Source organism: Malus sylvestris, chromosome 1 (genome assembly GCF_916048215.2).
Source record: "Malus sylvestris chromosome 1, drMalSylv7.2, whole genome shotgun sequence".
Classification (NCBI taxonomy): domain Eukaryota; kingdom Viridiplantae; phylum Streptophyta; class Magnoliopsida; order Rosales; family Rosaceae; genus Malus; species Malus sylvestris.
The window spans coordinates 1387864-1459952 of record NC_062260.1 but is presented as its reverse complement, the minus strand read 5'-3'; the positions used below and the strand labels follow the sequence as shown (position 1 = coordinate 1459952).

Genomic DNA, 72089 nt, shown 5'->3' with positions numbered 1-72089 from the left:
CTCATTCGCTATTGAGCACCTACATGCTTGTCTTGGTGTCAATCACACCAATGACTCGAGACCAGTCACTCTCCCTGAGAGAAGACACAGTATGTACTGATCTTAAGGAACTGTCAATGCCCAATTGGCAATCCTATGATCAAGAACGTTTAGGATATGTATACGAAAGAGAATGGTCTCATGAATCTAACTTGTTTAAATTACATTCTCCTAATTACATATTCCTTGGACTTATTGTTTAAGCATATAACATTTATATGAGACGGCTTAAAACAATAATCTTTGCCCTTGATATTAAACTAGATTAGTTTAACATGTGAAATGTCCGTAAAGTATCATCATATAATTGGTTTTAGGGCACATTTCCAACACCCTGCCGCTATTATCACCAACCAGATGATCAAAAATATGTCCAGTACTCCAAAATTATACATGAGCATTACTCATGTCAATCATACATAAACATTTCATGAGCATCACTCATGTCAATCATACATAAACATTCATGAGCATCACTCATGTCAACATTCATGAGCATCACTCATGTCAACATCCATGAGCATCACTCATGTCAATCAGCTTGAAAAGCTTCATTTACAGAGCTCTAGCTTCAAAAGCTTCATTTACAAAAGCTCCATCTTCGAAAGCTTCATTTACAGAGCTCTAGCTTCAAAAGCTTCATTTACAGAGCTCTAGCTTCAAAGCTTCAACTTGCAAAGCTTCACCTACAAAGCTTCAGTGCATGGTCTACAAAAACCGCCTTCGAACAACCGCCATTTCGGCCCATACATGAATTGAATTTGAAGTCTCCAGCCAACAACCTCTATTGACTAAAGACTTAGGGGACTACACTATATACCATATATTGGGCCTCATGAAAAATACTTGGGGGACTTAGCCCATTATTTATGTACTGAGGAGCGAGCCCTTATTCTATAAAAGGGACTCTCTCACTTTCTTTAGAGAGCACCCATCACTTATGTATTGAGGAGCGAGTACTTATTCTATAAAAGGGACTCCCTCACCTTCATTAAAGAGCATCACCGCTAGCTGAGCAACCGCCTCGCCATGAACATCAACTCTAGCCCATCATTTATGTATTGAGGAGCGAGCCCTTATTCTATAAAAAGGACTCCCTCATCTTCAACGCCACAAGCCGATCCAACCAAGGCAACATAAGCCACAAGCAAAGCAGCCTCGCAACATATGCTACTTCTAGTTGAGCATCATTTCAGATTAAGCACCGCCTCATATTGAGTATCAGTCCTAGACAACATCTAGTTACTTTGGCCCACACATGAACTGAATTTTAAGTCTCCAGCCAAAAGACTCTCTTGATTAAAAACTTGGGGGACTACTGTTTGTACCATACTTAAGGCCTCCGTATTTAGATCTCATATAAATACTTGGGGGATTCAAATGTAATTATGTAATAAAGGAAGAGGCAAATATTTAATAAGTGAGGAGTTCTTATTCTATAAAAGAGACTCCTCACCCTCACAATGGGAGAGGCTAATTCCTAGGCCATGAGGATCCTCACAATCTCTCCCTCACAATCCTCTCAAAAATACAATATCAGTGTGGACGTAGCCCAAACATTGGGGTGAACCACGATACATCTTGTGTTATTTACTTTCTTGCAGATTCACTGTCGGATTTACGTTGTTCCAAGACCCCTCCGGTTTTGTGCATCAACAAGATTCAATTCCGAAGTAGTAAGCTCAACCCTGTAACCAAGGAATATGTTAGAAGCAGTAAGCATATCACGCCCTAAACCTCGAGGTCGGTGGAAAAATATGACCCCGCGCCTGGTGCGTGAGTAATAATAAAAACAAATACGAGAAATCAAACTTCTCTTATAAAAGATAACTCCAAAATCCTTATAGGTGCACAAAATAAATTAAAAACTTAAATCTCTCGTCTCTACCACAACCTCATCCCGTCTAACACCTATCTTGCCAAATAATTCATTTGTAAAATAAAAGGTGAGGTGTGAGCAACAACCACCGTCGCACAGTGAGTAGAATATATAATATACTAGTGAAGCGATGCCGTTTTACACACTCTAGAAAATACAATAGTAATATCAAAGCCTTAGCCATATAATTTCATATCACATCATCACTTCACATGTTCATTATATCCTTTATAAATTATAACTCACCACGTGATCCCTAATGACCATTCTGCCCTAATGTCCCCATGTGCGGTTTACATTTATCCCTTGAATTAATGCAACACTAAAGTTCTCCTACTCCATGAACATCTCAAACAATTCATTGATCAGATATACAATAATTCTGAAAGTACTTCACAAAATTTAACATGTTTGACTTGAAATAGAGAGATACTTAAAAATACCTCAAAACCCACGATATCTCATAATTTTCATTTATCAAAAAATAAGAATATTTTGAAACACATTACATGAACCACGATATCCCTTTCTTTTTCCCTCTCTACCAATTTGTATGCATTGCATGCGAACCGTAGCATTCATCAGTGCACTCATGTTTGGAAAAAGGATAAGGCACCACTCCTATTTATAGTGAAATAGGACGGCTCCAAAACTTGATCAATAAGTCAAAAACTAGTAAAATATATTTAAACCAAGGATAGGTTTAAAACTTGTTTGCAGGTGTCAAATGGAAGGCCAAAAAGAGAACAGTCAGCAGCTATAGTACTCAGGTGGAAGCTTACAATCACTACATACTGCCACCTCCTACTTGTAGCTTTACAACTCCAATTAACGACACCCACCTCAATGCCTCTAGGTATCCATACTCACCAACTTAGAATGCTTACAAGCACCTAAACAAGATAGCTACAAACCAAATTATGCCACCAACAAATTATATAGCTGCCAACACTCAACAAATAGAGTATTCGAAAAGCAGCTTACTTCTTTCTCTAGTCCTAGCATATGCCAAGTCCAAACTAAATCCACCTCATGCCAACCTAACTTGTACAATATGTATATATACATACTAGCCTCCATGCACGCGCTCACACGCATGGATAAGGATTTTTTTGAATTACGACGTGCTACGCATGATTTACATATTTTAAATGTATTTATTAATGTAGATGGAAATGAATAATAAAATATTAACGAATAGTAAATACATTTAATAAAAAGCGATCTTTTAACTAATCAAAACATTTGAATCCATATTAATAAAAGCAGTCTTTCAATTCTCATCTACATTTTATTGAATTTACATCAAGATTAGAAAAATAATATTTAATAAACAATTTATTGCTAGCACATTGTAAGGCTAAGCTCACTCCCTCCCCTTAGTGTAGATAAGCATGATTTATACATTTTAAATGTATTTATTTGCGTGAATTGCTTCAATATTTTTTTATTTCTTTATTTTCTTTTTTTATTACCAGCGCTACGTACCTCTTAAGATGTTTTGAACACATCATTCATGATTTTTCTTATTTATTATATTTTTCTTCCCCATTGTGTGGGCACCATCAACTTTATCATTTGTTTATTCTTTTCTCTCCTCCCTTTCATTTTTTTATTCTTTTCTCTCTTCCCACTTATATTTGTATTATATTTTATGATGATCAAATTACCAAATTGCCCTCGCATGATTTGACATATTATTTTGGATTGGTTTTGGATTTTTTTGGTTGAGGGGCTTTTGGTCCTATTTGTTTTTTGTTGAAGCCGCGTGACCCCAAAATTTTGTCAGTATGCGTGACCCCAAATTGGGGCTCTCGCTTTCTATATAAAAGATACATATATATAAAACACACATATACGTAATGTACTAAAGGGAAATCATTACAAACTCTTTAAATACAATATATATATATTTAAAATACGGAATCTCACAAAGCACAACCCTGGAACCAAAGAATATGTTAGCACAACCTTGCAAGTTCCTACCTATATGTTTTAATTTACTCATTTATTGTTGGATTCAAGAACAAAGATCACTCTTTGAACCTTTTTTTTTCTTAGAATGAAATAGCAAGAGGCATTTTTTTAATTAGCCATGCGCACCTCAAGATGACTTGCGTTAGTTGTTATTCATTATAATTGTGAAGAAATATTTGAAAAAAGTATGATATTGTATAGAGATGAGAAGTGAAATATGCCAAATGGCTGCACATAATTGGAAGCATAAAGTCGTAGCTATTGTTGTGGATACTCTATCACACATAGCAGTGCCTTTAACTATCTTCTCCACGTTACCTTCGCAAGCATGCACATATATTAACTTATCTTCTTTTTCCTTGTATTTTAAATTAACTGGCAGAGCTCATGATGTTTTCATTAGTCACTTTATAAAGAGGGAACTTTTTATAGTACATACAGGAAAACTAAAAAAATTATAAAATGGCTCAATTAATAGTCATCAACATTAAAAATTTCACAAAAAAAACCATCCTGATTCAAAGATGAAGAATATTACAAACTACAAACATAAAGTCTTCTTGCAATATCAACGCCATGGTATTCATCTTTTCCTATGAGGTTGCAACTTCTAAATTGAAAGGTTATAAATTCCAAACTGGTGCAAGTTTGCCAAGCAAGCAAAATCGATCTGACTTGTTGGTTCTCCTTAAAAAAAAAGCTCCACAATCTGCTGGAAACTTGCAACATTTATGCAATTAACATAAGTAAGCACAAAAAAATTATATATTCTGATGTGGTAAACACTAACACACAAATTAAACCCTATATATTATGCAATCGTAGTACGATTAAGTAGGGATCGTTCTATTCCGGGGATTAGAAGGGATGCTAATCAACACAAATTAAACTTATAAAACTGAAAACTAAATTAAACTAACAAAACAATGAGGGGGGAGTTTTGGGACGAATTTAATGAAAACAAAAATAAATGGCAGCAAGTAAATTAAATTGTGAATGAAATATGGATGAAAGGATAGCTAAAGGATTCTTCTCCATATATGAAACATATGCATACAAATCGATTTCCAGTTATTCTTGCTATTAACCATGAATGACAATGCCCCAAATTAACTGTGAACAACGCTAATTAATTCTCAAATTTTCCTAAGTTCATTGAATTGGACTCAGTGACGCAATCAAATTATTCTTCTCAAGTTCCCTAACTATGAAAAGCATGATAGAGATACATCTCAAAGATCATTAAGTTCTGTGAAAATCATAAGCATTGACAAATAATTCGTAACTATGAAAAGCATGATACTCCTACCAAGAATTTACTTAACTCAATCATGACTAGTGACTTTTACTACTTGCAAATATAAGTTCATAACGATTAGGTGAAATTCTCTTATATTCTAGCATAATGCATCCTTAATAAACATACAAGAATAAGTTCTCTATAAAGCAGATAAGTGAATTTCATTCATGTTTTATGAAACAATAACTTGATGTAATCAATTTATATAAAACATATGATCATGGCTTCGAATTCACCTCTAGCTAAAAAGAAACTTAGTTACAGATGTTCATCATAACTGAAAAACAATCTAAAATAAACATTGAAACTTAAAACAAAGATAGAAAGAACTCTGAAAATTCCAGCAACTTCAATGGATGAATGGTATGCATGGCACACCCTAAATCTCTGTAGGAATTTCATATATATATGGGAAAATGGCTGAATCCAAGGAGGAAAGTGTTTTTGGCATTTTTGAGTTATTTTAGGACTCTAAAAATCAGGTAGAAAGTGTTGGAATGTGATTAGGATTCATCCTTGCAGCTGGAGATAAGATAAGATGTTGGATAAGATAGGATAAGATAAGATAATGTTCCTCTCCAATTAGGACTCCTCTTTCTTGTGTAATTCCTTGTCTTCCAAGCCTCAACTTTAATCTCTCCAGATTTTAGCACATATCAAGCACCATTTAAACACAAAAAATGTCCAACCCATATGCTATCCACGCATGCTATCTAATCCAAGTCCAAATTGCTCCATTTAGCTATTTATTATCATTTTTACCAACTGAACCTACAATAATATGAAAATCACTTAAATTACCAAAATAAATGGAAAAAAATAAGATACCAAAGTCGCATAAATATGCTCCTATCAAATTCCCCCACACTTTGATTTTGCTAGTCCTCGAGCAAAACAAAGAAAACAAAACAAAACCTAAACCTTCCAACAATTGCCTTAGGGATTTCCAATGCAACATGACATGTTAAAAATCACTACTCATATAGATTTTAGCCATTCTTGCTCTTGAGCTTATACTTAACCGTAGTAACCACTCACTAGCTCGCATTTAATCAATTAAAACAACATTTGAAAGTTGTAACATGCCTTAGAGAATTCACTCATTCCTCATCGGTTATACTCTCTATTTTCACACAAATTTTCTGACTATATTCCCTATACTAAGTATATATGCTCATACCAATTTCAAACTCCACATATTGAATCACATAACAATCAAGATAAAAGTCTATGGGTTGTAATGAGGTTAGGGTATTGAATCACATAACAAAGAAAGGTTAAGGATAAACAAAGGTTCTTAAAGTGATAGTAAGTAAAGTAATGAAATCAACACTTAGAATTTAACTTTTGATTGCAGCACCCAACTATAAACACAAAGGGGATTTTCATACAACTTTAGGGTCAGATTCACAGTTTTGGACCCTTGTTCAACAACCAACACTTATAAACTCATTCTCACTTCTTTTCAACCTCTTTTTTTTTTTTTTCAATGTTTATCTTCTTTTTCAACACTTTTTTTTTCTTTGAAACATAAAACATAAGCACTACTTGATAGGAGCATATTTATGCGACTTAGTTACCTTGTTTTAGTGCATTTATGTTGTTATTTCTTAGTTAATTTAGTATTTCAAGCCAGTTTCGTGTGTTTGTAGGTCCAAAGGGTTAAAGAGGCAAAGAAGTGCATTTTGGAGCTTTTTGGAGCAGTTTTGGGTTTGGAATGGATAGCACATGCATGGAGCTAGGTGGATGGTGAAATTGAAAACCAAAAGAGGCTAGAAGTCAAGAGAAGTCAGAATGGAAGCTTGGAAGACAAGGAAAGACACAATTCAACCTTTTCTTACAAAGGTGGCGCCTTGTCTCCCCTTTGTCCCCTCTTTGTCCCTCCTTGTGCAGTATTTTCCCTTGCCATGTTTCCTTATTCCTAAACCATGTAAAACCTTTCCCTTCTTCTCTAGGACACTTTGGGACACCTAAATCCCAACCCTAGTGCCTTGCCGCACCTTTCCCTTCATTCCCTCTTCCTTGCCGCACAAGGGAGACCATTCCCTTTCCTATTTTCTGCCATAAATCACTTTCCCTTTCTCTAAAGATCCTTGCGCATATTCCTTAGCCTTTTCTCTTTAATTTCTGATTTTTACTCCTTGTGGGACAAAAATAGCTAAGTTCTAAACCTTTCCTATACTTTGCCGTGTTCCCTAGCCCTATTTATATTACTCTTTGCCGCTGCCAACCATCATCCATCAACACAATCTTTCAACCATTCACAACCATACATACTTTCAGCCATTCTCCCATACAATTCACCACTCAAACCTTCACCCATCCCTTGTGCCGCAACAAAGAGAAGAAGGAGGACCCTTGGAGTGCTTGCTATTCAAGTTTGGATTGTTGGATCATTCTTAGGTGTAATCTATCTTTTGTTTTCAATGTTTAAATTTGTTTGTCTTTGTTTTGTGAAAATCAGGAGCTAAACCCCTTTTAGCTAGGGGGAATTTTGAAACCATGAACATATTTTGCAATATGAATTGAATACTTCCGGTTGTGATTCTATGAATTGTGAATGCAATTTACTTAATTGTTTAATTGATAACTTATTCGTGTTTGGGGATTAAGGATGCATACTTAGTTTGCATGCATGAATTTGATGCTAGAATACAAGGGAGTTTCACCTAATCGTTATGAACTTGTATTCATAAGTAGTGGAGGTTGCTAGTCACAATCGTGTTAAGTAGATTCTTGGCAGGAGTATCATGCTCATCATAGTTACGAATGCCTTGTCAATGCTTATGATTTTCACAAAGCTTAATGATCTTTGATTGTATCTTTATTATGTTGTTCATGTAGGGAACTTTTGAAGAATAATTTGAGTTGCCGATGCATTCTCCGTCCAATTCAATGACTTAAGGAAAATCTGAGGGTTAATTAGTGCTGTTCATGGTTAATCTGGGGTGTTGAGATTCATGGTTTATTGAAAAGCAACTGGAAATCAATTTGTATGCAAGTGTGTCATGTGTGGAGAATGACCCTCTAGCTAGCCAATCACCTATATTTTTTCCCAAAATCGTCATAAATTTGTCTTAAGTCTTTAGTTACTTGTTTTACTTAAAATTCGTCCAAAACCCAATCCCCTTTACTTTAGAGTGTCAAATTAGTTAGAATTTGTCTTAGTTTGTGTTTTTAAGTGTTTTGAGTCAAGTTTAAATCAATTTTCGTCCAAATCACTCTCTTGTGTCTAGTTTAAGTCTATTTGATTGTTTTGTGCTGTTTAGAGTCTTTATAGCTTGTTTTGAGTTTTTTGAGTCTAGTTAAGTTTTTTTAAGCCTAGTTTTATGTTTTTGAGTCAGTCTTAAGTAGATTAGAAATCCCTCCCAATCCCTGGTCTAGAACGATCCCTACTTACATCTTTACTACAATTGTCAATAAGAGGGTTTAATTTGTGTGTTAAGTTAATTTTCGCATCAAAATTTTGGTGTCGTTCTCGATCTAGAATGCTCACAAACTCGTTGTTTCTTTTTATTTATTTTCGTGTGTTTTTGTTTCTAGTTTCTAACCTTGTTTTGGTTTCTTGTTTTTAGGTACTAGTTTATGACTCGAAGTTCTCAACTAGTTCATGAACATATATTTAACTTTGACGACGATTTTGAGCGGAGTTTGAGAAGGAAGAGGAATCAACAAGGAAGAGGAATCAACAAGAATCTAATCCACCTAGCCCTGACCCCGTGCTTGAAGAAGAAGGAGTAGAAGAGGAAGAATAGCCCACGGCTAGAGGAAGCACAAGTCATGGCAACAGATAATCGAACAATTAAGGAACTTTCCGGTTCAGGATTGGACAATGCCGTGGCCCTATGCATCCAATACCCCATGGTAGCTCAAGGCAAGACTGAAGAGTTCAAGTTGAAGTCCAGTTTGTTACATCACATTCCAAAGTACCATGGGTTGTCCATGTAGGATCCAAACAAACACTTGAAAGAATTTGAAGTGGTTTGTTCAAGCATGACCCTAGTCAACGTCGATGGAATCATATTGAAGATGAAAGCGTTTCCATTCTCTCTAATGGACAAGGCTAAGGATTGGTTGTACAAATTAGCTCCCGGAACTATCACATCTTGGGAGAGCATGAAAAGAGCATTCTTAGAGAATTTCTTTCCAACATCAAGAATCATTTTTTTGAGAAAATGGATTAGTGGTATTCAACAAAATCAAGGAGAATCCTTTCCGGCATACTACGAACGTTTCAAAGCTCTTGTTGCATCATGTCCCCAACATCAAATGAAATAAGAGCTTCTCATTCAATATTTCTACGAAGGACTTCTTCCCATTGAAAGACAAATGCTAGACGCTTCAGCGGGAGGTGCTTTGGTGGACAAAACACCCATTGCTGCCAAGACCCTAATTGCTAACCACGCCTTAAATGCACAACCATATGAAGGTGTTGGACAAAGGGAGCCCCCACGACAACAACCCCAAGTGAATGAGGTGAGTACAATTTCTAAAATTCAATCATAATTAGCTAACCTCACTGTTCTTGTGTCACAGGTTGTGGATGGATCCAAAATGCAAAGTGCAGCCATATGTGGAGTGTGTTCGAGGCAAGGACATCTCAATGACCAATGTCCTCAATTGATTGAAAATGGAGGATGGGAAACTGCCCATGCCATGGGTTATCAAGGACCAAATCAGCCACGAAACGATCCATACTCCAACACTTACAATACGGGGTGGAGAGATCATCCAAATTTCAAATGGAGAGAGCCACAACAACCTACCCAACAAGGAGGATTTCGACAACCACCCCCTGGGATGTTTCCAAGGCCATACACACCACCACAACCTCCACCACAATCTGCCCAAACAAACTCCGGTACATCTTTGGATAACGATACACTTCTTACATTACTAACTTCATTGACGCAGAGCCAACAAAGTCAAGCCAAGGAGATGAATGAAGTCAAGAAGCAAATTGGGCAGATGGCGAAGTTTATGGGGCAATTTAGAGAAGAAGGAAAACTACCTAGCTCCACCATTGTCAATCCAAAATGAGGCTTTGAATCTGCCAAGGCAATCACATTGGGAAGTGGAAAACAAGTAGGGACTGATCCACAATCATTCAATTTAAGCCAAAAAGAGGACGAGAAGTTGCAATTCAAAGAGGAGGAGCAAGACAAGGCCACGACAAGGAAGGAAACAATCTTGCCGCAACTTCCTACACTCCCTAATCCTTCCAATCCGTTCACCACAGGTAAGAAAGGTTCAAATTCTGTTAATTCTAACCTTATTCCACCCAATGTACCTTTCCCTCACAGATTCATGCAATCAAATAAGGAAGAAAGTGACAAGGACATTCTTGAGACATTTAGGAAGGTACAAGTCAATATCCCACTCTTGGATGCAATCAAACAAGTCCCAAAGTACGCCAAATTCTTGAAAGAACTTTGCACCACAAGAAAGAAGATTTCAAACAAGGAGGTGGTAAGGGTAGGTGAGAATGTTTCAGTCGTCTTGCAACGTAAACTGCCCCCTAAATGCAAAGATCTGGGTAGTTTTACAATTCCTTGTGTTATAGGCAGTACTCGTTTTGAACATGCCATGTTAGACTTAGGTGCATCTATTAATGTCATGCCCTATTCAATTTATGCATCTATGAACTTAGGTGAGCTGAAAAATGATGAAGTGATTATTCAATTAGCCGATCGAACTAATGCTTATCCAAAAGGAGTTTTGGAGGATGTTTTAGTGCAGGTTAATCATTTAATCTTTCCAGCTGATTTCTATGTGCTCGAGATAGAAGACTCGACCCATTCTTCCTCACTGCCAATCCTACTTGGAAGGCCATTCATGAAAACAGCCTGCACCAAGATAGATGTGTTCAAGGGGATGTTATCCATGGAATTTGATGGGGAAGTTATTGATTTCAATCTTTCTGAAACTATTAAGTATCCTAGTGATAATCATTCTTGTTTTTCTATTGATATAATTGATTCTTTGGCGTAGGAATATCTTGAAGATTTGAATGAGGATGCACTTGAAATGGCCATTACCAAGGGAGTAGGACTCGAAAACGAAGGGGAAGGTGATGTCCATGCCCATGGCAAGGAGGGAAACAACCTTGCCGTGCCTTTTAATGAGGAGTTGGCCGAAGTTACTACTACCCTTGAATCAATTCCAAAGCATGTTGGTAAGCCTTCCGAACCAATTTCAATTCCTATTTATACTAATAAGATGCTACCTTCAGTAATGCAGCCACTTTCCTTTGAACTTAAACCATTACCAAGCCATTTGAAGTATGTTTTCTTAGGAGACCATGAGACTTTGACCGTCATCATCTCTTCCTCACTCACGGCACAAGAAGAAGAAAAGTTGGTGAGGGTGTTGAGGGAGTACAAAATAGCCATTAGATGGAGCTTGGCCGACATCAAAGGTATAAGTCCTACAACTTGTATGCATCACATACTCTTGAAGGAATGAGCTAAACCATCATGTGAAGCTCAACGCCGACTTAACCCACCAATGATGGAAGTAGTCAAAAATGAGATTATCAAGCTACTTGATTGTGGAATGATCTATCCAATCTCTGATAGTCGGTGGGTTTCGCAGGTCCAAGTTGTTCCTAAGAAATCTGGAGTCACTGTGGTGAAAAACAAAGAGAATAAGCTTGTGCCCACACGTATCCAAACCGGTTGGAGGGTTTGCATTGATTATAGGAAGCTAAATGCCACTACAAGGAAGGATCATTTTCCTTTGCCATTTATTGATCAAATGCTTGAAAGGTTAGCTGGTTATGCATTTTATTGTTTTCTTAATGGTTACTTAGGTTATAATTAGATTGTAATAGCCCCGGAGGATCAAGAAAAGACCACTTTCACTTGCCCATTTGGTACATTTGCTTATCGTTGATGCGAAAATTAACTTAACACACAAATTTAACCCTCTTTTGACAAGTGTAGTATAAGTATAAGTAGGGATCGTTTTGGATCGGGGATTAGGAGGGCTTGCTAATAACCTCTAAACTGACTCAAAAACATAAAACTAAACTTAAAAACACTTAACAAGACTCACAAGACTCAAAGCAAACTTAAAATACTCAAAACAGCTTAAAACAACCAAATAAACTTAAACTAGACACTAGGAATGACTTTGGACGAAAATTGACTTTTACTTGAAACAAAACATTTAAAAACACAAATTAAAACAGATTCTAACTAATTAGACACACTAAAGTAAAGGGTGAGTGAGTTTTGGACGAAGTTGAAACAAACAAACAAGTATGAAAAACTAGACAGATTGTAAAACAAATTTGAGAAATAAGATGATGGATGGGATAGCTAGAGGCTTTTTCTCCACACATGACATGTTTGCAAATAACTCGATTTCCAGTTAGTACTTCATTGAATTATGAATGATAATGCTCCAAATTAACCGTGACATCACTAGTTAACTCTCAGATTTTCCTTGTTTTATTGGATTGGATGACATCATTCGACAACCCAAAACATTCTTCTAAAGTTCCCTACATGACATCATAATAGAGATACAATCAAAGATCATTACGTTTAATGAAAATCATAAGCATTGACAAAGCACTTGCAACTATGACATCATGTCACTCATGCTAGGAATTGAACTTAACACGATCCTTTATAAACAACCTTCACTACATGTGAATATATGTTTGTAACGATTATGTGAAACTTCCTTATATTCTAGCAACGGATTTATGCATGCCAATTAAGTGTCAACCCTTAATTAACAAATACACATAAGTTATCAATCAAATAGTTAAGCCAATTGCATTCACGATTCAAGAGTTCATAACTGGAATTTATCAAATTATATTGCACACATAATCATGGCTTTGAAATCACCCCTAGCCAAGAGGGGTTTAGCCACTCATATTTACAACAAAACGAAAGGAAATGAATTTAAACATTAGAAACAAAAGAAAGAAAACACCTAAACGCTCCAACGATCCAAGTTGGACAGCAAGCACGTCTAAGCACTTTCTTTCCCTTCCTTTGCTACGGCACAAGATGTTGGTGAGTGTTTGAAGGTTTGTTTGTATGGAGGAATGGATGTGAAGATGAATGGATGTGTTTGGATGAAGGTTGTGCTGAAAATGGGAGTGAATTATTTAACCAAGTATGAACTCAATTTATGTTACACACACTTCCTTTTATAGAAGAAGTGCATGGTAATGGAGGGGAACATGGAGTGGTGTAGCAATTAAGTGCAATGATGCATGAAATCTGAAATGATGGAGGGAACAAGGAATGGTGCAGCAATTGAGTGCAATGATTCAATGTAATGATGCATGAAATCTAAAATGATGGAGGGAACAAGGAATGGTGCAGCAATTGAGTGCAATGATTCAATGTAATGATGCATGAAATCTGAAATAATGAAGGGGACAAGGGTGATTATGCATGGCATGGGTGGAAAGGTGAGTAAGTGGTGAATCAATGAGTGCAAGGAGGTGAAAGAATATTGTGCACATGGTAGACAAAGGAAAGGAAGTGGAATAATGCAACAAATGAGTCAATGGAGGGAACATGGATGATGATGCACGGTATAGGAATCCAAAGGGAGTGCAATGGTGGTGCACGACAATGATGGAAAGGTGAATGGTGGAGTGACACCCCTTTGTGGCTGAGCTCTTTGTCCTTTTTACATTAATTCTTCTTTCTCTTTAACACATTCCTAGCCTCTTTAGTCTTCAATTTCATCCATCCACCTTGCTCCATGCATGTGCTATTCATTTGAAGCCCAAAACTACTCCAAAATACACCAAAATGCATCTTATTGCTTTATAAGGCCTATGAACCTACAAACACACGAAAATAGCTTAAAATACATAATTAACTAAGAAATAACAACATAAATGCATGAGAACAAGCTAACTCAGTCGCATAAATATGCTCCTATCAAATTCCCCCACACTTAGCTTTTGCTAGTCCTCGAGCAAAACAAAACAAACGAAACGAACAAAACACAACCTAGATCTTCCAACATTTGCCTCAGGGATTTTTAATGAAACATGACATGTTAAAAATCATCATTCCCACAGATTTTGGTCATCTTTACACTTGAGCACATACTTAATCATAGTCACCACTTACTAGTTCATAATTAACCAATTAAAACAATGTTTTGAATGTAGTAACATGCCTTAGAGAACTTTCTCAATTCCTTACAAGATACTCTCTATTTTCACACATATTTTCTTACTACACACCCTACACTAGTATATGTGAGAAGATTGATGTAAACATGAAAGACTAGGACTCACAATGTTATAACAAAGAAAGCAATTTTCTGGAGTTATTAAGCATGTTTAGATACGATCTCATGAATGGAATGCTACTACTTAGAGGCGAGAACCAGTCACACCATATGCTCATACCAATTTCGAACTCCACAAATTGAAGCACACAACACTCAGGATTGAAGTCAAGGGTTGTAACAGGGCTTCGGGGTAATGGCTAACAAAGAAAGGATAGGGATAACAAACGTTCTTAAAGCGATAGCAAGCAAAGCAATGAAATAGACACTTGGAAATCACTTTAGAATGCAGAATCACCTTTTAAATGCAAAAGGAAGATTCATGCAACACTTAGGGCCAAATTCAATGTTTTGAACCCTTTCTTTAACAAATAACACTTTAGAGCTCTTTTTCATACTTTTTTTTCAATTCTTTTTTTTTCTTTTTTTTTTCTTTTCTACCCGTGCCTTATTAAGGACTTTGGCACACACACACATACAAGAATCACTTCCCCCACACTTGCTTTCTACAATACATTGATAAAAAAAAGGAGTTCATTTTAAGTCATGCTTTACTACACAACTTCATCTTGAATATGTGTTATGCAAATCAATAGCATGCTTTGAATGAAATAGGCATGAGTTCTAGCATGTGGAACTAAATGATGAAACGCCTTCTAAGTAGCAATCAAGCAAAGAATAATGAGATCATGCAACGACTTTAGAAAACAATGATGCACAGATTATTAATTCTCCAAATAAACGTTTAGGCTCAAGTCTCACAAGGTTGTAGAGTTCATTTGAATTCCTTCCTTCAAGCATGTTACAAAAACTGATTTTTCCTTTATGATTGCATGTGAATTCATAAATTATAACCACAACCAAGCATACACCAAAGAGTAAATCAAATTTTCATCCATGTTTATAACTCTCTTTAACAGTCATGTAATTAAAAACCAAATCCTCATCATTGTGTTGGAAGGTACCCTAAGACACAAATAAACACACAAAAACAACTCTTTTTGGGTTTTTCAAAACAATTTTTCAAATTTTTATGAGATTTTCGGATTTTTATGTCAAAACACACTAAAACACTCCAAAACAGCTTAAAAATACTTACAAACAGCAAGGAACAACACTAGAAGTAATGGGTGATAAACTTCTACGAATTTTATGCAAAACAACTTGGTTACCCCCCCCCCACACTTAAATCAAACATTGTCCTCAATGTTTCAAGCATAAACTCACACAAAAACAAGCAAACAAACAAACAACGAATAAACATGACAAGTATTGCAAAGTAAAAACCAGACAGAGTAGAGTTTAAGAACGCAAATCTGGTTTTGGAGATAGATGATTTTGTTGACTTTCCACAGCTTTGATCTCGAACTGGTTTGGAATTCTGAGTGAGGAATATTAGAGTTCCTTGGTTGTGCAGTCTGCATTCTTCTCTACTTGTTTCTTCTGCACGGCAGGTAGGCACGAGGTAGAGGTGATGGTCTGTTTCTTTCTTCAATCTTTCCTAGAGGTGATGGTCTGTTTCTTTCTTCAATCTTTCCAAGTGCCCACCATTTGCTTTCTTTCTCCTTGTCCCTAGCTGAGGATGAATTAGCACATTGTCTCCATATGCTTCGAGGTATCATTTTCACTTCCCTTGTCTCCGCATGCTCGAACCCGCCAAGTTGAATCATTGACGGCTGAAGTGATAAGTCTCAAACAAGAGATCAGAGGGCTCAAGCATGAGAATAAACAGTTGCACAGGCTCGCACATGACTATGCTACAAACATGAAGAGGAAGCTCGACTAGCTGCAGGAATCTAATGGTCAGATTTTACTTTATTATCAGAGGTTTGTGGGTTTGTTCCAAAGGCATTTATTGCCTTCATCTTCTAAGACTGTACCGCGTAATGAAGCTCCAAATGATCAACCTTCAGTGACTCCTCCTTCTGGGGTTCTACCTAGTACTGAGGCTCCGAATAATCACCCTCTGGTGCCTCTTCGATTTGGGGCTCTGCCGACTGCTGAGACTTCTCCTGAGCAACCTTTGTGAAGGCTCCCTCTTGTTTGTTTATTTTGATTCATGTATATGTACATATTTGTAACTTATTGGAGATATCAATAAACAAGCTTTGCTTCATTTTAACATATTGTGTTAAATACACCAAGGCCTTCTTCACTAAGTTCTTTGAATTTTTCCTTTTGTTGAAGCTTGTATGTTGAAGCTTTGTGAGTGAAGCATGTAGGTTAAGGTAGTGCTCCCTTACTTTCCCGAGTGAGTAAAACTTCTCGTTTGGAGACTTGAAAAATCCAAGTCACTGAGTGGTCGTGAGACTTCCGAGTATCAAGGTGCAATAGCATATGGTAGGAGTCCCCCAAGTCTCCGGTCGAGGGAGTTGACGAATGAGGCATTTCCTTTCTAAGTGGTAGCCCAAAACTCCTTCTTCATATACATTTGTTATGAAAGTTGTTAGGCCCAAAGAAGAGGAGGCCTAGGCAAATTTTTTTTTTCAATTTTTTTTTTTTGAATTTTCGAATTTTTGAAATTTTGAATTTCCAAATTTTTGAATTTTCGAATTTCCAAAAAAAAAAATTATATATATATTTTAAAGCTTTGTAGGTGAAGCTTTGGTGTTGAAGCTTTGGTGTTAAAGCTTTGTAGGTGAAGCTTTGAGGTTGAAGCTTTGTTGGGCACCATGAATTGATTTTGCTTCACACTATCTTGATCAAGATAGTGTGAAGCTTTTGTAGGTGAAGCTTTTTTGTTGAAGTTTTGTAGGTGAAGCTTTTGTGGGTCAGGCTTTTGTGGGTCAAGCTTTTGTAGGTGAAGCTTTTGTGGGTCAAGCTTTTATGGGTCAAGCTTTTGTGGGTCAAGCTTTTGTGGGTCAAGCTTTTGTGTGTGAAGCTTTTGTAGGTCATGCTTTGTTGGGCACCCTGAATTGATTTTGCTTCACACTATCTTGATCAAGATAGTGTGAAGCTTTTGAGAATTTGTAGTTGTCCTCCATTGATGAAGCTTTTGTTGGTGAAGCTTTGGAGTTGAAACTTTGTAGGTGAAGCTTTGGAGTTGAAGCTTTTGTTGGGTACCATGAATTGATTTTGCTTCACACTATCTTGATCAAGATAATGTGAAGCTTTATAGAATTTGTAGCTGTCCTCCATTGATGAAGCTTTTGTTGGTGAAGCTTTGGAGTTGAAGCTTTTGTTGGTGAAGCTTTTATGGGTGAAGCTTTTGTTGGGTACCATGAATTGATTTTGCTTCACACTATCTTGATCAAGATAGTGTGAAGCTTTTAAGAATTTGTAGTTGTCCTCCATTGATGAAGCTTTTGTTGGTGAAGCTTTGGAGTTGAAGCTTTCGTTGAATTTTTTTTTTTTTTTTTTTAGGAAACTAGAAATTTGAAAATGTGGGAGAGACAACCACACCTTGAAGTAGTCGAAGGTTTGGATGAACCATATAAATTGAATTTGCTTCGAACAGTCTTGAATTTGCTTCGAACGTTTAAGAATTGTGGTTGCCCTCCATTGATGAAGCTTTTGTTGGCACCATAAATTGGTTTTGCTTCACACTGTCTTGATCAAGAGTGTGTGAAGCTTTTGAGAATTGTGGTTGCCCTCCATTGATGAAGCTCTTGTTGGCACCATAAATTGATTTTGCTTCACACTGTCTTGATCAAGAGTGTGTGAAGCTTTTGAGAATTGTGGTTGCCCTCCATTGATGAAGCTATTGTTGGCACCATAAATTGATTTTGCTTCACACTGTCTTGATCAAGAGTGTGTGAAGCTTTTGAGAATTGTGGTTGAACTCCTTTGATGAAGCTCTTGTTGGCACCATAAATTGGTTTTGCTTCACACTGTCTTGATCAAGAGTGTGTGAAGTTTTCTACGAGTTGTAGTGTTTGCATTGTTACAGAGGGGAAATGTTTGAAGCTGATGCAAAAGAGTTGAATACTTGATCTTCGTATGCCATGCACTGAAGTTGCTGTTGGCTTGCAATAAGACTTTGTTGGTGACTATAACTCTTGTTGGGCATAAGTGCTCCCCTAGTTGAGTTGTCAAGCTTGAGGGTTTTTTATTATTTGTGAATACTAGGAGTTCACATGTACAAGTTGTACCACTCGTTTTCTGGTAGGTGGAATGAATGGTGAGTTGCTTTCATCACTTGGTTGGTGGTATGAAGGTGAGTTCCTTCTTCTCCTCATTAGTGGCATGAATGGCAAGTTATCAAATGATATTAGAGTACGGGTTGTACATTTCATCACCTGGTTGGTGGCATGAATGAGAGTACAGGTTGTACATTTCATCACCTAGTTGGTGGCATGAAGATGAGTTCCTTCCTCACCTGGTTGGTGGCATGAGTGGCAAGTTGCCAAATGATATTAGAGTACGAGTTGTACATTTCATCACCTGGTTGGTAGGATGAAGGAGAGTACGAGTTGTACATTTCATCACCTGGTTGGTAGCATGAATGGTAAGTTGCCAAATGATATTAGAGTACAGGTTGTACATTTCATCACCTGGTTGGTGGCATGAAGGAGAGTACGGGTTGTACATTTCATCACCTGGTTAATGGCATGAAGATGAGTTCCTTTTTCACCTGATTGGTGGCATGAATCGTAAGTTGCCAAATGATACTAGAGTACGGGTTATACATTTCATCACCTGGTTGGTGGCATGAAGAAGAGTACGGGTTGTATATTTCATCACCTGGATGGTGGCATGAAGATGAGTTCATTCTTCACATTTCATCACCTGGTTGGTGAGAATAAGGGCAAGATGTCTAGGCACATTGTAGAAAGTGTCGAATGACACAAAATATGTTGAACCCCTTCAAAGCACAGTTGGCTTATGTATGCATGTGTTGGAATGTATGATTGAACGAATATACTATGAAGCTGTTCGTTTATTTGTATAGTCTTGTTGACATATACTTAGACTTTATTTCATGTTGGAAGCATTCATGTTAAAGCTTTGAACCTGAGTGTTTCATTGCTAGGAATGTAAGAGGATTATGATCAAGTTGTCTAAATCACCTCTTTATTGAATTCATGCCAAATAGTCTTCGTTACATAAGATGTCAAACGGCTGAAGCTTAACACTTGTACAATGTGAGTTTACTTGTAATAGTACTTCAAGTGATCAGCGTTCCATAGATGGCCAAGGGTCTTGCCATCGGAGCTTCTAAGCTTGTAGGAGCCAGGGTGACTGATGCCAACAACTTCAAACGGTCCATCCAAGTTTGGACTAAGTGTTCCTTCACTCGGGACTTTGTTGCAGAGTAATCTTTTCTTCAATACCCAGTCCTCCACTTTGAAAGAACGAGGTTTGACCCTGGAGTCATAGTAGTTGGAGATGCGCTGCTTGTAAGCGACATTCCTCAAGTGAGCCTGGTTTCTGTGTTCCTCGACTAGATCTAAGTTGAGGGTAAGTTGTTTGCCATTTTCACTTTGCACGTAGTTTTGGACTCAGAACGTTGCTTGCTCAAGCTCAACTGGGACAACTGCTTCTGTACCAAAGGCAAGTGAGAATGGGGTTTCTCCTGTTGATGTTCGATACGAAGTGCGGTATGACCAAAGAACTTGGGGTACAAATTTTGGCCAATAACCTTTAGCCTTGTCCAAGCTGGTTTTCAAAGTTCGCTTGATTATTTTGTTGATGGCTTCAACTTGTCCATTAGACTGGGGATGAGCTGGGGAGGCAAAACATAAGTTGATGTTGAACTTAGAATAGAGCATCTTGAACTTATTGTTGTCGAACTGTCGCCTGTTGTTAGTGAATATCGCATTGGGAATGCCGAATCTGCAAATGATGTTCTTCCATACGAAGTCTTATATTTTTGCCTCAGTAATGGTTGCCGAGGGTTTTACTTCGGCTCACTTTGTGAAGTAGTCAACTGCAACGATTGCATAGCGGACCTTGCCCTTCCATGCAGGCATTGGGCTGATCAAATCAAGTCTTCATTGGGCGAATGGCCAAGGGCTGATCATGGGAGTGAGTGGCTCGGGAGGGGAGTGAGGAATAGTTGCGTAACGTTGACACTTATCACATGAGCGGGATCTTCTGATGGCATCTTGATGAAGTGTTGGCCAGTAATATCCTTGGCGAAAAGCCTTGTGTGCTAGGGATCGAGATCCAGCATGATCTCCGCAGACTCCTTCATGTATTTCCTGAAGGACAGTTTCCACCTCTGCAGGTGTAAGGCATCTTAGGTATGGTAGGTTAAAACCCCATTTGTAGAGTTGGTCATTAATGATCAAGTAACGGGTAGCCTTGTATCGAATTTGCTTAGCTTGGACTTTGTCATTTAGAAGGGTGCCATGAGCAAGGAATCTATAAATCGGGATAATCCAACTATCCCCCTGTTGTAAGTTGCGCACTTCCGCATCCATGGTGCTTGGTGCTGCCAATAATTCGACTTGAATTTTTCTCCCAATCTTGTCTTCCACAACTGAGGGGAGGCGAGACAAAGCATCTGCATGACTGTTTGCCGCTCGAGGAATTTGGGTGATCTGGTAGTGGAAGTGCTAGAGCAACAATTGTGTTTGTGCCAGATATGCTGCCATAGAGCTATCCTTAGCATCAAAGTTGTTGGTGACCTGGTTAACCACCGATTAGGAGTCATTGAAGATATCAATTCGTTTAACCCCAAGATGTTTGGCCAAACGTAAGCCTGCTAGGAGGGCTTCATATTCGGCCTCATTGTTCGACGCCTTGAATTTGAAACGAATATCATACTCCATCGCCACTTTGTCAGGGGTCGTAAGGATTAGTCCTGCTCCACAACCCTGTTGGTTGGACGAGCCATCAACATATAGTCTCCATGCTGGGGCTGTTGGTTCTATTTTCTAAGCTTTCGAGGGTAATGAAACCACTTCTTTAGGCGTAGAAATGATGTCAACAGGATATGTGAAGTCGGCGATGAAGTCTGCCACTGCTTGGCCCTTCTCAGCTGGTTTTGGTTGGTAAGAGATGTCAAACTCACCCAATGCTATCGCCCATTTGATCATTCGCCCGGAAGTGTCAGGACTTTGGAGTATCTGTCGAAGAGGATGATTGGTAAGCACGATGATGGAGTGTGCTTGGAAGTAAGGGCGAAGTTTTCAAGCAGACATGACCAATCCTAGAGCCAATTTCTCAATGTTGGAGTATCGTGTCTCTGCATCTTGTAAGGCCTTGCTAGCGTAGTAGACAGGTCGTTCCACATTACCATCATTTCGAATGAGAACAGAACTTACTGCTAAAGCCGATACCGACAGATAGATAATGAGAGTGTCACCAACCTCAGGTTTGGAGAGCAAATGAGCTTTACTCATGTAGTCTTTGAGGTTCTTGAATGCTTCAGCACATTCAACAGTCCATGTAATGTACTTCTTACTTCTCTTAAGTGCTTTGAAGAAAGGAGCACATCTGTCTGTGGCCTTAGAGATGAACCTAGTTAAGGCTGCCACCTTGCCAGTAAGGCTCTGGCTGTCTTTTGAAGTTACCGGTTCCTTCATGTCGAGGATTGCTTTGATCTTCTCGGGATTAGCCTCAATGCCTCGTTGGCTTATTATGAAGCCTAAGAATTTGCCAGAGCCTACGCCGAAGGCACATTTGTTGGGATTCAACCTCATTCGATACCTCTTCAGAATGATGAAAGTTTCAGATAGGTTGGTGATGTGTTGGTCAGCATGTTTGCTCTTGACTAGCATATCATCAATGTAAACTTCCATGTTCTTCCCAATCTGTTCAGCGAACATTGAATTGACCAGTCTCTGATAAGTCGCTCCTGCAATTTTTAGGCCGAACGACATGACTTTATAGCAATATAGTCCCCTGTTAGTAGTGAAGGCTGTGTGTTCTTGGTCTAGAGGGTTCATGAGGATTTGGTTGTATCCTGAGTAAGCATCCATGAAGCTCAGGAGTTCACACCCTGCTGTAGAGTCCATAAGTCTGTCTGTGAGAGGAAGAGGAAAGATATCCTTCGGGCATCCTTTGTTTAGGTCGGTGTAATCGACACATATTCTCCACAAGACCTTTTGGAGCAGGAGACTTTCCTTGGTCGGATTCTTCTTAACAAGTACAACATTTGCTACCCACGTTGGATAATTGACTTCTTGGATGAAGCCTATGCCTTTGAGTTTTTCAACTTCTACCTTCATTGCCTCGTACCGTTCAGCATCATAAGATCTTCGCTTCTGTCTCACTGGCTTAGTCTTGGGGTCAATACTTAAACGATGACAGATTATATCGTGAGAGATGCCTGGCATGTCCTCGTATGACCAAGCGAAGACCTCAGTGTTCTCTTGCAAAAAAGAGATCAATGCCAACCGAATGGGTGGTGACAAGGTGGTACCAATCTTCACCATGCAATCCGGATAATCTTTTGAGATAGAGACCTTCTCTAACTCTTCAGCGGGTTGTGCTTGCTGGGTGAAAGAGTCATCTCGAGGATCGTCAGGTTGACTGTTGCCACCGTGAAGATCCAAGTTGGCTTCGTCTGGGTTGGTCTTTATGACTTGGTCATGTATAGAAAGGGTTTCCTTGGGCACATGCAGGTGCTGTTGCTTGACCGAAGTGTTGTAACATGATCGTGCATTAAGTTAATCTCCTCTGATGTAACCATTGCCATAGGGGGTTGGAAATTTCATCAACAACATATGTGTGGATACCATGGCCTTGAGATCATTGATGCCTGTGCGTTCGAAGATGGCATTGTATGCCGTTGGGCAATCAACCACCAGGAAGTTAGTGGTAATGGTAGCTGTGTAAGGGTCTGTACAGGTAAGTGTATGCTCCCCAAAGGTTGCACGATATCACCGGAGAAGCTTATCAGAGGGGAAATCGAGCGATCGAGCAAGTGTTCAGCTACATTAAGTGCCCTGAAAGCTTCATCAAACATGATATTGACCGAAGCCCCTGTGTCTACCAAGATTCGTCGTACTTCAAAGTTGGCTATGTGAGCTTCCACGATCAGTGGGTCATTGTGAGGGTAGATGATACCTCTTTCTTCCTCAGGGTAGAAACATATTGGATCCCAGTTAGGCTTTTGATACTTACCTCCCCTGATGTCTTCCACGTGAAACACTTGGTGGCCAGACCTTAAAGCTCGTTCACTATTTTTCATGATCATGTTGGAAGATTTAGATATGGGTATGCCACCACTTATGGAATATATCACATTTACCTGGTGTTGGTTACGGTTACCCCTTGGAGGGTGAAGAAGGAATTGATCAATTTTTCCTTCACTTGCCAAAGCTTCAATATGATCACGAAGGGTGATACACTTCTCGCCGTCATGGCTGTTATGCTCGTGGTAGCAGCAAAACGTGCCCGTGTTCTTCATGGGCTTGTAATCCGGGTGCCTCGGCTTTGGCTTCGGTATCAAGTGTGTTATGCTGGGGTAAATGGCCACGCATGTGGCGTTCAAAGGTGTGTATGCCTCATACCTCAGGGTAGGGGCTGTCCTAACACGTGCTTGACCCATTATGTTGACTGTCTGGGGTCGGGGATTATCATAGCGATACCCTTGGTTATCGCGGTAGTGTCCCTTACTCTTTTTACTAAAATGAGACTAGTGAGGATGGAAATCTTTCCTTTTGCCCTAAGATTGATATGTCTGTTGACTTGGCGAAGTATTGAGTAAGGCAAGGGGAGGCACCGTTACCGTTTGGAAGGTCGAGGTCTTCTCATTTGGTTAGATCTGGCTTCCACTCCCTACTTGCTGATAAGGGGTGGTTGTGGGGGGTTTCCCTTGATATGTCATTGCCTCGGCGAAGGCATGGTTGTAAGCCTGTGCCATCACCTCAGAGTAAGTCTTCCAAGTGTTGTCATTGATCATGTACTTGAAGAAACAATCACGTAGGCCTGCCGTGAAGGCCTTGAGGGTGGTCTTGTTATCTGCCTAAGTGCAACGAGAATACTCATGGCTAAAACGACCAGCATACTCTCGTAGTGACTCGTCCGGCTTCTGGCGAATAGTGTACAAGTTATCTGTAGAATGCAAGCGATCGGTCTGGAAGATGTGTTGAGAGACAAACAGTTTCCTTAGTTCCTCAAATGAGTTTACTGTCTCAGGTGGAAGACGGCAATACCAGTTTAGAGCTCCGCCAGAGAAGGTGGATGGGAAAAGAAGACATCGCTCTTTGTCGGTGTGCATCCGATATGCCATAGTGGACTCAAAGAGGTTAAGGTGTTTAATTGGGTCCTCCCTTCCAGTATAGAGTTGTAAACCAAGCTTTTGTTTTGTCTTCGCTTGAAGAGGGTGTCAAGGATCCTTCTTGTGAAAGGGCCAGGCCTGGGTTGGTTCCAGTCAGGTATCTTGGCCTGGCATTCGGCCTTCAACTTGTTTACTTCCTTAAGGAGCTGTAGGACAAGGGGGTCTTGAGTGGAGTCATGTACCACTGGGATTTTCTTTCGTAAGTCTCAATCGCCTCTTTGAAGTAGGAAAGTTTAAGTAAGGGCGTGTGATTTTTCCTTGGACTCGTTGTACTGACTTCTAGGGTGAGTCTGTCGAAATACCTCAGAGTCCCCTGTACCTTTATGTTCCTCTAGGACATGTCGTTCCTTCCCTAGATTGGCAGCTGGCCTGGATCGTAGGAGGGGACCGAGTATTTCCGAAACCCTTGGGTCATTGATCTTCGAGCATATATGGAGGGGATTCTCTCGACGTTGCTTTAGGAAGTCTCGGCAGTGACGATAAACGGCTTTCGATCCTTCCAACCTTTCTGCAAGGAGGTGTCTTCCTCCACTTCTCCTGTTTCGGGTCGAAGCAGCTGGGTTGAGAGAAGTCTCATGTTGATCAATGTTTTGATGATTAGCTCGCTCCTCATCAGGGATACCCATGTCGAAGAAAGATGACCCTCCTTGTTCGGGGGCACCCAGGTGATGGTTGATGTCCATAGGGGCAACAAGCTCACGTGTTTGAGTACGCATAGTTTCATGGAGCGTCTCAAAGAGCTTCTCATACTGCTCTTGGAGGATCTCATTCGTCATTGCTATTTTGTTGTTTTGAGCTTCTAGCTCATCGACTTTAGCTTGATTAAGCCTTGTCATTTGATTAAGCCTTGTCATTTTTCATTTGATTAAGCCTTGTCATTGTGTATATATCGGTTGTTCTGTTTCTTAAGATTGTGATTAAAAGACCTTTTTCAGATTACGTGAAAACTCATTTTGTGAAGGAATTTGATACTTAAATGTTTCTTCAGGTATGAATGGCTCCCAAAACAAAGAAAACACTGCAACTTCATTAACTGCCGGAATCAATCTCAACATAAAGGAAAGTTTCTGTAAGCATGCTTTATTCCTAGGGTGAGATTTCAGTTTAATAGAATTTTTTGTCTATGCGGGTTTTGAATTTTATCATAAGATTTTTTTCTTAATTGGTATGCAAAAGCGAATAAAATCTGTGTTATTTGGGTCTGACTTTTTAGTTGTTTTGTTATGAAATTGTTAATTGATTGCATATCGTTAATTTGATACATTTTTTTTTTTTATGTTAGCTCCAATTTCATGCTCTAAGAAAGTTATGGATTCATTTTTTGTAGCAAATATTAAAGTATCAATATCCAAAAGAGTTAAATTAGTTTCAATTCTTAAATTATCAGTATACAGAAGAAAGATCTATTAGTTTCAATTTAAATACTTTTGAAAAGTTAGAAATAGTTCTATTAGTTTCAATTTGTACACTTTTTGAAATTTAGAGATCTACTGAGCATGTTGAAAATTTGAAGTAGTACTTTTGCATACTCCAAACTGTGACCTATAGTTCCTTTAATATTTTTCATCCATTTGAATTGATACAAAATAACATACTGAATCCCACTACTATGTTTATGTCAATATTCTTCCACTTTCTTACACTGAATTTAACTTTTCTAACATTGGTAAGCTTCCCTCTCAAAAAAAAATTCTCTTCAGTAAATACGATTTATCAAATGCTTAATTTGGGTTTGGAGTTGCTTTTTTCTCATGGTAAAAATTGGTGTGTCCCATCCAGAACAATTAGTGGGCATTTTGAGGTTTGTTCCAGTAAAGGGTTTAAGGTTTTTTATAATGTCATATCGTGTTGGGATTTTTGAAAGTTGGTTTATTTTGAAATTAAAGATTTTATGCATCATTCAGTTGGTAAAGGACACTTTGAAATCAATTTTTTCCGCAGCTGAGACAATTGATTAGTTGATAAGAAAGCGACATTATACATATACTAAAACCCAGTTCCCCTAAGCACTGTTTTTCACTGTTCGTGAACAGTGAAAGGACGGTAATGCCCTCGGGTTTTCTTAGCTTTGCCCTTATGTTTGCAGTGAATTGCCGGTTTTACCCATTGATCCCAAGTGTTCTGTGTCGTTTCTTTCTCTCCTTCCATTCATCTCTTTCACTTCACCTTTCAGCTCTCCATTTTTTGCTTTCCTCAACTGGGTTTTCCTTCGTTGTCGTTGTGCGCTCTGATTTCTCTCAATTTCTTCCTTTTCGTTTCGCGAAATTATCTCCGGCGAGACACGATCTTTGATTTTTGCAATCATTGTTGGCTGTTCTTCTCTGTTTTTGGCTGCCATCCGTACGTTGGATCGATTTCGTCTTTTTCACCGTTTGTTTCAAGCCTCTCTTTTGAGAGAATTTATACGTATTAAGGTTAGTGATTTCTAAACTTTTGAGTTTTGCTTTGCAGTTTGATTTCATTTTTGGTTGTCTTGCCCAAATGTTAGAAGCTTTTAATTTTTTTGGGTTCCATTTTAAATGGGTTGTTGCTTTCGGAGTTTTCGTTTGATGACAGAGATGGGGGTTTTTGGGGAAAAACTTTTAATGAGTTTTTTAGTTAAGTTGTGTTGTGGGTCTTGACAAATGGATTTTTTGTTGAAATTGTTTCTCTTCTCTTTTTCTTTTTTTTTTTTTTTTTTTTGAACTTTTGTATGCAGCTTTGGAAGACATTTATGCTTGAGTTGAGAAACTTTGGTTGCTCGCTTTTAGGTTTTGTTGTAGAATTAATTTTTTTTTTTTTTTTTTTTGAAAGAGTTACATTCGTGGGAATTCATTTATTCGTCTTTTTTTCTGTATCTGGAAAATGCCACCTGATGTGAGTTTATAATTAAATATGAATATCAAAATGGGTTTTCTGTGCAAATTTTATTTTTCTGATTTTTGGGTTTTTGTTTTCAGGCTTTAGCGCCGTCGTTTTCCGAAGCCCTCTCAAGGTAAGCAATTTAAATTTCTGGTGGATTTAGTTTTTTGTTTTAAGTTTTATTATATTGGAGTTAAATTCGGTTGCACCTTCGAGTTGGTTTTGGGGTTGATTTTGGGGTTGATTTTGTTTATGTTTTTGTTTGGTTTTATTTATGCTTTTAACTTAAGGAGTAAATATGTCACAGCCCGTCCCGGAATTTTAATTCCGAGGACGTGAAAGTACTAAATTATCCCTAAACGTGACAGGGTGAGTAAAAATAATGTTGGATCTTATCTAAGTCATAGTTTTTGGTTAATTATTTTGTTATGTAGCTTAAGAACTTAGGCTTAGATTTTATTTTAGGTGTTAATATTATTGTATGGGTTGAGGTGGGATCCTTATACCCTCAAAACATTCCCTAAAACCCGTAACCTTTCCTTCTCTCTCTTCTTCTTCCATTTCAGACTTTCACTCTCTCTCTCTTACTCTCGAACATACGGACTCACACACAACCTCAATCAAACCTCCACGAACGTCCAATTTAAGACTACCATCGTGATCCTGAGGACTTCACGAACACGGGGATACCAAATTCAGGTGAGTTTCATTTCGAAAAACCCTAGTTTTTAAAGCACCGTGAAATGGCACTATTCATGATCTTCTAAATGTCTACGTTTTAGGCTAAAAAAATCTCAAAGTGAGCTTAGTGAGGTCCTAAGGAAGCTCGGAGTGCTTCGTTAGAAGTTTTTGGACGTAAGAACACGGAGATCGATAAGTTCAAAGTTTGGCCGGAGCTTTCGAGGCTCTTTCCGGCGAATCCCCGGCGATTTAGGAGTTGAGGTAGGTATCAATCTCTTCGTCTCGTCAATTACTACAACTTTCCTTTTTTTTCACTCAATTTCGTTGAGTATTGAAGAAGTTATACACATTTGAAAAATACCCAGTTTCCGGCGACCTCCGAGGCTTTCGAGGCAGTTTCCGGCCAAACCACGGCGAACTAGGTGTTGTGCAAGGTACCATTCTCTTTTTCTCTTCAAGGGCTACAACTTTTGTTTTTGAATCACTTGATTTCGTTGAGAAATGACAAAGTTATGGCAATTTGAAAAACGGCCGCCGGAAAAACCAGTCCGGCGACCCAAGGAAGAAGAAGGTGCGCGTGGGGGCGCGTAGGTCCGTGCCTTCCTTGGCGCGTGGGGGCGCGTGCTACAGTAAAAAAATATTTTAAAAATATTTCGACGTCCGTGACGTCGAGTAGATCACTGTGGTATATTCATATACCCAAATTGAACACCGTATGAGAAAGTTATTAAGGATTGTTGGTTAGGTGTTCGAATAACGTTTTATAGTTTTCGCATTAGGTGAAAATGTGAATTGATGATCCAACCGTTGGATCGTTACCAAAATTTGATACGTTGTAATACGTAATATTTGAGGATTATTGGAACTTACGGATTGGGAATCCGAGTTACGGATCTTCCGGAATTGGAGTTGTAAGTTCATAAAATAGAATGTAACCGTCACTTAGTTTTGGAAATTGACGGAGATCCGACCATTGGATGGTAATGAAATTTTAGGATGTTGTACTAGAGGTATAATGTGGACCTCTAGAAGTTATGGATTTAAAATATGAGTGGTGGATCTTCCGGGTCGATCAACGTAGTGACGTATTTTATATAAGTTATATATTCTATCGATATGAATTCTGAGCCTGGATTTGATTACTATTCTAGGCGGCGATCGTCATGACGCCTTGATGTGTGGTGCTAGGGAGTTGTTGGACGAACTCCAGGTGAGTGGGCAGTTTTGTTTTCCGTATATATATATACTTGACGTTTCCCAGAAATTGAATTGAAATGAAAATATGTTTAAAATGAAATGCATATGAGTTATGTGGAAAAACGGGAAGTGAAATACCATGCATAGAATTGATATGAAAAGTATATAGAAATGTGAGTTGAAATGCCTTGCATGAATTAATATATGATGCATATGTATGAATTGGTGCGGTGGACGCACAGGTAAGAATTGATTTATGATGCATATGTATGAAATGGTGCGGTGGACGCACAGGTGAGTATTTATTTCTGTTATGATGATGTTGATGTATATTGAGCTCAAATCCTGCACCATAGTTTAGTGCTTATAGTATTCACCGCATCGCACGCTCGCCTTGGATCCAAGTAGATGCTGGTCGCACAGTCCACGCGGAGTGGGTGCGACGGGCCAGTCGAAGAGTGTTAGTGAGATTTCGACTGGTGGGTGACCTTAGATTATGTGCACAGATGATTGATGAGAAAGCACTAGAGCGTAACTTGTGTGCAGAAGGCCGGACAGGTCACAGAGGTGACTCCGGTAGAGTGAGAGTGATAGAATTTGAGCTCTAGGTTCAACCGTACAGGGCTACTAGAGGGCCTCCGGTTGATTACTTTCTTGCACCTGATATGATTATTGTTGATGCATCCATACTTAACTGTTGAATTAGACATGGCATGGCATGATTGATAAAGAAAAATGTTGAGATAGTAAAAATGAAGTTTTGAGAATATATATGTATATTTATATTTTACATTTCTGGGAAAGTATACAGGTTTTACGGAGAGGGGTTACAACGTTTTGAGAAATGTTTGGATTTGGAAAAGAATTGTTTTACTGACCCACTCAATTTTGGTTTTGCGCCCCTCCAGGTTCAGGAATCACAAAGGTGTGGTGACTACGAGGAATTCGACGGTGTTCTGACAGATTGGACAAAATTAGGACTCACCTTCGGGTGTATCAACTTATAAATTGTATCTTAAAGCTTCCGTACTGTGCAAATGGTTACGTCACTCTCACGTGACGGCCAGCATGCCCTCCTTCGGGACGGGGTGTGTCAAAATAGGTCCTCATTACAACACCAATGTACCGCTTAGATACATATATATAAGTGAAAGGTCAGACTGATACATTTTGGAGACGTGTACCTCCGATCTGGAGGAGTTTCTCCATTGAAGTGTTTTAAGATATGCTCAAAGCATTTGACGTATCTCTGGGAAAATCATAGAAAAAATTGTTAATCACATTGATGTAGATAGATAAGGAACATCAAGCTTAAACGGGAAATCCAAAAATTTAACTGACTCACAATCTGACTTGGGACAACCAGAGTTTTTCCATCTATACACCTTATATGGTTATAGTAATTCATGGCCTCCTCAGCCGTAGGGAAGAACTGCAGATACATGGAAAAACAAACAAGAAAAAGTTATAGCCATAAGTGCAAGAAATATAAAGCCAAAAGAAGCACCAACATTTCCACCATACAACCCCAGGTCTTAAGGTGCTGATTATTGATCTTACCTTAAGAAATACGAGAAGGCTACAAATCGTCACTCCTGTCCTTGCCATACCAGCTTTACAATGAACCACCACAACATTTTCGATGCCCTCCTGTAACCATGAATGAGCACTTCGACAGAAAGATTCTATGAGTTCGCTTGGGGGGCAATTATGATCATCAAATGGGAAACTTGCAACCTTGAAACATTCAGAGAAGCCAAATATAGAAGAAGCTGTTAATCAACATGACTGAAAAACAGAATTACAGCAACGAAAAGTTAAACGTTTTAATCTATTTGACTATACTTTAAACTTTCTTCTTTCTCAATATATTAACACATGCAAGATAGCCCTCATTAAGTCATCACATCATTCACATAAATATCTTATGATTTCATCAACGGCCATTTTGTTATTTAATCGAGATGTTAAAGTGAAGAACTTTAATAGCTCCATCAATGATACATAATTCTTTTATTATTATTATTATTTTGCATATAAAAATGTGCCAAGCACTTCACCTAGCAACAATATCATACCTTATTTTTCAATTTACTTATAAGGTTTCACATTTTTGTAAATATCAAGAACAAAAACCTGGAACAGCCTCACAATTTGGTGCACTGACTAGGTAATTGACAGTTGGGTATAGGTATGGGTAGTTAAAAACTATGAGACATGAAAATTATTGTCAAATGCAAGGATAGAAGGTCGTGTATTTGCAAAGTTGAAGTGGCCCAAGGACTGAGTTGGTATGTTTGAGTAGATTACCTGATCTCCTTAGTTGAGTTTAGGTTTAATGCTCAGTAGTTGTTGTGCTTCTGCTGCTTTTTAGTTGTTGAGGATATGGAGGGAGAGCAAGTAAAAAGATTGTATTCATTGTGTTGACGCATTATTGAACAAGAGACCCAAAAGGAAGGACATATTCGATCTCAAGGTCTGTCAGCTTTCACTTCTTAATTTTATTATTATTAAATTTGTTTGCTCTTTGAAATTTGAATGCATGAGTTTTTTAATTTTTTTGCGATTAGTTTACCTGAGATGGGTTTTGGGTAATCATATGTTATTTTCCGATTTTGGTTACAGGATGCGAATCATTGCTTCTTTAGAAAAGATTAAGGAAGGTGAGCAATTTCAGAAAAAAAAAAATGCGATTATCATTTTCTAGAGATCATGGCATGCCCTTCCGTTATTTTTTGGTGGTTGTAAAATTATGAACCGACAGGGAAGTGGGTTTTTTGACAAGATTATTTATTTAATTTTTTTTTTACATCTATAGTGTCATGTTAGCATTATTGCTTACGTATAAATGTGTGTGTTTTACATTTATATAAGGGTTTTTATATTAACACCCCACAAAATGTTGAATGCACCCCACATTAAAATTTAATATTAAATGACTTATTTACTCCACTATGCAATGACAATTTTAACCTTATTAGGTTTAAAAAAAAATAAAGATTTATAAATACACCCCAAATCACTTTTAGCGTATTTTTTATCTTCTCAACTATCAAACATGTTGATTAAGAAAAATTGTTTTTGACGAATGGAACACGAAATCGATGTTTCAGGAGCTTCACATGATGTAAAACTTCATGGTTTTCATTGTTTTAGTGATTTCGATGACATCGATAATTATTTAATTTTGCGTTTGCTGCATTATTTAAACTTCTATATTCATATTCATCTTTTAGTGTTCATATGGTTAGATTCAATCCCTATAATTAAAAATGAGTGTTATAAGATTTGAGAAATGTGGGGTGTATGTACAAAATATAATATGTATATTGAGAATGTGGGGTGTGAGGGTATTATGGAAAAGTAAGTGGGTGTATTAAGATAATTTTTAAGTGAAAAAGCAAATGTGGGGTGTATTAAGTTTGTGGGGTTTATTCAACAATTTGTGAGGTGTTAATATAATTAGCCTTTATATAATGCCTTTAATTTTAACCTCAATGTTCACTAATGCCTTTAACTATCCTCTGTTTTACATCTCAGTGACGACACAAAAGCTCCATAGAAAAAGTTTCAGCTTTTGACTCAAATTTCGACGGTGCCCCTATCATTTCTTCGAAAATCAAAGCAACCCCAAGCAATTCCGGAATCATTTTTATTTGTCCCAAAATCCAGTATGTATTATCTTCATCTCAAATTTATTCATCTCACAAACGTTGATATCAAGTTCATAGTTTTTCATTGTTCGAAATTCTACACTACTCAATATTTACTAACACTTTTATTTTCCTCTATTTACCTTTTTATTAGTGATGTTGCAGCAAAGGAAATATCAGACACGACTCAGTCCAAAGGCTCCAACCAGAAATGTATCAGGTTCCCCAATCATTTCTGAAACCATATTTATGGCTGCAAAACAGAGTATGTATACCCTTTCATTGTTCTATACTTTTTGAATTATTAACGATCTATTAAACATGATCTCTTTATCCCATTCGCTTAAAACTCAAATAGTTCACTAGATTTCTTTATCATAGTATCTTTCGACCATCTTTTGTATGTAAGTCGGACAATTTTGTAAATCTTTTGTATGTAAATGTTATATACATATGCATCAAGCATTCTCTTTTGTATGTAAATAGGATTATCTACCAAATCTTTTGCACATAAAATAGTATGTACATATAGATCAAGTATTTTTGTATGTACATAGTGCTATACACAAAATTTCATACAGTTTTCAATCCCGCAGCATCGCGCGGGCATCTCTTACTAGTTTTCATTCTATTTGTAAGATTTAGCCAAAAGTATTTTTTAACAACTATGATATATTTTGATTTCAATTCATAATTACTTGTTTTGTTAAATTTAACCTCGAATCTGTTAGTAAATCTTTATACTTTGTGCAAATACATATATAATCATGTATGTATATTTTTATAATGTTGTTAAACATTTTTACTTTCATCTTTTTGTTCGTAGAGCGTGAAAACCGCGTTGTTCACAGATGCAAAACAGGGGACATCTTCTACTTCATATGGGAAGTAGAGATTTGTTCGATTGTGATTGTTTTTCTGATTTGGTTAAATTCGAAATTAGTTGGCTTGCGTCTAATTTAGTTGTTTGCATTGTTTGCACGTGTAGTCGTTTTTCTAACTTAGTTCATCAAAATATGTCATACATTTTCTAATACCGTAGTAACGTGTGAATCACATTTCCCGCAGCAACTCGCTGCCTACACTTTCTAGTTATCTATTCTAAAATTGAGGTAGGATTTACTGTTCATTTAGCTACAGTTAAATTTTTGCCCCTCGATTTCACCTTATTTACAAGAAACCCATCATATTTGGGTTGGGTTGGAAGGGTAATTATTAGAAGGGGCGTTTTGATATAGACCCCTCATTTTTAGGCTTCTTAGATTAAACATCTGTTCATTTGAACAATTTGATTAAACATTCTCCTACAATTTTGGTGTCATGTGTATTTTAATTAACCCATTGTAATGTACCTAAATTACATATTTTGCCATAGCCTTTAACATATCTCTTTGCCGTATCCAGATTCTTCACCCCAAAATGCACGCAAATTTCCTAGATTCTTGTTAACTAATGTCTCAGAGTTTTAATCCGAGAAGAATACTTGTTGAATATGAGAAGAATTTGAATTTAAGGATATTAATAATGTTATTTTTCTAGTGAATTTTATTTTCTTGCGGCATTTCCTTCCTATGAATGTACCATAAGTTTCAGAAGCCTTCTTTTTGTACCGAGGTCGATGTTGGTATTCAGGTTCCAGTTACTGATTTTTATTCAATTATCAGTTGGGTGCGTTGATTTTGATTGTCTTTCGAAGTCGAATGTTTTGATTAAACGGAAAAAATAAAAGATGAAAACTTGATTAATTTAGGTATATCTGAAGCTATTATCGAGTTAAAAAAATGATTCACACGTTAGGGTCGATGCATGTTGTGTATTAGCCAAATTGTTAATTAGGGTTTTAGTATCAATCGAATTAAGAATCCCATATGGAGCTTTGGTTGGATCTCAAATCCATCCAACTTGCTAGGAGTTACACCGCAGCAACGTACGTAGCTAGTATAAGAAGTAGAGGGCATGGCCGTCTTTGGCACTTTTATATTTATTTAAAAAAAAACATATTTGGTACATATATTTCCTCTTGATTAAACATATATTTTTCCTTGGTACATATTCGGTACGTTTAAATATATTATCTGAACGTACCAGCCTCATGCCTCCGAAAATAGAGAATATGTCTAATTATCACACATGATATCAATATAAAAAAGTGAAAACAACCACTAATTGAAATGGATAAGTCAATTCAAAATTAAAAGATGAGAATCACAGAATTCTAACGTGGGAGAAGAAACTGGCTTCAAAAAAAAGGCCAAGTACATAAATATATCAACCTAAAAGGATATATATGGAATTTAATAATTAACATTTTAAATTAAAAAAAACACAATAATTACATGTAATCTAAATAAATATAAAAATGCTGACATGATTATTGTTTAGGCATCCTAATCAAATTTCAAAATAGAACCAATGTTTAATCTAAAAAGTATTAAAAAAGTGCAGGAGATTCTAATTTTCCCTTATTAGAACTTAGAAGGATAATTTTGTCCATAGGGTATGGGACGGATTGGCCTTGATTTCACCTTATTTACAAGAAACCCATCAGATTTGGGCTTGATTTCACCTTAGAAGGGTAATTACCATATCTTTAATAATTCCTGACGACTACATTCGTTATTTAAACGTTTAGAGTGAAACTTTAATCATTCATGGCAGGGTATAAATACAGAGTGTAATATATACCCACTATCTCACTGTCTGGAAAAATTCATGAAGAAAATACGAGCATCTGTATCTTCCCTTTACAGCTCATTGTTTAATATTTTATTATTATGTGGACCTAAAGCATATCACATCACATACCATTTTATTATTTTAATCCATTAGACACATGGGTAGGCTGGTCACATTCACCTATTCCGTACACCCACTACATCATTTTGAGTGTTATTGTATTATTGCAACCACAATTTACAATCTGATCTGGGTTTTCCAAGAATAAGCCTTTCTGATTAAATTATTATTTTTGATAAACCCATTTAGAGTCTGATCTGGGTTTTGCCTGGATTCCGGGGTAAAAACCTTGAAACTTCAAGGTTGGTTTAATCTGGGTTTTCCAAGTAAGGTCTGCATGAAAGTGTTGGCTGCTGCTGCTCCGCTCCCTCAACGTTCATTTTTTACACCTCGCATCGTCGATCCGATCCCCGCTCCAATCCGCCAAACAGGTTCGTCCCCCTCCCAAATCCCTAATTCGTATTGTTTATTTCTGTCCGAATTTTGATCTGATTTTTTTTTTTTCATATTTCCAGTATATCCTTTGTTATTCATTCCTCCTCATCTCTCTGTCAGTGCTTTCACTGAAATTTTCAGTTCTTAGATCGTATTTTGTTTCTGATTTTTGTTTGCGTTCAGTGTGATTTTGTGTGAAAGAATCAAAGATGTTGGGAATTTTAAGGCAAAAAGTGGGAGCTGGAAGCTCATCAGCTATGGTACACACTCTACTTCTGCAATTTATGAACTTTCATTATATAAAACACTTGATTAATTTATTATTATGTGATTTATTGCCTAATCTTTGTGTTGGTTCAGACTTTGGGGCAGAGGATCCGCCCCGCCACGTCGGCAATGAGGGGTTTCGCATCTTCGGCGAAAGAGGTAATCTGACGCCTACCATCACCTAATCTTTGGCATATATAATCCATGCGATTGCTTAACAAAAAATTTGTGTTTTTTGCTTTTTTAGAAGATTAACTTTTGTATAAAATATAAATCTTATAAACATTCTACCCATTGTTTAGTTTAACGAATTTTGTAGTGTTAGTTCTGCACCATTCCAATTTGCCTTTGATTGGATAAATAATAGCATTGTTTAGCTAATTTGCAAATTTCCTCATATTCCTAAGTTAGCATTTTTAGTCAAAATTTTTAGATTTTACAGATTTTTCCTGTTCATGATGATAAAAATTTAGGGCTTTGATTTGTTGATGTGATTTCCACACTCTGAATTCAAATAGAAATGCAAGGATATATTAGATGTGTGAGTAAATTTTCAGTCTTCATATATTTGTTTACCCTTAACGATATGTGAATTATTGATTGATAATTTGAAAATATGTATGCTATTATTGATTAAGAAAAATTAGTTCATTAATTTTTAGTCAAAATTTTCAGTCTTCAAAATCTGCTTCAAATTTGTGATTTAATATAATTGGGCTTTAGAAAAAAATTCATGATTTTGTCTAATCCAATTGAGCGATTAGAAAAATTTTCATCAAATTTCTGGGTTCCCTGAATCTTGATGTTGAGAGAGCTTGGTTGCTTTAATTGCTAATGAAATTAGCTTCTAAACGTTCATAGTTTGCTTTTTTATTTTCGTTCTATATTTTCTTCGAGTTCTGATATATTTGTTTTTTTTGTTGTCATATATTGCCGATGCCAAAATATCATATTTACAAGGACAAAGATAGCAAGGTTCTAAATCAATTTTTTATCCTGGTTCTACTGCTGGGTTCACTATCAATAAAAGGCACATGAAATATGGTATTGATTTTAGAGCCTTTGATTTCTCAGATTGTCTTCATATATCGAATGTCATCTGAATTTAGTTGTAGTTAATTTGTCAAAGTTTGTTGTTGTTTAGCTTTTTCAAATGGCAGCCTTAGTATTTGCCCATTATTTTTTGTGAATTCCAAACTTTGCTTATAATTGTAGGTACGTAAAAGCTGCCAATTGGATTTGTTCCCCAGATGATAATGGCATACCTATATAATGGTTGTTCTTTTGCTTTGATGTAGAAGTAAGAAAATTGTTTTGCCCCTTATGTATCCTGCTTCTTTCTGTCCGTGTGTTCTTTGTTCAAAGGTTGGTTGGTTGTTAAACTTGCTGTTGTAGAAGAGTTAATTTCTGGTAGGCAGATGATTATAGTGTTGTTCCTACTATGCATAAGGTCGTGGTAATAATATTGTGAGATTTTGTGTCTGCATAAATCCAGTAATGGTTTTGATAATCAGAAAGTAATCTCTCAACCTCTTTGTGATTATAGTTGCTTTGATACTGTCATAGGGACTTTTATCATACTTACAAATTGATTTTGATATATCCATTTGTAGGTTTAAAATTTTTGTCAAACCCAAAAGTTACCTTGCTGGGTATATTTAAAAAGTAGTTTAAGTAATCAATATTACTATGGTAGTTTTCAAGTATATGTTAATTGGAATTAATCATTTTGGTTTTATTTTTAAAACTACATATCTGTGGTAAGGAGGGATACCTATTGAAGTTTTGAATTTCCAGTAAATCTGATCATCAGGTGTTTAAAGATTTGAATTTTTAAAGTGGTTCCACAAAACCTGCAAAGTGGTTCAACAAAACCTGCAAAGTGGTTCCACAAAAATCTGCAAAGTGGACGTTATGTTGCTTGCAGCAGTAGATTGTTTAGGGTTTAGGGTTTAGTTGAAAAAGATGTACAAAAAAAAACTAGGTAATGAGGCACTGAATTGGGTTTGAGAGTTTTGACATTATGAGAGAGGTAGGGAGTATATAGGGAGAGAGGGAGGTAGGTGATTTGCAGAAATGGAGGGTGAGAGAAAAACGGGAGAAAAGGGGTAGTACATTATATTTTGATTTTATAATTTTGGGGGTTTTGTGTTTAAACTTTTTTAGTACTTTTTTGTAGATATAGCCTACAAATGTTGGACATAATCATTACTTCCTCTTACAATTATTAAAGTTAATTATATTAACTAAAGTTGATTTGAATGTGATGATGATGGCAACCACTAACAACAAAACAACAATCTCCTTATATTAAGGAGAAAGAACCGAAAGGTGAGGAAGAAAAGAAAGGAAAGGAGGAAAGAGAGCTCTGCACATGCAAATGTCAGTGTACATGTAAAGCAGAAGTTTTACTCTTTCGTGTTGTTTATCTCGGTCTAGCTCTGGTATTTTGAGGGTCTACGAGAATACAATATACGAGTCAGGTCTCATAGCTTTCTTGCTATATGATATCATATAAATAAATGCTAGAATGCTAAATTTTAACCAAGACCATACTCACAAGCAAAATACAAATACAAAAGTCCATTTTAAAATGAAGGTTGTGATTTATCGAAAGATGTTCCGTAAACATAGGAATTATGGATATGTAGTCATATGTATTTTAGCATTATGTGATGAATAGGTTTATTTTTTCTTAAATTATTTTTCTTTGGGTAATGCATGTCGTGATCACCATAGTGATGTTTGATGTTCTTCAGGTGCTTCTTGGGGATGTTGGAGCTGGGAAATCAAGTTTGGTGTTGCGCTTTGTAAAAGAACAATTCGTTGAATTTCAGGTTTGTTCTATATCTTTCAAAGGACGCATTTTCTATTTTATCCATACCTTTACTTTTATAGTATGTTATTACAAGAATCAATTGCCACCCTTATTTGGTGGTATTATCTTTACAACACATTCAAAGCAGTGAATAAAATTGCACTTGCTATTTGTTCTGTCAACTGGACTACTAGAGTAGAACTATAGAAATATCTGGTGAAAGCAATGAAGAAATCACTATGATTGATCTGCAAAGAAGCTCTAATAAGTTACAAGAGAGTAGCAATGTAAATTGAACTGCTTATTTTATGGATCAATTCACCTACCTCTTGCTTTTTCTTTCATTTGGAGATAATTGTGTAAATGTGTGGTTTTGTGAGCGTTACTCATGTACAACGTGTGTTGTTTGAATTGCTATATTTAAGAATGTAATTGTATTCCTGTAGTATTTTCAGTTAATTTTTCTATGAATATTATTCATGGTTTGAAAACCCGCAGTAAAGCGCGGGCATTCATGCTAGTGATATCGATTCTGGAAGCATGCCGAAACAAGGCTGTTTGGCCACAATTCACAAGAATTGCTCCGCCTTTGCCCGAGCAATTCAAATTCAAACAACTCCAATTAGGCTTCCACAACATCAACAACCTTTGCGTTGATCTGTACTTCCACTACGCCAAGGGACAAGACGCCATGTCGCCCGTGGAATTCCAGGAAACTCTGATGAACCAAGTGCTTCATTCGGCTTGGTCGCACAATACTCTAACCAGCCTTAAACTCATCTGCAACTTCATAGACAGACGCGGCGACGGTGGAAAACGCAACCAAGACGAAGCTTTCTTCACGGTAACGATTTGGCTCCACCAGAACCACCCAAAAACCCTTGCCTACAATCTCGTGCCAATTTCCGGCTCCTTCGGACGTATCCTAGACCTTCCCTGCATTCTCTCGCAGGTTCTATGGGGCGAAGCTCACTTGAAATTTATTGGGAGGACAAGGGAGGAGGCAGATTCAAACAGAATGGTGAAGGTCAAGGAAAAGGACGCCAAGTCAAGGGCAAGCGAATTGTTGTTGAGGAGGAAGGCGATCCACACAGCCAACAAGGCGGCTCAGAGATACGAGCGCGACACTAATTACCGCTTCTTGCACAACTGTGTTTCGGATATTTTTGCCCAGTGCCTCAAGTCTGATATTGAAAAATTTCATCATCACAAGGACCATAACCATGACCATCATGATGATTACTGCTTGGAGATTACCCAAACGGCTACTTCTTTGCCTACCATCGCTGATCATCATATGTTGTTCGAAAACATTGCAAGGAAGGTTTTCTCGCCAGAATCATGCCTTTGAGAAGGGGATGGTAGTGTTTGTTGTATTGACCGACTAAGGCAGGAGGTTTTGTCGCCCTTGAGAAAAACTATGGCGCCAGAGGGCTGGGAACCTGCCAACCGGTGGGGTTATAGAGTGGAGTACAAGCAAGAGCAACTGGTTGCAGCCAATGAGATTGATCCTGGCTATGCTGCGCTGCTTTCGCATGACATATTAAGTTATATCAAGCATCCTGAGCTCGAGCAAGAGGCTGATGTTAAGTGGAAGAAAATGGTGGAGGTCTACTCAAAGCAGGTGAAGTTGAAGAATTGGTTAGCTGTGTGATGTTGACAACACCTTGTCGGCGGGTTTGGCTTTGGGGCTTTTGTTGCCTCAATTGAGTGACGAGCCAAGGAAGGGAAAAGTGGTCACCTAATGCAAAAACCCTCAGCTGCATTCGATACAAGGCGATGATCTTAATTCGAGGGCCGAATATATGCAGACTTTGATCAAAAGCCAGGATTGGACGACTGATTTCGGGAAGGTGTTCGATGTGATTCTAGAAGAGGCAATGAATGCGAATTTGAAGCCAGATAAGATGGTCAAGAAGGTGCTTGCCTTGCCAAATAAGATCGTCATTTTGTATGAATAAGTAGAATATACATCCATCTGCTAAGATACATTCAAATCTGGCATGCCAGTCCCCTGCCCACTACCAAAAGCCAAAGCTAAAGTACAATTACAATTAATTATTAAAATGTGTATTATAGAAAAGGAAAGGGTCCAAAACAAGTACAAGGGTGCACAAAGGGATAAAGGAGCAAGCGGAAATCATTTCCTGATATTTATCACCTTCCTTCTCTTCTAATGCCAGCGAGCAGTGATTGAGTCACGTTTACGGAAGGCGCAGGGTCAATCCAGGGAGTGTTAGCTCCACTTGCATTGCTGCCTCTCGGCTGACTGTTGAGGGGAACATTACTATCCTTGGATGCAGTTGATGGGGTATCATCCTCCGCCAATAATATTCCTGTTGAAAATGTTGTTACGTCTTTAAAATTATAATATGTCAAATAGCTTGGCTTCGACATGACCATGCCTATGTCCATGTCTCCAGAGAGCATTGCAACCACGCGTGACATAGATGGCCTCGCCATCGGTGATCCCTGCGTGCACATGAGAGCTGTTTTTATCAATCTAGTTGCTTTAGTTTCATCAAACTCTGTCAATCTCGGATCCACCAGCCCCAGAGTTTGGTCGTTTTCATGTAGAGTCCATACCTGAAAAACATTATGCCACGATCAAGGGAAAGTATAAATAAATTTTTTCACAACAATGCCTAAATGAAGCTAGGCGAATGCAATTCCTACCCATTCAAGAAGATAAATCTTTTCTGGATTCAAGTTATTGTAAGAGTTTGGTCTCCCGCTGAGGATCTCCAAAACGACGACTCCAAAACCAAACACATCGGCCTTCTCTGTCAAATGTCCAAACAATGCATACTCCGGTGCCAAATAGCCTCTGCAATGCAAGATAATCAAATGGTTGCACAATGTTGCTTGAGATCATTAGAGGCATTATTAACATGTGTTAAAATTTCATGCAAGTGTAAATGTGTGTGGCCATAATGTATGTATCCTCTGGAAAAACAATAAAGGATGGCTTACATTGTCCCTGCAACCTTGGTGCTGATGTGGGTTTTCTCGTCATCATAAAGCTTTGCTAGTCCAAAATCTGATATTTTTGGGGAGAGTTCTGCATCGAGCAAAATATTACTCGCTTTGACATCTCGATGTACAATCCTTGGCCTTGACTCCTCATGAAGGTAAGCAAGTCCTCTTGCTGTTCCCAACAATATATTGAATCGAGTACGCCAGTCAAGGTGCAAGTTACTTGTTCCTGAAATATTAGTGAACACATCCAATCAAAAACATTTCTGAACAATTTTAGAGTGCTTGAAACTGCAGACAATGTTGTTTCCATGCAACCTAAAAGTAGATAGGTTTGTACCAAAAAGTGCCTGATCAAGGCTCTTGTTTTCAAGATACTCATAAACCAAAATGCGGTGGTTGCCTTCGATGCAGCATCCATACAATTTCACTAGATTCTGATGTTGCACAGCATATATGGTAGCAATTTCAAATACAAATTGACTCTTCCCTTGGTGAGATGCTACTGAAAGTTGCTTCAAAGCCACTACTCTCCCATCAGAAAGTGTACCCTACAATGTACCCAGAAACACAATTTAGTGCCATGAAAAGAAAGAAAAAAGAAGCTTTATTTTCTTCTCTCGCTCACTCGCTCTCTCCCCCTTTCTCTTGTCATTACTTCAAGTACATGATACTGATGTAATACGGATTTCACCTTATAAACAGGGCCATATCCTCCCTCTCCTAACTTATTTGAAGGATTAAAATCTTCGGCTGCAGCTCTCAACTCAGCATAACTGAAAGTATTTAGTCGAGGGTCTAATCCTAGAATATCTGCACATTCACGAAATAGTGACAATAGTTTTACTTTCGTAAAAGCATTATTACTTGTGTGTGTTAATGTCAGAGCAGAGAAACCTGAATTGGATACCACTAATAATATGGTCGTTTACCTTCGTCGTCCTCTTTTTCTGATGTTTTCCTCCTCATATATAGAATCGCAAATATTAATAGCAGGCTCACAACTCCAACAGGAACTGCAATACCAACTGTCAATTCAGTCCTGCTCTTCTTAGTTGGTGGAAGCCAGAAAACTGTTGGGGTAAAATGTGAGTGATAAAATAGACGAATTCTTCAGTGTTAATTAACAGCAGAAAAATACATTTAAACCACTTATAGGAAATCTCTATAAGTCAACACATACTATACCTGAAGCAGCATGGACAGCCGCTATTAGTGGGCCGTAATCACCATAATCGGGTATGCAACAAGTCCCCTTACCAGCCCAGAACAGATGAATTTCAAGATAATTCTCTGACACGCTAACATTAAATTTTCTCACAACTGCTCGGTTAACACCACCTGCCTCCTTCGATATGTCAAAGTCCTTCGTCATGCGGGTACCCTAGCAACCAAATGAAGAGGTAGGTGATAATTCTAGTCTCCTTTAAATCACTGTCTTTAGTTAATGTAGCTTAAAACATCGAAAACCTGTCCAATGAGGTGTTTACTTCAAATAAGTTAGAATTTTTATTCTATAAGCAGTCTTACCTGAATATAGATATCAAATACACGCTGTCCTAGACTTTTCCAAGTTTGCGAAGTGCGACTTTCATAAACCGTCTCTGCAAAGTGCAATGTTACAGTGTATGGCCCATTCTCAAGGCCCATGCCATAATATCTCAGTGATCCTTGGGACACTCTTGAAGTCGAGAAAAGGTATGGGGTCACATCTGTTCCGGTGACTACTGCAGTGGTATCTACCAGAAACAATGGGTTCTTCCGTGTGTCATTAACCAAACCGGCATTGCTGACAGCCCATTTCTCTGTACTTGTTACATAGAATGCTGCTTGGCCAAGAGGTGAGTCGTCAGTCTCATACAATATGCCATCACCTCCCGTCAATTGTTTTCCACCACACTTGATTGAGAAGCTTGCATCTGTAAAGTTTCATGTAATACCAGAAGCTAGCCATGATTAGCGATGAAACGTCAAATTGAAGACTCATACAAATGTTATTCAGTCACAAATTTCTAACCAGTTATGCGTATTACTGAACTTATAAAAACATGCTTGCAATCTATACCCATATGTATACATAACTAGAGAAGCAATGCCTTTTCCTTTAACATGACGTTGCGTTAAAATAGTAAATGATGGGTGACATAAGAGCAGATTACATCGTGGGGTATTTCGATTGCATGGAAAATTTCTCTGGAGGCAATTCAATCCAGGAAGACTGCAAACACAGAGAACAATTATTAGTTATCCAAATAGAATCATGTAGTGGACGAGTAGTGATAGTATTGCTTGTCTAAAAACTAGTTAGAGAAACTTCAACTCACGTTATGTTTGAACTGTCAAATGTGAAGTTGTTGACCACTAAGTTCCTGCATAAAATCATTAATCAATCAACATATGAAGAACTATATCTTTATCAAATGAAATTTCCATGTACAAGATCAAAACTTAGTAGGCAAGTAGCACTGTGAAAACGAATCTCAACGATAATTTTTTGTCCAAACATATTCTGGTGATTTAAACTGTAAAATGAAGGTGAAAGATAAAAGGACACGTACAGTTGCAACCTTGTGGTCACCCACTGCGGAAAGCTTCCTGATAAAAAATTGTAAGACAAATCTCTGCAAATAACAAAATAGAATCAAAAGACACAATTATTAAGAACTTGTGTAAGATAGGATTAGAATGCTTACGATTATACACAAGCACATACATGCACTGTGCATTCTATATGACTACTTTAAGAAACGAGGACTTACATAGTCTGAAGTTGATCGCTCTTTTGGCTCGGAAGAGGTCCGGACAAACTATTGTTTCCAAGAAACCTAGCCATTTCGATTATAGTAGAAGGCACCCAGAAAAGAAAAAGAGATGAACAAACAAAAGGTCAGATGTGCACAAAATCTAGAAGGATTAGTCCAGATCTTCAATCAAAGTAGGGAATGTTAAAGATTTGATAACTTATGTATGATAAGGCAAGCAAAAGATAATATTAAGGACGGGGATTACAAGGAATCAAGATAACTCAGATTGTTGAACAAAGAACTTGGGAGTTGGCCTGCCAAATTGTTGAAACTCAGATCCCTGCAACACCAACGATAAGTTGAGAGGAGCAATCAGAATGAAAGAAAACTATTGGTCTCGTTGGGACTCAAGCTTATATTTGTTGGTACGTACAGTGTCTGTAGACTTTGATATTCTCCAATATCAGATGGGATGGTACCAGTGATTAATGCGTTTCGTAGTTTTCTGTATTCCAAAATCATAAAATTTGATAAAAAGTAGATGGAGTAAGATATCAAATTTCAAAAGGAAAAAGAAGTTAGATGAAAGTATCTGGATCGATGAGAATCTTCACTTACAAATCAATCAAGCTTTTCAGATTTTTTATGAAATCAAGAGAAGAGCTCCCATTGTGTATATCACTGATATACCTACATCATTATATGCAAAATAAACTGAAATCCCGTCTTCGGAGAAAGAGAGAGAGAATTACAATTTATGAAACATTTGTACTTACAGATAGTACAATGAGGTCAGTTGAGAAAAGCTGGTTGGTATTGGGCCTTCGAAAGAGTTCCCTTGAAATTGCCTACAGAAACATATAAGAAGCTTGTGAACAAATTATCCATCTCAGGTCTGCTTTCATAAACTGCAAAAGATAAAAGGTTTCTCTACTTACAAATAAGTGAGGTTTGTCCAACTCCCTATGAAATCAGGTATCTTTCCTGAGAAAGGACTGTCCGATGCCCAGCTAAAATTAAAAAAGTTGAATTATACTAAGCTCATCCAAGAAAAGCAATCTCAAAATATGATTTAAGAGCCGTTCTTACAAGGCTCGCATGTTGGTGAGCTTGGCAAATGTTGAAGGAATTTCACCACCGAGTCCACAGCTGTCCATGAAACTGTGAAAATCATAAGGCAACTGATTAATACCCATTTCATACAATAAAGTGCAATTTTTGCTCATCCGTAAGGAATTAACATGTAATTCAAATTTGATGATTTAACGAAGCACTACGTACAAGAGGGGTGTTATTCTGTGTGCTGTGGCTTCCTTCGCTCCCCATGTTAGAGAGGGATACCTGGTCAAAATAGAGTGTACGAATGGTGGAAACCAGCTTGACAAAGCTGAAGAGAGTGGGAATAAGTGTCGTTCCCACAGACAACGCCAAATGTTGATGCACAAAATAAGTGGGGACTTTGGTACAACAAAAAATGTTAAGTTTGTGACCTTCGCTAGATTGCTTATGTCACTAGTGTGGATAAGTATGTAAATGGATAGGGATAGGGAAGCAAACACAAGATGTACGTGGTTCACCCAGATTGGCTACATCCACGGAGTAAAGGAGTTCTCATTAATTGTGAAGGGTTTACACAAGTACATAGGTTCAAGCTCTCCTTTAGTGAGTACAAGTGAATGATTCAGTACAAATGACATTAGGAAATATTGTTAGAGAATGATCTCTATTTATAGAAGAGAGTTTCTAGTTTCATTCTGACATTGACACGTGTCATGTTGTGATTGGCTTCTGATGTTGACACGTGTCGCGCTTTGATTGGCTTTTGATGTCGACACGTGTCGCGCTGTGATTGGCCTCCTGGTTGGAGCGAAACTCTTCTGGGTCCTTGACGGTATAACGTTGACCGGTGTTCAGTATTTCAGGATTGGTCAAGTATGGTACAAACACATGCTATTGATTTGCATAACACATTTTCAAGATGAAGTTGTGTAGTGACCACCAAAGCCAAATTGCCATGCCCCTATTTCATTATGTGTTTAAGTTTAACCCCGTTGAGCCTGGTTAAGCCTATGTTCTTTGTTAATCCACACTATCACTACCAAGCCTAGTTTTAGGACCATCCATACCCTTATTCTTGAAGCATAGTAAAGCATGACTTAAAATGAACTCATTTTTTTATCAATGTATTGCATAAAGCAAGTGTGGGGGAAGTGAGAATTGAAAAGAGTATGAAAAAGAGCTCTAAAGTGTTGTTTGTTAAAAAAGGGTCCAAAACATTGAATTCGGCCCTAAGTGTTGCATGAATCTTCCCTTTGTATTTAAAAGTTGATTCTACATTCTAAAGTGAGTTCCAATTGTCTATTTCATTGCTTTGCTTGCTATCGCTTTAAGAACGTTTGTTATTCCTATCCTTTCTTTATTAGCCATTACCCCCAAGCCCTGTTACAACCCTTGACTTCAATCTTGAGTGTTGTGTATTTCAATTTGTGGAGTTCGAAATTGGTATGAGCATATGGTGTCACTGGTTCTTGCATCTAAGTAGTAGCATTCCAATCATGAGGTCATATCTAAACTTGCTTAATAACTCCAGAAAATTGCTTTCTTTGTTATAACATATGTGAGTCCTAGTCTTTCGTGTTTACATCAATCTTCTCACATATACTAGTGTAGGGTGTGTAGTCAAAAAATGTGAGTGAAAATAGAGAGTATCTTGTAAGGAATTGAGCAAATTCTCTAAGGCATGTTACTACATTCAAAACATCATTTTAATTGGTTAATTGTGAACTAGTAAGGGGTGATTGTGATTAAGTATGTGCTAAAGTGTAAAGATGACCAAAATCTGTGGGAATGATGATTTTTAACATGTCATATTTCATTAAAAATCCCTGAGGCAAATGTTGGAAGGTCTAGGTTGTGTTTTGTTTGTTTCGTTTGTTTTGTTTTGCTCGAGGACTAGCAAAAGCTAAGTGTAGGGGAATTTGATAGGAGCATATTTATGCGACTGAGTTAGCTTGTTCTCATGCATTTATGTTGTTATTTCTTAGTTAATTATGTATTTTAAGCTATTTTCGTGTGTTTGTAGGTCCATAGGCCTTATAAAGCAATAACGTGCATTTTGGTGCATTTTGGAGCAGTTTTGGGCTTGGAATGGATAGCACATGCATGGAGCAAGGTGGATGGACGAAATTGAAGACTAAAGAGGCTAGGAATGTGTTAAAGAGAAAGAAGAATTAGTGTAAAAAGGACAAAGAGCTCAGCCATAAAGGGGTGTCACTCCACCATTCACCTTTCCATCATTGTCGTGCATCACCATTGCACTCCCTTTGGATTCCTATGTTGTGCATCATCATCCATGTTCCCTCCATTGACTCATTTGTTGCATCATTCCACCTCATTTCCTTTGTCTACCATGTGCACAATATCCTTTCACCTCATTGCACTCATTGCTTCACCACTTACTCACCTTTCCAACCATGCCATGCATAACCACCCTTGTCTCCTTCACTATTTATGATTTCATGCATCAAAACATTGAATCATTGCACTCAATTGCTGCACATTTCTTGTCCCCTTCACCTATCAGATTTCATACAACTTTTACCTCCACTACATGCACTCATTGATGCACCATCCACCACATTTGGAATCCCATGCCATGCATCATGAGTCTTGTTGCACCTTTGACTCATTTCTGCACCATTCCACCTCCCTTTCCTTTCTCTACCATGTTCACAATCATTCATGTTCCCTAGCTGCAACTGTTGGAGATATGCCCTGAAAGTCAATCTTTGGAAGAAACCTTTCAGGACAATGTCTATATGTATGGAAAAACTCTAATACATCAAAAAGGCAAAGTCACTCATTAGGACTATCTCAATAATCGATATAGGTCCTAAAAGGTGAATCCATGGACACTGGATCGATGGAAGAAGTAATCTAATGATGTTAGACTACAAAGACCTTCTTCTCATAACCATGATGTCCAAAAGAGTTCCTGGTCATAGGATTGTCGGAGGGACACTGACAATACATAGACCAGTACATACTATGTCCCCTTCCCATGGGAAGGATGGAAAGTCTCATGCCATTCATGTAGTGACACTAAGATAAGTATGTAGGTGCTCATTATGGGAATGAGTTCACTGAACACAATCAAACGAGAGTACTTGCATGGAGGTCTACTCACATGTCAAGCAAGTAACTCTACTGGTTGGAATAATGTAAGTAATCCTTTGACCTGAGACATCATAGTTGTCTTGGAGATATGTTGCTGATCATTTGATAATGAGACGTGACCACATCTCATCTTGGATGTGTTCTATGCATTGTTGGGGTCAGTGATTTATTCTCAGAGGCATGTGAATGATCAACAAGGGATCTCTAATCCTCGTTATGAGAGGATGAATACTCTACGATATGATTTAGGAATCTTCGGCCGAAGTATCGAGCGTAATGATGGAAAGCGTTCCTATACGACTCAATAGAATCATAAAACTTGATATAATCACATTAGGGGTTTGACATTAAATATCCATACCCTAGTAATATGATTGTGAGTATTGTATTAGAGAAGGATCGAATTACATTGTAATTCCAACTGAATAGGTTCTCCGAACAAATTCTACATTAGCTTGGGTAGCCATGATATATGGTTAGATGTCACTCATGGCTTGTGGGTTCTTCTAGATGATTAAATAAGTAGTCATCAAAGAAGAAGGAGAATTGAAAGTAAGTTTTAATTCACTAAGTGATTGGATTAATACAAATCAATTGGATTGGTGCCAATCACCTCACTGCCTTGCTAATTAGAACCTAAAATGGTTGTAAACCGAAACACTCTTGTAGTGAGACAACTAAAGGATGAAGGAATAAATTAATTGGATTAATTAAGTGTTATGATTAATTAGAAAGTCTAAAGAAATCATAGAAGTGATGAAAGATCGTTTTGGACTTAAAGAAAAGTTCGGGTTCATTTGGGCCCATTAAGCCTAAACCCATTGGGCTTTTATTTAAGTATAGGATGACTTGAAATGATAAAAGCCCAAAGCCCAAACAACACAAAAGGGGCCGGCCATTGGAGAGAGAGAGAGAGTCAAGTTGTTGACTCACTTCTTAGACATTTATAAAGGAAGTTTAGTGAAATAGTTTCATTAGGGTTTTGTGTGTTCTTTTCACAAAAGAAGAAAACATCTATCTCTCTCTACACTCACACAAAGCCGGCCACCAAAGGGGATTTAGCTAATCATCTTCTCTCACTTTGGTTATTCCATTATCCATCTCACTACATTAGTGGGTGTAGATCTTTAGAGGTCTCCTACTTTGGAGACTAAAGGAGAAAGGAGCTCTAAATCTTTCAAGGTGGAGGAAGCTAGAAGGGAGGCTAGACTCAAGGAGTTCCAAGAACAAAGAGCTTGGAGGTGGTCCATCCTTGGTCTCAAGTCTAGATCAAGAGGTATAAAACTATACCCTCACTTTGTTCTTCAATATTTTCTTAGATACATCATATATGAACCTATGCTTCTTGAAGGGGATTTGCATGACTATAGCTTTGATATTATGTGATAACATGCTTCCGTTGCAAATGTATATAAATTTTGAATTGTATATGTATGCTAGTCACTAGAAATCCCACATAAATCTCATTATTTCCCTTCAGCAACACCACTCCATTTTACCCCCCTCATGCTTTGCATCATGACTTCACTTTCACCTTTGAATCATTTCAAACACCACTCAATGCACTCATTGCTGCAACACCACTCTATTTTACCCCCTATGCTTTGCATCATTACTTCATTTTTACCCTTGAATCATTGCAAACACCACCAAATTCCCTCCATTGTCGTGCACTTCCTCTATAAAAAGAAGTGTGTGTGGCAGCCATATAGTTTAGTTTTGGCTTGATCATTCATCCCCATTTCAATACAACCTTCATCCAAACACATCCATTCATCTTTATATCCATTCCTCCATACAAACAAACCTTCAAACACTCACCAACACCTTGTGCCGTAGCAAAGGAATGGAAGGAAAGTGCTTGGAAGTGCTTGCTGTCCAACTTGGATCGTTGGAGTGTTTATGTGTTTTCTTTCTTTTGTTTCTAATGTTTAAATTCATTTCCTTTCATTTTTTTGTAAATATGAGTGGCTAAACCCCTCTTGGCTAGGGGTGATTTCAAAGCCATGATTATGTGTGCAATATAATTTGATAAATTCCAGTTATGAACTCTTGAATCGTGAATGCAATTGGCTTAACTATTTGATTGATAACTTATTTGTATTTGTTAATTAAGGGTCGACACTTCATTGGCATGCATAAATCCGTTGCTAGAATATAAGGAAGTTTCACATAATCGTTACAAACTTATATTCACATGTAGTGAAGGTCGTTTATAAACGATCGCGTTATGTTCAATTCCTAGCATAAGCGACATGATGTCATAGTTGCAAGTGCTTTGTCAATGCTTATGATTTTCATTAAACGTAATGATCTTTGATTGTATCTCTATTATGATGTCATGTAGGGAACTTTTGAAGAATGTTTTGGGTTGTCGAATGATGTCATCCAATCCAATAAAACAAGGAAAATCTGAGAGTTAACTAGTGATGTCACGGTTAATTTGGAGCATTGTCGTTCATAATTCAATGAAGTAGTAACTGGAAATCAAGCTATTTGCATACATGTTATGTGTGGAAAAAAAAAAAGCCTCTAGCTATCCCATCCATCATCTTATTTCTCAAATTTGTTTTACAATTTGTCTGGTTTTTCATACTTGTTTGTTTGTTTCAACTTCATCCAAATCAAAACCCCCCTTTTAGTTTCTTGTTTCAAAGTGTTTCAAATCTGTTTTAGTTTGTGTTTTTAAGTATTTTGATTCAAGTAAAAGTCAATTTTCATCCAAAGTCATTCCTAGTGTCTAATTAAAGTTTATTTGGTTGTTTTGAGCCGTTTTGAGTATTTTAAGTTTGCTTTGAGTCTTGTGAGTCTTGTTAAGTGTTTTTAAGTTTAGTTTTATGTTTTTGAGTCAGTTTAGAGGTTATTAGCAAGCCCTCCTAATCCCTGGTCCAGAAGGATCCCTACTTATACTTGTACTACAATTGTCAAAAGATGGTTAAATTTGTGTGTTAAGATAATTTTCGCATCAGTGCTCGAGTATGACACCAATTAATGTGGATGGGAATATTCTGAAGATGAAAGCCTTTCCATTCTCTCTTACGGAAAAGGCTAAAGATTGGCTCTTTGAATTAGCACCTGGAACCGTCACTTCTTGGGAAAGCATGAGGAAAGCATTCTTAGAGAAATTCTTCCGCACTTGAAGAGTCATTCTTTTGAGGAAGAGAATTAGTGGATTTCAACAAGGCCTAGGAGAATCCTTTCCATCATGTTATGTGCATTTTAAGACTTTAGTTGCACCTTGTCCGCAACATCAAATGAAAGAAGAGCTTTTAATTCAATATTTCTATGAAATACTACTTCCACTTGAAAGACAAATGCTTGATGCTTCAGCAGGAGGTGCTTTGGTTGACAAAACACCAATTGCTACGAAGATATTATTTACGAGTCGAGCCTTGAATGCATAACAATACGAAGGAGTTGGAGGAAGAGATCATACATGGCAAAGTCAAGTTAATGAGGTAAGTGCAATTTCAGAACTTCAATCTCAAATGGCTAACGTCTCTACTCTTATTTCACAGGTTGTTGAAGGATCCAAGGTGCAAGGTATAGCTACTTGTGGTTTGTGCTCTATGCAAGGACATCTCACTGATCAATGTCCTCAATTGATAGAGAATGGAGGATGGGAAAGTGCCAATGTCGTAGGTTATCAAGGCCAAAATCAACCAAGGTATGACCCATTTTCCAACACCTACAATCAAGGTTGGAGAAATCATCCAAATATGAAGTGGAGGGAACCTCAACAACAAGGCGGATATAGACAGCCACCTCAGGGGCTTTATCAAAGGCTATATGCACCACCACAGCCTTCACAACAATCTTCCCAAGCAAACCCAGGTTCGTCAATGGATAATGATAAAATTCTTCAAGTACTCTTCTTTGACTCAGGGTTTACAAAATCAAGCCAAAGAGATGGGCGAAATGAAGAAGCAATTTGGGCAGATGGCATAATTCATTAGACAATTTAGAGAACAAGGCAAACTACCTAGTTCAACCATTGTCAATCCAAATGGAGGTTTTGAAACTGCCAAGGCCATCACTTTGAGAAGTGGAAAAGAAATTGGAACCAATCCAAAAATGTCCAAACATAGCCAAAAAGAGGACGAACAGCTGCTGCTCGAAGAAGAAGAGGTGGACAAGGCCAAGGCAATGGAAGAGCAATCCTTGCCATAACCATCTAAGGCTCATATGCCACCCAATTTAGGTAATGTTGGCTCGAATTCAATTCGTTCTAGCCCTATTCCACCAAATGTGCCTTTCCCTCATAGGTTTATGCAATCTAAAAAAGAAAAGAATGAAAAAGACATCTTAGAAACCTTCAGGAAGGTACAAGTCAATATCTCGCTTCTTGATGCAATAAAGCAAGTTCCGAAGTATGCTAAGTTTTTGAAGAAGCTTTGCACAACAAAGAAACGGATTCCGGAGAAGGAGGTGGTACATGTAAGTGAAAATGTCTTTGTAGTTTTGCAAAAAAAGCTGCCACCTAACTGCAAAGATCTAGGTAGTTTCACTATCCCTTGTGTTATTGGTAATACAAGGTTTGAACATGCTATGCTAGATTTAGGTGCTTCCATTAATGTCATGCCATATTCCGTTTATGCATCTATTAATCTAGGAGAGCTTAAAATGATGGTGTCATTATTCAATTGGTTGATTGATCTAATGCATATCCGAAAGGAGTTTTGGAAGATGCTTTGGTGGAGGTAGGCCATTTGATTTTTCCCGCAGATTTTTATATGCTTAAGATGGAGGATTCAGCCCACTCTATATCATTGCCAATCTTACTTGGAAGACCTTTCATGAAAACAGCGTAAACCAAGATTGATGTGTCCAAGGGAGCGTTAACTATGGAGTTTGATGGCAATGTGATTAATTTTAATGTTTTTGAATCTATTAAGTATCCTAATGATGTTAGTTCTTGTTTTGCCATTAATGTGATTAAAAATATAGGGCAGGAACATTCAACACCTATCAAGAAGGATGTATTTAAAACCACCATTGAAAAGGGAATTGGAGTGGATCACACGGAACAAGCCACTGCCCTTAAAAAACCCAAGGCTGAGAGCACCATCTCTGAAATTGTTGACAGTGTTGCTACTTTTGAGTCTTCATTGCAGTACATCGGTGAGCCACCTATTCCAATTCCAATTCCCATTTCAACTAATAGGTTGTTACCTTCTTTGGTTCAGGTGCCCAATCGAATCCAAGTTGGTGGGAGAGTTTACATTGACTTTAGAAAGCTCAACGCCACAATCAGGAAGGATCACTATCGCCTTCCGTTCATAGATCCAATGCATGGAAGTTTTGAGGAGCATGTCGTGAAGGATGTACCTCTCCATGCCATTGGTTCTAGTGAAGCTTAAATGGAGGTATCATCCGGCTGGAAGACGTTAAAGCAAGCGCTTCTTGGGAGGCAACCCATGTGTTCAAATAAAGAGACAATGGAATTTACGACTCCTACAACCAGATTTGCTCTCTTTTACCCTTCTCTTTATTGTTTTTACTTTGCTATGATTGTCTTTTTTGCTAGTTATCTTTTGTTGCTTTCTTGTTTAAGTTTATTTTTGAGACATTGAGGACAATGTTTGGTTTAAGTGTGTGGGGGTAAACAAATTGCTTTCCATGATTTCTCTGCGAATTTCACCAGCTATCACTACTAACGTTGTTATTCACTATTTTAAAATGTTTTCTTATGTGTCATATAAAAAATTTTTGAAAAAAAAAATCGAAATTTTTTGAGAAAATACCAAAAAAATATGTCGTTTTTGTTGCTTGTTTGTGTCTTAGGGTACCTTCCAACACAATGATGAGGATTTGGTTTTTAATTGCATGACTGTTAAAGAAAGTTACAAACATGGGTGGAAGATTGATATGCTCTTTGGTTAATACTTAGTTGTAGTTGTCATTTACGAATTCACATGTAATCACAAAGAGAAAAAAAATCAGTTTTTGTAACATGCTTGAAGGAAGAAACTAAAACTAACGCTAACAACCTTGTGAGACTTGAGCCTATTCCTTGTTTTGTAGAGATAATAATATGTGATATTCTTGTTTTCTAAAGTTGTTGCATGATCTCATTATTTCTTTGCTTGGTTGCTACTTCGAATGCTTTTTCATCATTTTATTTCCAAATACTAGAACTCATGCCCGTTTCATTCAAAGCATAAAATTGATTGCATAACAAATAACAAGATGAAGTTGTTTAGTTACCACTAGAGCCAAAAAGCCTTATCCCTTGCATACATATTGTAGGTTTAACCCCGTTGAGCCTTATTTAGCCTATTTTCTTTGTTAGCTTGCATTATCCCTACCTAGCCTAGTATAGGAATATCCATACCCTTGTTCTTAAAGAATAGTGAAGCATGACTTATTGAGAATTCCTTTTGATCTATGATTTGCAGAAAAATAAGTGTGGGGGAAGGATTTGTTCTTTTGAATCCGGTGAAGTAGTGCTTATGTTTTATGTTTCAAAACAAAAAAGAAAAAAAAAGAGAAAAACGTTGAAAAAGAAACAGAAAAGAAAGAAGAAGAAAAAAGTTGAGAAAAGAAAAAAAAAGAGGTTGAAAAGAAGTGAGAATGAGTGCATAAGTGTTGGTTGTTGAAGAAGGGTCCAAAAATATGAATCTGACCCTAAAGTTGTACGAATCTCCCCTTTGTGTTTAAAGTTGGGTGCTGCAATCAAAAGTTGAATTCTAAGTGTTGATTTCATACTTTGCATACTATCACTTTAAGAACATTTGTTGATCCTTAACCTCTCTTTGTTAGCCAATACCTTAGCCCCATTACAACCCTTAGACTTTTATCTTGATTGTTATGTTATTCAATATGTGGAGTTTGAAATTGGTACGAGCATATGGAATCCCTGGTTCTCGCTTCTAAGTAATGGCATTCCGTTCATGAGATCATATACATGTTTGTATTAATAGAATTCAGAAAGTGCCTTCTTTGTTATAACATATGTGAGTGCTAGTCTACATGTTTACATCAATCTTCTCACATATACTAGTATAGGGAGTGTAGTTAGAAAATCTGTGTGGAAATAGAGAGTATATCCGGTGAGGAATTGCGTGAAATCTCTAAGGAATGTTACTATTTTCAAATGTTGTTTTAATTGATTAAATGCGAGCTGGTGAGTGGTTATTGTGGTTAAGTATAAGCTTAAGAGTAAGGATGGCTAAAATCTATGTGAGTAGTGATTTTTAACATGTCATGTTTCATTGGAAATCCCTGAGGCGATTGTTGGAAGGTTTAGGTTTTGTTTTGTTTTCTTTGTTTCGCTCAGGGACTAGCAAAAGCTAACTATGGGGGGATTTGATAGGAGCATATTTATGCGACTTTGTTATCTTATTTCTTTGCATTTAGTTAGTTCATTTCCATTTATTATCGTAATTTAAATTATTTTCGTATTATTGTAGGTCCAATTGGTAAAGATGACAATAAATGGCAAAATGGAGCAATTTGGAGCAGTTTTGGACTTGGATTGGATAGCATGCGTGTGGAGTAGGGGGCTGGACGTTTTTGGTGTTTTACATGTGCTAAATATGTGCTAAAATCTGGAGGAATCAAATTTGGAAGCTTAGAAGACAAGGAAAGACATAATCTTATCTTACCTTATCCATACTTATCTTATCTTATCCAATTTACCTTATCCAAACATTATCCTACTTTATCCAACATTATCTCATATTATCTCCAGTTGCAAAAGGAGTCCTTATCCTATTCTAAATACTTCCCATCTGATTCTAGGAGTCATAATCCATTCAAACACCCTAATCCTTTTTCTCCTTGGTTTATGCCGAACCCTACCCTATATATATGTATTTCTGCCGCAGCAATTAGGGGAGAAAACTTGGTGTCGCACGTTCTATTCCAAATTGGTGCCGCAACCTGCAAGAGCCAAAGGAAAATGATTGTGCCGCATCTTGTCATTCAACCATTGGAGATTTCAGAGTTCTTTTTGTCCTTGCTTAGTTTCAATGTGTATTTTAGTTTGCTTTTCAATTATGATGAACATGTGTAACTAAATTTCTTTTTAGCTAGAGGTGAATTTGAAGCCATGACCATACGTTTTATATGAATTGATTACATCTAATTATTATTTCATAAAACATGAATGCGATTTACTTATCTGTTTTATAGAGAACTTATTCTTGTAAGTTTATTAAGGATGCATACTTAGTTTGCATGCAGGGATTTGATGCTAGAATATTGATGTGGTAAAAACTAACACACAAATTAAACCCTATTAAGATAGTTGTAGTATGTGTAAGTAGGGATCGTTCTAGGCCGGGGATTAGTTAGGGATGCTAATCAACACAAATTAAACTTAAAAACTGAAAACTAGACTCAAACAACTCAAAACAAGCTAAACTGACTCAAATAACACAAAACTAAGTTAAATTGACTCAAAACAAGAACTAGAGGGTGATTTGGACGAAAATTAAACTAAAAAGACTCATAATACTAAATGGGGCTTGTTTTGACGAATTTAAAGTAAACCTAAGTACTTGCAAAAACAAACTAAAGGTAATACGAAGTTGGATGTTTTTAGGGGTGAAAGGCTAGCTAGAGGGTCCTTGTCCACACATGACACATATGCATACAAATCGATTTCCAGTTATTCTTCCTATGAACCATGAATGACAATGCCCCAAATTAATCATGAAAAGCACAAATTAACTTTCAGATTTTCCTAAGTTCATTGAATTGGACTCAGCGATGCAACCAAATTATTCTTACCAAGTTCCCTACATGAACTGCATAATAGAGATACATATAAAAAATCATTAAGTTCTATGAAAATCATAAGCATTGACAAGGCATTCATAACTATGAACTGCATGATACTCCTGCTAGGACTTAACACAATCTTGACTAGCTACCTCTACTACTTGTAAATATAAGTTCAGAACTATTAGGTGAAATTCCCTTATATTTTAGCATCAAATCCCTGCATGCAAACTAAGTGTGCACCCTTAATCAACACACAAGAACAAGTTATCAATCAAACAGATAAGTAAATTGCATTCACGATTCATGAAATCATAACTGGATGTAATCAATTCATATCACACATATGTTCATGGCTTTTAATTCTCCTTTAGCTAAAATGAATTTAGTTCCACATGTTCGCCATTAAACAAAGACAATTGAAATTAAACATTGAAAATAAAAGATAGAATACACCTAGAAATGCTCCAACAATCCAAAGGTCTTGAATGGCAGGCACGGCTCCAAGGGTCTCCTCTCCTTTCTCCTTGCAAAGTTGCGACACAATTGTATTTTTATCTCTGAATTTCTCTCTTGTGTATGTTGTGCTCTGAATGGTGCGGCATTGGTGTATATATAGGGCTAGGGCATGGCACAAAGGTTGTAGAGAAGAAGGATTTGGCATGGCAGATTCCTAAGGGGAAAGGGATAGGGTGGTTCGGCACAAATCTTCTAGAACCAGATTTTTAGGTATCCTAATCTGAAAATAATTCCCCCTTGCAGTTGGAATTTAGGTAGAATAGGATTAGGATAAGGTTAGGATAATATAAGATAAGGTTTGTTTGGATAATGTTGGATAAGATAAGGTTTGGATAATGTTCCTTCCTTTTAGCTGATTCCTTATCTTCCAAGTCTTGAATTAATTTCTCCATCTCTTCAGCACATTCCTAGCCTCTTGAACTTCAAAAATGTCCATCCACCTTGCTCCATGCATGTGCTATCCATTCTTGGCCCAAAACTGCTCAAAATTACTCCAAATTGCGTTTCTACACCCTACTCTTTATTGCTTTTACTTTGCCATATTTGTCTTGTTTGCTAGTTGTGTATTTGCTTGTTTTTGTGTGAGTCTATGTTTGAAACATTGAGGACAATGTTTGGTTTAAGTGTGGGGGGGTAAACAAAGTGTTTTTGTGTCAAATTCGTAGGATTTTATCACCTAACATTTCAAAGGTTGTTTTTCATCGTTTTTAAGTGTTTTTAGAAAGTTTTGATGTGTTTTTATGTGGCTTTACCAGAAAATCCGAAAATTCAAGAAAAAAAAATAGAAAAAGTTTTGAAAAAAAACCCAAAAAGAGTCGTTTTAAAAGTTGTTTTTGTGTGTTTGTGTCGTAGAGTACCTTCCAACACAATGATGAGGATTTGGTTTTTAATTGCATGACCGTTAAAGAAAGTTACAAACATGGATGGAAGTTTGATATGCTCTTTTGTTTATGCTTGGTCATCGTTGTTGTTTACGAATTCACATGTAATCACAAAGGAAAAAATCAGTTTTTGTAACATGCTTGAAGGAAGGAACTCAAACTAATGCTACAACCCTGTGAGACTTGAGCCTAAACATTCTTTGGAGAGTTAATAATCTTTGAATTTGTTGTTTTCTAAAATCGTTGCATGATCTCATCATTCTTTGCTTGGTTGCTACTTAGAAGGCGTGTCATCATTATAGATCCAAATATTAGAACTCATACCCATTTCATTCAAAACTTAAAATTGAGTGCATAACATATAACAAGATGAAGTTGTTTAGTAGTTATCACCAGAGCCAAAAAGCCTTCAACCCATGCATTTGTTTTTTGTAGGATTAACCCCTTTGAGCCTTATTTAGCCTATTTTTGTTGTTAGCCACATTATCCGTACCTAGCCTAGAGTAGGACTATCCATACCCTTGTTCTTAAAGGATAATAAAGCATGACTTAGAGGGAATTCCTTTTGATCAATGTGTGCAGAAACCTAAGTGTGGGGGAAGGGAAAGTTTGTGTGCCAAAAGAAGTAAGGAGGGCACGGGTTAGACAAAGAAAAACAAAAGAAAAGAAAAAAAAGAAAAAGAAAATTCGTAGAAAAAGAAAGACAAAAAAGAGAAAAGTGTGAAAAGTATGAAAAGGAGTTGAAAGAGCATAAAATGAGCTCTAAGTTGTTGGTTGTTGAAGCAAGGGTCCAAAACATTGAATTTGACCCTAAGTGTTGCATGAGTCTTCCCCTTGTGTTTCAAAATCGATTTTTGCATGCAAAAGTGAATTCTAAGTGTCAATTTCATTACGTTGCTTATTATTCTTTAAGAATGTTTGTTTATCGTTACCTTTCTTTGTTAGCCAATACCTTAGCCCCGTTACAACCCTTTGCTTCTATCTTGATTGTTATGTGTTTCAATATGTGGAGTTTGGAATTCATATGAGCATATGATATCCCTGGTTCTCGCATCTAAGTAGTAGCATTCCATTCATGAGATCATATCTAAATGCTTATTAACTCCCGAAAATGCTTTCTTTGTTATACATATATGTGAGCGTTCGTTTTCATATTTACATCAATCTTCTCACATATAACTAGTGTAGGGTGTGTAGTCAGAAAATCTAAGTGAAAAATGAGTGCATATCTAGTAAGAAATTGAGGGATTCTCTAAGGCATGTTACTACATTCAAAACATTGTTGTAATTGATTAAATGTGAGCTAGTAAGTGATGACTATGATTAAGTATGTGCTTAAGTGTAAAGATGGCTAAAATCTATGTGAGTAGTAATCTTTGGCGTGTCGTGTACCATTGGAAATCCCTGAGGCGATTGTTGGAAGGTTTAGGTTATGTTTTGTTTCGTTGTTTTGCTCAAGGACTAGCAAAAGCTAAGTGTGGGGGAATTTGATAGGAGCATATTTATGCGCCTTAGTTAGTTAGTTCTTATGCATTTATGTTGTGTTTTCTTAGTTAAGTTAGTCTTTTAAGCTATTTTCATGTGTTTTCAGGTTTTAGAGACAAAGTGAGCAAAAGGATGCAATTTGGAGCATTTTGGAGCAAAATTGGGCTAAAATGGAGTTCATGAACATGAAGCACAAGGGATGGACGAATTTGAGGAATTGGTGAAGCTAGGAAGGCGTTTCAAAGTTGAAGAATTGAAGATACAAAGTTTCCTAGTTGAAGAAGGAAATGACTTGAATGAAGGATTCCTAAATGAATTGGGATTCCTAATCACTAAAGGAGTCCTAATTGAAGATGGATTCCTAGATATATGAAGTTTCCTACTCAAGCAAGGTTTCCTACATGAAGAAGAAGAATTAAAGCCAAAGAATCAGCTCAAGATAAGGAGTATTATCCAAAACCTCATCCATAACCTTATCTTAGCCTATCTTATCCAATCAAACCTTATCCTATCCTATCTTATCCTTATCCTAAACTATCCACATTCCAGCCACTTAGGAGGGTTTCTAATTAGATTAGGATGCTTAAAATGGGATTTCTAGAAGACCTTATCTTATCCTACCAAGATGACACCTAGGAACCTTTCTAGAAGCCTAAAAATCTGCCTTGCATTATCTTCTAGAACCCTAGATCCTTGCCGCACCTAATACCTATTTCCCTTGGGATTTTTGGTTTCTAGAAGTCTTATCTTTTCACACTCTTTCTGCTGCACATTATCTCCCAATCCCTTTGGGTTTTTGACTTGTTTTCCTTATAGGATTGGATGTTATTATCCTATGCAATTTAGGCCTTTAAAACCTTGTCCTTTGCTACCTAGGAGATGGGATTTTCAGCTTATAAATACAAGGCCTTGCCGCACATATCACACACCATCCTCTACCAGATTTTCACTACACCATTCACCATTCATACCTCTTGTGCCGTGAGTTTGCAAGGAGAAGAAGGAAGACAACTTGGAGCCGTGCATGCCATTCAAGGAGCTTGGATTGTGGAGCGTTTCTAGGTGTTTTCTATCTTTATGTCAATGTTTAAATTTATTTGTCTTTGTGTATTTGCGAACATGAGGAACTAATTTCTTTATAGTTAGAGGGGAATTCAAAGCCATGATCATATGTTTTATATGACTTGATTTCTTCCAATTATGATTTCATGAATCGCGAATGTGGTTTACTTATCTATTTGATTGATAACATGTTTATGTATGTTGATTGAGGGTCGACACTTAGTTTGCATGCATGAATTTGATGCTAGAGTATAAGGGAATTTCACCTAATCGTTATTAACTTATATTCATAAGTAGTAAAAGTCGCTAGTCACGATTGTGTTAAGTAAATCCTAGGCAAGAGTAACATGCGTATCCCATAGTTATGAATGCCTCGTCAATGCTTATGATTTCCATTGAACTTAATGATCTTTGATATGTGTCTCTATCATGCATATTCCATAGTTAGGGTCCTTGATAAGAATAATTTGGTTGTAATGCGTATCCCATTCAATTCAATGAATCTAGGGAAATCTGAGAGTTAATTGGTCAATCTAGTTAATTTGGGGCATTGTCATTCATGGTTCGTTGAAAGAGTAATTGGAGATCGAGTCGTATGCATATGTTTCATGTGTGGAGAAGGAACCTTCTAACTAGCCTTTCCCCATTCTATTTCATCAAAATCGTTTTCATTAAAGTTTGTTTTTAAAGTTTTTGTTTTAAAAGTTAAATTCGTCCAAAATCAATCCCCATTTACTTAGTTGAGTCATAGTAGTTAGAAATCACTTTAGTTTATGTTTTTAAGTGTCTTAGGTCAAGATAAAACCAATTTTCGTCCAAGATTGAGTCTAGTGTTCAAAACTGCCCAGATTGTGGTTTTAAGGCAGTTTTGAGTGTTTTTGGGCTGTTTTGAGTCTTTTGGTTTGTTTTGGTGTTTTAAAGTTTAGTTTTGCATTCTTTGAGTTTAGTTTAGTGTTTTAAACTTGTTTTTACGTATTTGAGTCCGTTTTCAAGTGATTTTGCAATCCCTCCTAATCCCCGGTTTAGAACGATCCCTACTTACATACTTTGCTACAATTGATAAAAAGAGGGTTAATTTGAGTGTCAACATAATTTTCACATCACATATAAATTATAGGGTTTAATTTGTGTGTTAGTTTCTACCATATCAGTTGCCAAGGATTAGTAAAATTGCTAATCACTCAGTTTTTTGTTTATTTGTCCTTTGATATTTAATTTAGTTTTATTTCTTTGATTTCAGGTACTAGAGAAGCAAGACATGGCCATTGCTAATCTTCAAGCTCAAATGGCGAATCTTACTTCTCTTATGTCGCAGTATATCAAAAGGTCCACAATGCAAAGTGTGGCTACATTTGGTGTGTCCTCTAGGCAAGGATATCAAACTAATCAACGTCCTCAATTAATTGACAATGGAGGTTGGGATAGTGTCAATGCTTGGGGTTATCAAGTCCATAATCAATCAAGGAACGACTTATTTTCCAACACTTACAATCCAGGTGGGAGAGATCATTCAAATTTTATATGGAGGGAACCTTAATAAGTTCAACAAGAAGGATATTGGCAGCCATCTGAGGAGTTCTATTTAAGACCTATGCAGCCATCACAACCTCCCCTACAACAATTCCAACCAAATTCAAGCATGTCCATGGATCATATTAAAATTCTTCAAACACTAAATACTTATTGTGCTTCTTTGACTCAGGATCTGGAAAACCAAGCTAAAGAGAATGTCGAATTGAAAAATCAACTTGGGCACATCACTGAATTCATGGGACAAATTCAAGAACAAAGCAAACTCTTTAACTCAACTATTGTCAATTCAACGGAAGATTTTGAAATCGCTGAAGCAATCACTTTGGGAAGTGGTATGGAGTTTGAAGCTAAACCAAAGGCATCCAAACATAGCCTAGAATTGGACAAAAAGCTGTTGTCCAAATAGGAGGATGAAGACTCAGCCACAACAAGCTTAGAAGAAGTGTTGCCGCAGTACTCAATCATCTTTAATCCTTGTGATTCAGCCACCCTAGCTCCACTGTTGAAGTTCCCTTCGAGTGAAAATATAAGGATAGTATAGTGGCACAAGTAAGGTTGTCCAACCACAAGGACTAAGAAACAACTTAGTAAAACCTTTGACTCTTACAAATTAGCATTAGTTAAAGACTCCTATAACTTAAAATGGGGGGTTTGAGTAATTTTGGAAAAGAAATAAAGACAGAAAGAAAAGTGAAAAATTAGAACTATCTAAAAACATACCTAAGACATGGAATAGTTTAGAAACGTTTTTAAGACATAAATCTGACTTCAAATAAACAAAGGCCTTCCCCTAAACATTCCTGAATCAGTGATATGATCTTTTAACTTATCCTTTTCAAATGCACAACTAAGATGTTCACATATCTAGCATGGCATATAACTAGATTGTATGAATCCTCTCTTACTTTGCATGTTAGATGCATGGCATATACATAAAACTTATATTTGTAGGTGCAACCTAGCATGGCATATACTTAGATTTAGCACCTAAAAACTCATTAAGAACAAAGAGGATTATGAACATCACATGAACCCTAGAACATGACATTTATCCTAGATTTTCATGGAATTAGCTTACATGATTAGTTCTGAACCTAACCACATGTTGCTAAGGAATGAAAGAAGATATGGCAGTCATCCTTATCATTCTCAACAGAAAGCAAACATAAACAAGGTAGCTAAGCTTGAAAATATGTGCTTGAAATGATTGAAACAGAAAACAGATTCTAGCTTGCAAATGAAATTGATAAACTAAAGCTGCATCATAACATTAATTCAATCATGTCTAGGGCTTCAAAGCAGCCCTAAGTATCCATAAACTAAATTAAAAACATAACAAAATACATAAAAAGTTAGGAAAGCTAGAACCTAGAAATTGCTCAAGGCTGAAGACTCCTGCTCTCTCCAGATTCTGTGTTTTTCTGTTTTTTTTCTCCTCTTCTTCCCTCCTGTTGTGTATTTGTCTCCTATTAAAAGGCTTAGGAGTTATCTAACATCTGACACATTTACAGCCTTAAATTGACTCTCATTTATAGCTCATTACAATCAACTTTTAGTATATGAGTAACTGAAAACTAGCTGTTATCAGAAGTTGTAACTGAGCAGCTCCTCTTTATTCTGTCCTAATTTCTTGTCGAAACCTCCAAATCACAAGGTGTAAAGACCATCAGAAAGAAGACTTCCAGGGCTTTCGAACCGTGTATGGCCCATTTTTTAATTCATTCTGAGCACTTCGGGCCAAAGTTCGCAAGTTGGCTGTTCTGCAAGGGCCTTTTATGGCGGATCATAGGCAACTTGTGGGCTATGGTCTAGTCTTGGGCGAGTTAGGCTTCAAACTATCCATTCTAGGCTCTAAAGATATTCAAAATAAGATGATTTCTTTAAGCCCTTACTTTCATCCTAAAATACAATATAAACAACAAAATACCTTGTGATGCATAGAGATTTTAAGTAAAAAAACCTAAGTAAAAGAGGGCATATAAATATAACTTTATGCACTCAACATCCACCACCACCCAATTCAGGTAAGGTTCCAAATTCAAGTCTTTCTAACCCCATTCCACCAAATGTACCTTTTCCTTGCAGGTTTTTGCAATCCAAGAAAGAAAAGGGAAAGAAAGACATCTTCAAAACCTTTCCAAAGATTCAAGAGAAAGAAGTGGCTAGGGAATATCTAGAATTCATCAAAGAGGATGTACTTGAGACAATCATCCCCAAAGAAGTCAGATTTTATAACATGGGACAAGTCACTGCCCTCACACCAAATCTGGTCGAGTGCAACATTCCTGAAACTTTCGAAGTGGTCTTTGTCCTTGAGTTCTTGTCGCAGCACACAGGTAAGCCACCTCCTCAAATTTCAATTTCGTTTTCTACTAATATGTTGATTTCAATGATTCAGGCACCCACTCTAGAATTTAAACCATTACCGGATCATTTCAAGTATCACCTTCCATTCAGAGATCAACTCCATGCCGCTGGTCCTAGTGAGGATTAATTGGAGGTGTTGTCTGGCTGGAAGATGTTAAAGGAAGCACTTTTTGAAAGGCAACCCACGTATTCAAACAAAGAGACATTGGAATTTCCGGCTCTTACAACTAGATTTGCTTTCTTTTACCCTTCTCTTTATTGTTTTTACTTTGCTATGATTGTCTTGTTTGCTAGTTATCTTTTGTTGCTTTCTTCTTTAAGTTTGTTTTTGAAACATGGAGGACAATGTTTGTTTTAAGTGTGGGGGGGGGGGGGTAAACAGATTTCTTTTCATGATTTATCTTCGAATTTCACCACCTATCATTACTAACCTTGTTATTCACTATTTTTAAGTGTTTTCTTGTGTGTCATATAAAAAACATTTGAACAAAAATAGAAGAAGATTGAGAAAATACCAAAAAGAGTCGTTTTTGTTGCTTTTTTGTGTCTTAGGGTACCTTCCAACACAATGGTGAGAATTTGATTTTTAATTGCATGGTTGTTAAAGAACGAACCTGAGTTTTGTTGGGCAGATTGTGGTTGAGGTTGAGATTGTGCGAATGGCCTTTGATATATCCCAGGGGGTGGCTGTCGAAATCCCCCTTGTTGTTGAGGTTATTGAGGCTCCCTCCACTTGAAGTTTGGATGATCTCTCTATCCCGGATTGTATGTATTTGAGTATGGGTCATTCCTTTGCTAATTTTGCCCGTTGATAACCTATGGCATTGGCACTTTCCCATCCTCCATTCTCTATCAATTGAGGGCATTGATCATTGAGGTGCCCTTGCATAGAACACACACCACACACACTTGGTGTATTTCCTTGCACTTTCGATCCTTTGACAAACGGTGACAACAGAACAGTGAGATTAGCCATTTGAGATTGAAGTTCTGAAGTTGCACTTACCTCACTTGTTGCCGTGGGATGTCTCTTTGTCCAACACCTTCGTATTGTTGTGCATTCAAGGCTCGGTTTGCAATTAAGATCTTGGCAGCCACCGGTGTTTTGTCAACCAATGCACCCCCTGCCGAGGCATCTAGCATTTGTCTCTCAATTGGAAGGAGTCCCTCGTAGAAATATTGAAGCAAAAGTTCTTCCTTCATTTGATGTTAAGGGCACGAGGCAACTAGAGCCTTGAAACGGTCATAATATGCTAGAAAGGATTCGCCTTGGCTTTGTTGAATGCCACTAATCTTCTTCCTCAAAAGAATGACACTCGAAGTTGGGAAGAATTTCTCCAAGAACGCCCTATTCATGCCTTTCCAAGAAGTGACGGTTCCAGGTGCTAATTCGTAGAGCCAATCTTTAACCTTGTCTATAAGAGAGAATGGAAAGGTTTTCATCTTCAAAATATTCCCATCGACATTGATGGGTGTCATGCTCGAACATACCACTTCAAACTCCTTAAGATGCTTGTTTGGATCTTCCATGGACAGCCCATGGTATTTGGGGATGTGATGCAACAAGCTAGACTTCAATTCGAACTCATTGGTCTTTCCTTGGGCAGCCATGGGGTATTTAATGCAAAGGGGCACGACATTGTCCAACCCTGAGGTTGAAAGTTCTTTGATCGTACGATTGTCCGCTGCCATGACTTGCTCTTCTTTTTCTTCTTCCTCAAATTCAGATTCAGCCTCTGAACTTGAACTAGGTGGATTAGGTTCTGGTTGCTTCCTCTTTCTTCTCAAACTTCGTTCAAAATCATCGTCGAACTCCAAGATGTTTGACTAATAGGTTGAGAACTACGAGTCATAAACTAGTACCTGAAACAAGAAACAAAATGACTCAACAACCAAGTAGAAGGTATGGCAAAAACACTAACAAACACACTTTAATACGAAATTAAAACACATAGACACAAGACACAAACAAGGGAGATTAGCAAGTTTGCTAATCCCCGGCAACGGCACCAAAATTTGATGTGAAAATTTACTTGACACACAAATTAAACCGTATTGATGACAATTGCAGTAGAGATGTAAGTAGGGATCGTTCTAGATCGGGGATTAACAAGGGCTGCTAATCAACACAAATAAGACTCAAAAACACTAAACTAGACTCTATAGACTCAAAACTGACTTAAAACACTCAAAACAGCAACAAACAATAAAAAACACTCAGTTCGAGACCTAACAAGTGAATTGGACGACAATAAAACTTAACTTGACTTAAAATATTGAAAGAAAACAGATTATGACTCAACTAACAAGACTCAATGAAAGGGGGACTGATGTGAAAATTAACTTGACACACAAATTAAACCCTATGGATGACAATTGTAGTATATGAGCAAATAGGGATCGTTCTAACCGGGGATTAACTAGGGATGCTAATCAATGTAAAACTGACTCAAGAACATAAAAATATAATGTAGAACACTAAACTAGACTCAATTAATGCAAAACTAGGGTTTAAAACACCTAAACAAACTAAAAACTCAAAACAGCAACTAAAAGGCTCAAAACTGCCTTAAAACCACTTTCTGGGCAGTTTTGAGTACCTAACACTAGTTTGGACGAATTTGGACTATGACTTGACTCAAAACACTTAAAAACACAACTAAATGGATTTCTAACTAATCTAACACTTTAAAATAGATGGGGGAATGATTTTGACGAAATTAAAACTTTAAAACTCAAACTTTAAAAACAAATGTAAAGCAAAACAGATTATGATTAAATAGAATGGTGAGAAGCTAGTTAGAGGATTCCTTATCCACACATGAACATATGCATACAACTCAATCTCCAATTACTCTTTCAACAAACCATGAATGACAATGCCCCAAATTAACTAGATTGCACCAATTAATTCTCAGATTTCCCTAGATTCATTGAATTGAATGGAATACGCATTACAACCAAATTATTCTTATCAAGGACCCTAACTATGGAATACGCATGATAGAGACACATATCAAAGATCATTAAGTTCAATGGAAATCATAAGCATTGACGAGGCATTCATAACTATGGGATACGCATGTTACTCTTGCCTAGGATTCACTTAACACAATCGTGACTAGCGACTTTCACTACTTATGAATATAAGTTAATAACGATTAGGTGAAATTCCCTTATACCCTAGCATCAAGTTTAAGCATGCAAATTAAGTGTCGACCCTCAACCCACATACATAAACAAGTTATCAATCAAATAGATAAGTAAATCACATTCACAATTTCTGAAATCATAATTGGAAGAAATCAAATCATATAAAACATATGTCCATGGCTTCAAATTCACCTCTAACTAAAAAGAAATTAGTTCCACATGTCTAACATAATTGAACAACAATTTAAATTAAACATGAAAACAGAAACAAAGAAAGAAAGAACTCCAAACACTCCACTAATGGCAGATTGCATGTGCAAGGTGTCTTCCTCCTTTGGTGGCTGCACAAGGTGGTGATGGTGGTGGGAAGGCACGGCTGTGGTAGATGAATGGTTATGGAAAAGGGTAGAAGGGTTAAAAGGACTAGGGAGGCACGGCAGGGGCTTAGAACTAGGGAGAATGAAGGGGTTGGTTGCGGCAAGGGTTTAGAATGAATTTCTGGAGTGCATGGATGATATGGGAGGTGGTATGTTCGGCCAAGAGGTTTAAAAGAGTATATATAGGCACTTAAAAACCCTAGCAATCAGATTAGGGTTTCTAGAAACCCAAATCCACCAGAAAATAGGTTAAAACAATCAGAATTTGCAAGGGAAAAGGCCTAGGGTTCGGCTGGTTTAGTGGGCTAGGGTTTAGGCTTCTAGAATGCCTTGCAAGGCAAGGAAATCAGATATTTAAAACCCTAGGTGCGGCATAGGGTTAGGGAGATCAGATTTGGAAATGGGCTAGGGTTTAGGTGCGGCATAGGGTGAATATCCACAAAGAATTAGGGCTTAGGTCCACTTAGTTTTAAACAGGGATTTGTATAACCCAAATCCACAACTAAAGGCCCTAATAAGTCAGAATTTAAGAGAAAATGGGCTAGGAAGTGCGGCTCAAGTCCAAGAGGTAAGGATAGGTCATCCAAAAGCCCAACGCCAAGAATAGAAACTCTCACAAATGGAAACCTCCAAGAATAGAAACTTCCAACTTTAGAAACTTTGGTTTCTAATTCTGAATTCTTTGTTCTTCACATTCATTTCTTCATTTCTTAAGCTCCTTTGCCCTTCGAACTCGTCCATTCCTTGTGCTCCAAGCATGTACTTTCCAATCTAAGCTCCATTTTGCTCCAAAAGGCTCCAATTTGCATCCTTTTATGTCATATGCCCTTTAAGCCTGAAAACACATGAAAGTAGCTCAAAAGACTACTTTAACGAAGAAAACATAACAAAAATGCATAAGAACTAGCTAACTAAGGCGCATAAATATGCTCCTATCAGGGACTGTTTTTGACGAATTTAAAAACTTAAAACAAAAACTTTGCATTTAAGAAAATGAATTTGGTGAATTGAAAAGGGTGAAAGGCTACTTAGAGGGTCCTTCTCCACACATGATATATGCATACAAACCAATTTCCAGTATTGTTCCTTTAAATCATGAATGACAACACCCCAAGTTAACCGTGATAGCACAAATTAACCATCAGATTTTCCTTATTTCATTGAATTGGACGGGATACGCATCACAACCAAATTATCCTTCTCAAGTTGATGCGAAATATATAAGCACACAAATTAAACCCTCTTTTTATCAATTGTAGCAAAGTATGTAAGTAGGGATCGTTTTAGACCGGGGATTAGGAGGGATTGCTAAATCACTTGAAAACTGACTCAAATACGTAAAAACAAGTTTAAAACACTAAACTAGACTCAAAGAATGCAAAACTAAACTTTAAAACACCAAAACAAGCCAAAAGACTCAAAACAGCAAACAAACACTCAAAACTGCCTTAAAAACACTTTCCGGGCAGTTTTGACACCTAACACTAAATTGGACGAAATTGGGTTATAACTTGACTCAAGACCCTTAAAAACACAAACTAAATTAATTTCTACTTAATCTAACACTTTAAAATAAATGGGGAATTGGTTTTGACGAAAATTGAAAACAAAAACAAAACTTGTAAATTGAACAGATTCTAAAACGAATTTGAGAAAAGTGAATGGATAGAAAGCTAGCTAAGGGGTTCTTCTCCACACATGTCACACTTGCATACAAAACGATTTCCAATTGCTTTTCGATAAACCATGAATTCCCAACACCCCAGATTAACCGTGAATTGCACTAATTAACCCTCAGATTTTCCTTAAGTTATTGGATTGGATGAATTGCATACGACAACCCAAAGCATTCCCCACAAGTTCCCTACATGAATTGCATAATAGAGATACAAGCAAGAATCATTAAGTTCTATGAAAATCATAAGCATTGGCGAAGCACTCGTTACTATGAATTGCATGAAACTTATGCCAATAATTTACTTAACACGATTGTGATCAACAACCTTTACTACTTTTGAATATAAGTTCATAACGATTAGGTGAAATTCCCTTATATCCTAGCATCAAACTTATGCATGAAAATTAAGCGTGCACTCTCAACCAACACACACAAATCAGTTTTAATTCATGTAGATAAGTAAATTGAATTCACAACTTATGAAACGCAATTGAAAGTAATCAAATCATATAGCAAGCATAAACATGGTTTCGAATCCCCCCCTAGCCAAAGGGGGTTTAGTTCCTCATACTCACAAAGCAAAGATACATAAATTTAGACATTGAAATCCAAAGAAAGAAAACACCTAGATGATCCAACTTGGACAGCAGGTGCATCCACAAGTCTTCTTTCCTCCTTGCTGCGGCACTTGGTCTAAAGTCAGGTTCTAGGGTGGTATTTGTATGGGAGAATGGGTAGGGAATGGTATGGAAGGGTTTAGGATTGATGGGGGGTACGGCTAGGGTAAAAAGAATCAGAAAAATATGGAAGAATGGTGAAGGAAGGCTGTGGCAAAGAGAGGGAATGATTTCTGGTGAAAATTCTGAATATGGAGGGGTGGTTGATGTGTTTTTGATGTAGTATCATGTCTAGTGTTCTTCCCTTCACTCCCTATTTATAGAAGCTCCAAAGCAAAGAATCACTCAAGTGGCTTCAATAAACAATACAAACAAAGACCAAAATGATGCAAAAACAGCTAGTTTACATGCTCTTTTATCATTGTGTCTTGCCTTTAACAAAAGGCAATCATTCCTCTTTTGCTAATTCAACTCCTTTGTAGCTGTCCATGTGCCTTCATTCTTCAATTTCTGATGCATTT

At 37.3% G+C, this 72089-nt stretch overlaps 2 protein-coding genes and 2 long non-coding RNA genes across 27 annotated transcripts; 3 read left to right on the top strand and 1 right to left on the bottom strand.

Annotated features, from left to right (window-relative positions):
• Window positions 1–26785: 26785 nt before the first annotated feature.
• On the top strand, window positions 26786–34027 carry LOC126617716 (uncharacterized). Of its 2 annotated transcripts, XR_007621499.1 has the most exons (7): window positions 26786–27059; window positions 27585–27619; window positions 31739–31840; window positions 31990–32027; window positions 32905–33035; window positions 33172–33282; window positions 33844–34027. It is a non-coding gene; the product is annotated as an uncharacterized LOC126617716 (long non-coding RNA). The 2 variants fall into 2 exon arrangements; XR_007621495.1 differs by lacking the exon at window positions 33844–34027 and having other exon boundaries at window positions 26789–27059; window positions 32919–33035; window positions 33172–33633.
• Window positions 28237–30473, top strand: LOC126617709 (uncharacterized). The gene is made up of 3 exons (XR_007621493.1): window positions 28237–28428; window positions 28533–29377; window positions 30273–30473. It is a non-coding gene; the product is annotated as an uncharacterized LOC126617709 (long non-coding RNA).
• Window positions 34028–35463: 1436 nt separating the features above from the next.
• LOC126617622 (uncharacterized) lies at window positions 35464–57309 on the top strand. Of its 22 annotated transcripts, none has more exons than XR_007621478.1 (8): window positions 35464–36184; window positions 36372–36448; window positions 36549–36614; window positions 37416–37499; window positions 37671–37820; window positions 39215–39292; window positions 48076–50445; window positions 51517–57309. XR_007621478.1 is itself a non-coding variant. In XM_050285653.1 (8 exons), exon 8 carries the CDS (start codon window positions 39788–39790, stop codon window positions 40622–40624), a length of 837 nt encoding a protein of 278 aa, XP_050141610.1. In that variant the 5' UTR covers window positions 35849–36184; window positions 36372–36448; window positions 36549–36614; window positions 37416–37499; window positions 37671–37755; window positions 38771–38837; window positions 39215–39292; window positions 39772–39787; the 3' UTR covers window positions 40625–41282. The 22 variants fall into 22 exon arrangements, 11 of the variants coding, with proteins under 11 accessions (XP_050141676.1, XP_050141670.1, XP_050141610.1 ...); XM_050285653.1 differs by lacking the exons at window positions 48076–50445; window positions 51517–57309 and adding exons at window positions 38771–38837; window positions 39772–41282 and having other exon boundaries at window positions 35849–36184; window positions 37671–37755; XM_050285672.1 differs by lacking the exons at window positions 48076–50445; window positions 51517–57309 and adding exons at window positions 38771–38837; window positions 39772–41282 and having other exon boundaries at window positions 35849–36184; window positions 37671–37755; window positions 39195–39292.
• On the bottom strand, window positions 41197–46235 carry LOC126617601 (probable LRR receptor-like serine/threonine-protein kinase At1g56140). 2 transcript variants are annotated; one of them, XM_050285624.1, is made up of 18 exons: window positions 46083–46235; window positions 45932–46003; window positions 45770–45841; window positions 45612–45683; window positions 45427–45498; window positions 45259–45333; window positions 45009–45074; window positions 44808–44870; window positions 44574–44618; window positions 44409–44467; window positions 43780–44168; window positions 43438–43633; window positions 43182–43322; window positions 42944–43062; window positions 42590–42800; window positions 42247–42478; window positions 41950–42100; window positions 41197–41859 (listed from the first exon to the last, which is right to left on the bottom strand). In XM_050285624.1, exons 1-18 carry the CDS (start codon window positions 46217–46219, stop codon window positions 41431–41433), a joined length of 2601 nt encoding a protein of 866 aa, XP_050141581.1. In that variant the 5' UTR covers window positions 46220–46235; the 3' UTR covers window positions 41197–41430. The 2 variants fall into 2 exon arrangements, with proteins under 2 accessions (XP_050141581.1, XP_050141586.1); XM_050285629.1 differs by lacking the exon at window positions 45612–45683.
• Window positions 57310–72089: the final 14780 nt, after the last annotated feature.

What these genes read in the sequence shown, in the direction of transcription:
- LOC126617622 (XM_050285689.1), top strand. Translation starts at nt 39,788, where the DNA reads ATGCTAGTGATATCGATTCTGGAAGCATGCCGAAACAAGGCTGTTTGG.
- LOC126617601 (XM_050285624.1), bottom strand. Translation starts at nt 46,219, where the DNA reads ATGAGCAAAAATTGCACTTTATTGTATGAAATGGGTATTAATCAGTTG. An exon ending in TGGACAAACCTCACTTATTT is followed by an intron (nt 45,842 to 45,931) that starts GTAAGTAGAGAA and finishes ATGTTTCTGTAG; the next exon opens with GCAATTTCAAGGGAACTCTT. An exon ending in CTGAGTTATCTTGATTCCTT is followed by an intron (nt 45,075 to 45,258) that starts GTAATCCCCGTC and finishes CGAAATGGCTAG; the next exon opens with GTTTCTTGGAAACAATAGTT.